At 40.3% G+C, this 71,580-nt stretch overlaps 3 protein-coding genes and 1 long non-coding RNA gene across 8 annotated transcripts; 1 reads left to right on the top strand and 3 right to left on the bottom strand.

Annotated features, from left to right (window-relative positions):
• Nucleotides 1–15,543: 15,543 nt before the first annotated feature.
• On the bottom strand, nt 15,544–32,175 carry ZNF582 (zinc finger protein 582). Its single transcript, XM_041743758.1, has 5 exons — nt 31,992–32,175; nt 29,405–29,493; nt 28,056–28,182; nt 27,702–27,797; nt 15,544–18,122 (listed from the first exon to the last, which is right to left on the bottom strand). The coding sequence occupies exons 2-5, from the start codon at nt 29,411–29,413 to the stop codon at nt 16,801–16,803; spliced, it is 1,554 nt and encodes a 517-aa protein (XP_041599692.1). The 5' UTR covers nt 29,414–29,493; nt 31,992–32,175; the 3' UTR covers nt 15,544–16,800.
• Nucleotides 32,176–46,380: 14,205 nt separating this feature from the next.
• On the bottom strand, nt 46,381–48,187 carry LOC121478751 (translation initiation factor IF-2-like). Its single transcript, XM_041734024.1, has 3 exons — nt 47,969–48,187; nt 47,422–47,847; nt 46,381–46,419 (listed from the first exon to the last, which is right to left on the bottom strand). Exons 1-3 carry the CDS (start codon nt 48,185–48,187, stop codon nt 46,396–46,398), a joined length of 669 nt encoding a protein of 222 aa, XP_041589958.1. The 3' UTR covers nt 46,381–46,395.
• On the top strand, nt 47,459–65,102 carry ZNF583 (zinc finger protein 583). 5 transcript variants are annotated; one of them, XM_041743731.1, is made up of 5 exons: nt 47,674–47,810; nt 49,161–49,255; nt 55,551–55,677; nt 55,965–56,063; nt 62,102–65,102. In XM_041743731.1, exons 2-5 carry the CDS (start codon nt 49,247–49,249, stop codon nt 63,574–63,576), a joined length of 1,710 nt encoding a protein of 569 aa, XP_041599665.1. In that variant the 5' UTR covers nt 47,674–47,810; nt 49,161–49,246; the 3' UTR covers nt 63,577–65,102. The 5 variants fall into 5 exon arrangements, 4 of the variants coding, with proteins under 4 accessions (XP_041599665.1, XP_041599667.1, XP_041599668.1 ...); XM_041743733.1 differs by lacking the exon at nt 55,551–55,677 and having other exon boundaries at nt 55,968–56,063; XR_005986039.1 differs by lacking the exons at nt 55,551–55,677; nt 55,965–56,063; nt 62,102–65,102 and adding an exon at nt 54,026–54,085 and having other exon boundaries at nt 47,459–47,810.
• Nucleotides 65,103–65,868: 766 nt separating this feature from the next.
• On the bottom strand, nt 65,869–69,970 carry LOC121484480. The gene is made up of 3 exons (XR_005986052.1): nt 69,414–69,970; nt 66,944–67,028; nt 65,869–66,524 (listed from the first exon to the last, which is right to left on the bottom strand). It is a non-coding gene; the product is annotated as an uncharacterized LOC121484480 (long non-coding RNA).
• Nucleotides 69,971–71,580: the final 1,610 nt, after the last annotated feature.

The raw sequence follows: 71,580 nt of genomic DNA, 5'->3' as shown, positions 1-71,580 counted from the left end.
AATAAGGATGCCCAAGATCATTCTCTTACAAATAAAAATGAGACCCACTGCTGAAAACACTTCAAGAGCTTCAAACTGTACATGAATGAGATCCTAAGTCCTTAACCTATCATATCTATTCAAATTCATCTTAAGCTACTTGCCTTCCTAGCCGTGTTCCACTCCATACTTCTCCTTGCAAGAATATATTAGTTGGCATATTTCTGATCTATATGTGACACTCTGTGCCCAGTTTTTGCATAGCTGGCTCCTTTTTAGAATTAAGATATTAAGTTCAACATCATTTCTGTAAACGGGTGTCATTTGTCTGAAACTAAATACTATCACCTGTATATTTCGCATTCAAAAATCTTATTATGGGGCACCCTGGTGGCCCAGTGGTTGAGCATCTGCCTTTGGCTCAGGTCATGATCCCGGGGTCCTGGGATCAAGTCCCACATCAGGCTTCCTTTACGGAGTCTGCTTCTCCCTCTGCCTATGTCTCTGCCTCTCTCTGTGTGTCTTTCATGAATAAATAAAATCCTTTAGAAAAGGGAGAGAGTGTGTGAGAAGAGATAGCAGGAATGACATACTTTCCCGAGTACAATTTTTTGTTCAGTTCTGACTCTTAAGAATGATGGTAATGTTGCACACAGCTTCCAAATAAATAGGCAAAATAGAATTAAAACAGTAATGAAAAAAAAAAAGTAATGAATGAAGCTGCCTCTATTACAAATTAATACAGCCCCAATGAAGTGGGTAGGGAAAAAAGAACTAAGTATATTCAGAAAAAAGGTAGTTTGATTATTATTTTAGCCTGTTTTAAGGCTAAAAACAAAAATCCTCACACATAAATAATGTCCTGTAGTTAATGTATATCTCACAGGGGTAAGATAACTACAAAAAAATGGAATAAACAGAATTTTTTAAAATGCTTAAGAAATGTTTGACAGCAGAAATTATTTAAATCTTTTTAAAGATTTTATTTATTAATGAGAGACACAGAGAGAGAGAGAGAGAGAGAGAGAGAGAGAGGGAAAGATACAGGCAGGGGGAGAAGCAGGCTCCATGCAGGGAGCCCGACAGGGAACTCGATCTGGGGTCTCCGGGATCTCGCCCTGGACTGAAGGCGGCGCTAAACCGCTGAGCCACCAGGGCTGCCCGACAGCAGAAATTATAACCTGATGCAGGGCACCTGGGTGGCCTTCAGCCAAGCATTTGCCTTAAGCTCAGGTCATGATCCCAGGATCCCAGGATTGAGCCCCACATTGGGCTCTCCACAAGGAGTCTGCTTCTCTCTCTGCCTGTGTCTTTGCTTCTCTGTGTGTCTCTCATAAAGAGATAAATAAAATCTTAAAAAAGAAAAGAAAAGTAAAGTAAAAAAAGAGTGGGGCGCCTGGGTGGATCAGTTGGTTAAGTTTCCAACTCTTGATTTTGGCTCAGGTCACAATCTCAGAGTTGTTACGTGGAGCCCCATGTCAGGTTCTATCCTGGATGTGGAGCCTGCTTAAGATACTCTCTCCCTCTGCCCCTCCCCTGTCCCTCTATAAAAAAATGAAAGAGTGAATGAATGTATAATATCTGAATCTGGGGACGCCTGGGTGGCTTAGTGGTTGAGTGCCTGCCTTCCACTTAGGGCGTGAGCCAGATCCCAAGATCAAGTCCCACGTCAGGCTCCCAGCAGGAGGCCTGCTTCTCTCTCTCTGCCTATGTCTCTGCCTGTCTCTGTCTGTCATAATTATTTAATTAATTAATTAAATAAATCTTTAAAAAAAATAAAATCTGGAAAAACATGCCAAAGGAAGAAAAATCATTGGGTGGTAATCAAAATAAGCTATTTTTAGAAACACAGTTTTGGATGGAAATGATGATCCAACTATTAAAAAGGAGAAACTGGCAAGAAATAATATTCCCTCGGTAGGTAAAGTTGTACTTCAAAGAAAGCGCCTTCCACTTTGAATGGAGACAGGAGCTGGGAGGGTGGGGCAAGATGGCAGAAGAGTAGGGGTCCTCAACTTGCCTGGTCCCACCGACTTACCTAGATAACTTTCAAAACATCCTGAACACCTACGAATTAGACCTGAGATTTGAAGAAAGAACAGCTGGAACACTACAGAGAGAAGGGTTTTCACTTCTAGCAAGGTAGGAAGGTGGAAAAAAAAATAAAATAAAAATGAAGCAAGTGAGGGAGAGGCACCGCAAAGAGCCGGGCTTACACAGGCAGCAAAAGCCTCAGCCCCGGAGATGCGAGAACTTTAAAAATCTGCACTGGATTCTTCCGGGATGGAAAAGTGCTTAGCAGGGAAATCGGGCAGAATTGCAGGAGGGGCAGTGAAGCCTCCAGTTTCCCGGAGTCAGTAATAGAGGAAGTGCACCCCTGGGGGAAAGTGCACCACAAACTGTGGCCTGGAGCACGCAGCCAGCAGGGCATTTGGGAGAAGCCAGTCAGTTAGGCGGGCTGTTCCAGATGAGGGTGTCTGTGTCATGCTGCCTTTGGGAGCCATGCCATGATTCCAGCAGCACAGGGCCCCAGATTCCAGGGTACCAAGCTGACAAAGCCCACAATCCCGCACTCCCCCTGGGACAGGCAGAAGCAGGGACGGCACAGGACAGGGAGAACTCTCCTGCCACTGGGCGCCCTGCAAGCTATGCAGATCAGCGCACCCGCAACAGCCTGGGAGCATCTAGGCTAGTGCAGACTGGGAGACTGCATTAGTTACTAGTGGGGAGCTGACTCTAGAGCTGGAATTCTGGACTCTGCCATTGTTTTTCCTCCTTGTTTCACCTTAAGCCTGGGGGGGGGGGTGGACGCCAGGGAACAAAGGCCTCACACGATAAATAGCTCACAATGAGCCTGGCACCCAACAGGGGGCGGGACATCTCTGCCCAGGCACACACACCTGAAAATCAGCACAGCAGACCCCTCCCCTAGAAGATCAGATTGAAGAACCAGAGAAGAGCAAGTTCTTGACCAAACAGTGCTGGAAAGCTCCAGGGAAAATCAAAGGATTTATAATATAAAGAACTAGAAGGTATCCCCCCTTTTTTCCTTTTCCCCCCTCTTTTCCCAGTACAACTCATTTTTATATCAGACTAAAAATTTCCAGTATTTTTCTCTTTTCCCACCTTAACTATAATATTGTACCACATCTTCATTTTTAAGTTTCATCCTTTTTGACTTTTGTATTTCTAAAATTACATGTCTTAGATATATTTTCTACTTCCAGATTCCCTTCAACATACTCAATTTAATTTTGGGAGATATATGAGATATGTTTTATTGTTTTGTGTTTTTTGTTTTCTCTGTCTCATTTTGTTCTACAACAGCGGAAGTTAATACCTACTTTGTTTTTTTGAAGATTTTATTTATTTATTCATGAGAGACACACACACAGAGAGGCACAGACACAGGCAGAGGGAGAAGCAGGCTCCATGCAAGGAGCTCGATGTAGGACTTGATCCCAGGTCTCCAAGATCACACCCTGGGCCAAAGGCGGCACTAAACTGCCTGAGCCACCTGGTCTGCCCAAGTTAATATCTTCTAAAACATGACCAGCATGCACCCAGAACCAAGTGGAATACCGTGCTGTGAGATTACAGTCTCTCTTCATTCCCATTCTGCCCCTCTCTTTTATCTCATTTATATTTTGGTGGCCAATGTTGGGGCTTTCTATCTACAAGTATTGCTGGTTTACGTATATTTGGGACTGAGTATCTTCTAACATACAAAACTTAATACACTCAAAACCAAGAGGATCACCCTCTATGACCCCTCACATAGACTACATTCTCCCTCCACTACAACTTCTTCACCACCACAGTCTCACAGTGCCCCACCTTTGTTTTCTTTTTTCTTTTCTTTTTTCTTTTTTCTTTTTTTCTTTTTATGTCCTCTTTACTTTTGCTTTTTTTCTCTATTTTTTAATTTTTTTCTTTTTTCTTCTTATTTGGGAATCTTGGCCTTTCATTTTTTATTACTTTGTTTTAAAATTTGTTTTTCACTTTAGTGGTCCTTTTGTTTTATTTTGTTCTGATCTTTGTTTTCATTTTCTGGTCTCTGACCTCATCAGAATAATCTAGGGTGAAATTTACTTAGGTTGTGGTTGATATTCTTGACTCGGCCCACTCATACAGCCATTCTGCACTGAGCAAAATGACTAGAAGGAAGAACTCACCAGAAAGCAAAGATTCAGAACAGTACTCTCTGCCAGAGTTACAGAATATGGATTACAATTCGATGTCAGAAAGCCAATTCAGAAGCACAATCATAAAGCTATGGGTGTGTCTGGAAAAAAAGCATAAAGGATTCTAGAGACTTCATGACTGCAGAATTTAGATCGAATCAAGCCAAAATTAAAAATCAATTAACTGAGATGCAATCCAAACTGGATGTCCTAACGACGAGGGTTAGTGAGGTGGAAGAAAGAGTGAGTGACATAGAAGACAAGTTGATGCTATTAAAAAAAAAGAAGAAGAAGAAGACAAGTTGATGGCAAGGAAGGAAGCTGAGGAAAAAAGAGAAAAACAAGAGACGATGAGGAAAGGTTAAGGGAAATAAATGATAGATTCATAAGGAAGAATCTACGTATAGTTGGGGTTCCAGAAAATGCCAAGAGGGACAGAGGGACAGAAAGCATATTTGAACAAATCATAGATGAGAACTTCCTAATCTGGGGAGGGAAACAGGCATTCAGATCCAGGAGATAGAAAGATCCCACCCCCAAAAATCAATAGAAACCACTCAACACCTCGACACTTAATAGTGAAACTTGCAAATTCCAAAGATAAAGAGAAAAATCCTTAAAGCAGTGAGAGACAAGAGAAAATATTAGATTAACTTCAGACTGCTCCACAGACACCTGGCAGGCCAGAAAGTGTTGGCAGGATATATTAGGGTACTAAATGAGAAGAACATGCAACCAAGAATACTTTATCCAGCAAGGTTCTCATTCAGAACAGAAGGAGAGATAAAGCGCTTCCAAGATGGGCATAAACTGAAAGAATATGTGACCACCAAACAAGCTCTGTGAGAAATATTAAGGGGGATCCCATAAAAGAAAGAGGAAGCCTGGGACACCTGGGTGGCTCAGCGATTGAGCATCTGCCTTTGGCCCAGGGCATGATCCTGGGGTACCAGGATTGAGTCCCACATCGGGCTCGAGGAGCCTGCTTCTCTCTCTGTCTGTGTCTCTGTCTCTCTCTGTAAGTGTATCTCGTGAATAAATAAATAAAATCTTTTTTAAAAAGGAGGAGGGAAGCCCAAAGACATAATCCACAAAAACAGGGACTGAATACGCATTTCGATAACATTATATTCATATCTTTCAATAATTACTCTGAACGTGAATGGGCTAAATGATCCCATCAAAAGATGCAGGGTATCAGACTGGATTAAAAAGCAAGACCAGGGATCCCTGGGTGGCGCAGTGGTTTGGCGCTTGCCTTTGGCCCAGGGCGCGATCCTGGAGACCCGGGATCGAATCCCACATCAGGCTCCCGCTGCATGGAGCCTGTTTCTCCTTCTGCCTGTGTCTCTGCCTCTCCGTCTCTCTGTGACTATCATAAATAAATAAAAATTTCAAAAAAATAAATAAATAAACAAAAAAATAAAAAGCAAGACCAATCTATATGCTGTCTACGAGAGACTCATTTGAGACCTAAGGACACCTCCAGCCTGAAAATGAAAGGTTGGAGAACAATTTACCATTCAAATGGTCCTCAAAAGAAAGCTGAGGTAGCAATCCTCATATCAGATAAATTAAAGTTTATCCCAGAGACTGTAGTAAGAGATGAAGAGGGACAGTATATCATACTAAAATGGTCTACCCAACAAAAGACCTAACAATAAGGAATATTTATGCCTCTAATGTGGGAGCCACCAAGTATATCAATTAATAACCAAAGTAAAGACATACTTAGATAATAATACACCAACAGTAGGAGACTTCAACACAGCACTTTCTGCCAATGACAGATATTCTGAGCACATCACCAAAGAAACAGGGGCTTTAAATGATACACTGGACCAGATGATTTCCACAGATATATAGAGAACTTTCCATTTGGAACGCAACTGAATACAAATTCTTCTCAAGTGCACATAGAACTTTCTCCAGAATAGAACAAATACTGGGTCACAAATCAGGTCTCAACTGATACCAAAAGATTTAGATTGTCCCCTGCATATTTTCAGACCACAATGTTTTGAAACTAGAACTCAATCACAAGAAGAAATTTGCAAGAAACTCAAACATGTGGAGGTTAAAGAGCATCGTACCAAAAGATGAATGGGTCAACCAGGAAATTAGAGAAGAATTAAAAATATTCATGGAAACTAATGAAAATGAAGATATAACCATTCAATATCTATAGCAAAAGCAGTCCTAAGAGGGAAATACATCGCAATACAAACCTCTCTCCAAAAATTGGAAAGAACTCAAATACAAAAGCTAGCCTCGCACTGAAAGAAACTGGAGAAAGGACAGCAAATAAAACCTATACCGAGCAGAAGAATAGAGATAATAAAGATTCAAGCAGAACTCAATGAAATAGACACCAGGAGAACTGTAGAACAGATAAACAAAACCAGCAGCTGGTTCTTTGAAAGAATTAATAATATAGATAAACCATTAGCCAGCCTTATTAAAAAGAAAAAAGACTCAAATTAATAAAATCATGAATGAAAGAGGAAGGATCACAACAAATACCAAAGAAATACAAATGATTTTAAAAACGTATTATGAGCAGCTATACGCCAATAAATTAGAAAATCTAGAAGAAATGGATGCATTTCTGGGAAACCACAAATTACCAAAACTGGAACAGGAAGAAACAGAAAACCTGAACAGGCCAATAGCCAGGGAGGAAATTGAAGCAGTCATCAAAAACCTTCCAAGACAGAAAAGTTCAGGGCTTGATGGTTTCCTAGGGGAATTCTATCAAACATTTAAAGAAGTAATAATACCTATTCTACTAAATGTAAGGTTGGGGATCCTTTCTACCAAATGAAAGGATAGAAAGGAACAGAATATTTCCAAACTCGTTTTATGAGGCCAGCATCACCTTAATTTCAAAAGCAGATAAAGACCCCACCAAAAAGGAGAATGATAGACCAATATCCCTGATGAACACAAATGCAAAAATTCTCAACAGGATACTAGCCAATAGGATACAACAGTACATTAAGAAGATTATTCATCATGACCAAGTGGGATTTATCCCTGGAATGCAAGTTTGGTTCAACATTCATAGAACAATCAACATGATAGATCACATCAACAAGAGAAAAAACAAGAACCATATGATTCTCCTAATAGATGCACAGAAAGCATTGGACAAAATGCAGCATACATTCCTGATTAAAACTCTTGAGGGTAGGGTTAGAGGGAACATTCCTCAGCATCTTAAAAGCCATCTATGAAAATCCCACAGCAAATATCATTCTCTTTTTTTTTAAGATTTTATTTATTTATTAATGAGACAGAGAGAGAGAGAGAGAGGCAGAGACACAGGCAGAGGGAAAAGCAGGTTCCCTGCAGGGAGCCCAAGGTGGGACTCGATCCCGGGTCTCCAGGATCACACCCTGGGCTGAAGGTGGAGCTAAACCACTGAGCCACCCGGGCTGCCCACAAATATCATTCTCAATGGGGAAACACTGGGAGCCTTTCCCCTAAGATCAGGAACACAACAAGGATGTTCACTCTCACCACTGCTATTCAACATAGTACTAGAAGTCCTAGCCTCAGCAATCAGGCAACAGAAAGAAATAAAAGGCATTCAAATTGACAAAGAAGGAGTCAAACTCTCCCTCTTTGCAGATGACATGATATTGTACATAGAAAACCCAAAAGACTCCCCACAAGATTGCTAGAACTCATACAGCAATTAGGCAATGTGGCAGGATACAAAACCAATGCCCAGAAATCAGTGGCATTTTCTACACTAACAGTGAGACTGATAAAAGAGAAATTAAAGAATCAATCTCATTTACAATTGCACCCGAAAGCATAAGATACCTAGGAATAAACCTAACCAAAGAGGTATAGGATCTATACCCTAAAAACTACAGAACACTTCTGAAAGAAATTGAGGAAGACACAAAGAGTTGGAAAAATATTCCATGCTCATGGACTGGAAGAATTAATAGAGTGAAAATATCTATGCTACCTAGGGCAATCAATTCATTGATTGATTGCATACCTATGCTACCCAGGACAATTTCAATGCAATCCCTATCAAAATACCATGTACTTTCTTCACAGAGTTAGAATAAATAATCTTAAGATTTGTGTGGAATCAGGAAAGACCCTGAGTAGCCAGGAGAATATTGAAAAAGAAAACCAGAGCCAGGGGCATTACAATGCCAGATTTCAAGTTGTACTACAAAGCTGTGATAATCAAGACAGTGTGGTACTGGCATAAAAACAGACACAGATCAATGGAACGGAAGAGAGAACCCAGAAATGGGCCCTCAACTCTATGGTCAATTAATATTCGACAAAGCAGGAAAGACTATCCACTGGAAAAAGGACAGTCTCTTCAATAAATGGTGCTGTGAATATTGAACAGCTATGTGCAGAAGAATGAAACTAGACCATTCTCTTATACCATACACAAAGATAAACTCAAAATGGATGAAAAACTAAATGTGAAACAAGAATCCATCAAAATCCTAGAGAATAACACAGGCAACACCCTTTTTTGAACTTGGCCACAGCAAATTCTTGCAAGATACATCCATGAAGGCAAGGGAAACAAAAGCAAAAATGAACTATTGGGACTTCATCAAGATAAAAACTTCTGCACAGCAAAAAAAACAGTCAACAAAACTGAAAGACAACCTACAGAATGGGAGAAGATATTTGCAAATGACATATCAGATAAAGGGCTAGTATCCAAGATCCATAAAGAACTTATTAAACTCAACATCAAAGAAACAAACAATCCAGTCATGAAATGGACAGAAGACATGAACAGAAATTTCACCAAAGAAGACATACACTAGGCCAACAAGCACATGAGAAAATGCTCCACATAACTTGCCATCAAGTAAATACAAATCAAAACCACAATGAGATACCACCTCATACCAGTGAGAATGGTGAAAATCAATGACAGGAAATAAAAAATGTTGGAGAGGATGTGGAGAAAGGGGAGCCCTCTTGCACTATTGGTGGGAATGTGAACTGGTACAGCCACTCTGGAAAACTGTGTGGATGTTCCTCAAAAAGTTACAAATAGAGCTACCATATGACCCAGCAATTGCACTACTGGGGATTTACCCTAAAGATACAGATGCAGTGAAAAGCTGAGACACCTGTACCCCAATGTTTACAGCAGCATTGTCCACTGTATAGCCAAACTGGAAAGAGCCTCTGTATCCATCGAAATATGAATGGATAAAGAAGATGTGATATATATATATATATATATATATATATATATATATATACACACACACACACACACACACACAATGGAATATTACTCAGCCATCAGAAACAACAAATACCCACAATTTGCTTTGACGTGGATGGAACTGGAGGGTATTACGCTGAGTGAAGTAAGTCAATTGGAGAAGGACCATAATTATATGGTTTCACTCCTACGGAGAAAATAAAATATAGTGAAAGGGATTATAAGGGAAGGAGAGAAAATGAGTGGGAAAAATCAGAGAGCGTGACAAAACATAAGAGACTCCTAACTCTGGGAAACAAACAAGGGGTAGTGGAAGGGGTGGTGGGTAGGGGGATGAGGTGACTGGGTGACAGGCACTGAGGGGAGCACTTGACGGGATGAGTACTGGGTGTTATACTGTATGTTGGCAAATCAAACTCCAATTTAAAAATATACATTTAAAAAAAGAATGGAGGCAGGCACAAGGAGTGGTCCATGTGAGTACAAGAGAGGCCCCCCAGGAGCTCATGCTGATGGGAGTAATGCTCTAATCTGAACACTAGGGACTGCTACAGAACCTTCCCAGGCATTGTCCCAAAGGAGCTCCAACTTGCTGACCTTCTTGACCATTACCTATAGGCCAATATTATTCTTAATCATCCTTCACTTACCTGGCACAGGCTTCCTGTTACATCTCTTTCTGTCAACCAGGATTATTTCCCTTGTTCCTGTATGGAGCTCACATTTGGCTTGGCAATAGAAAAACCTGTGTACACAAGAAATGCAGCAGAGTCACAGATTTATATCCATTTCATATCAAAATTTCTGAAAAAGTGCTTTCTTTTTCAGAAAGCATTCTTATTACATCCTGAGGCTGAGACCTTTTGTCTTAGTCCCTTCTGGATGCTGTAACAAAGTATCACAGTCTGGGTGGCTTATTTACAACAGAAGTTTGTTTTTCACAGTTCTGGAGGCTGGCAGTCCAAGATCAGGGTGGCAGCATGAATGGGTTCTGGTGAAGGCCTTCTCATGGGTTGCAGATGGTCATCTTCACATTACATCCTCACATGGTGAAAGATGATCTCTCTAGAGCCTCTTTTATAGGGATACTAATCCTATTCACCCTGACCTAATCACTTAGTAAAGGTCTCATCTCCAAATACCATCACGTATGAACTGGGGGAACACATTTAGATCACAGTAGAAACCAAACACCACCACTGCCCACCTTGTCTAACTGGGAAACCTGGTCTGTAGATGACCATTAAAACATTATTATGTGTGGTTTCTTTAAACACTGATTAGTCCATTAAATCATATTTCACATAGGAATCTTTCATGTTTCCCTGAAACAATGCATATCTGGTCCATCAAGGCTCCTGCAAAACTGAGTCCATAGGAGATGTGAACATGTGAACTCAGTTCAGAGAGAGATGGATCATTAGTGAGAGTTTAGGGCTTTTGATCCTTTTGTGCTTGGGTGAGTTTCAGGCAGGAAATCTCAGGGAAATTTTTGTACATATATATAACATGAGCACAGTTTGAGGAAGGAGAAAAAGTATGACTCACTCAGGCCACAGCTTTCAGAATAGCAAGGACCAATGTATCCTCCTCCAGTTTCCCTTCCTGGAGAAGAATGAGTCCTTAAAAGGCAGAAGCAAGGAGGGAGGAGAAAACATGAGAGGTCAGGTTTACCTCCCAGAAGGACATGTTGCAATTTTCTTCCTCATCTTGTGCCAACCTTCCAGTGTTCATGAAAACACTGAGCATTTTAGACAGACTTCTAAAATGTTCCCCACCCCCAAATTCTGTTCCTCCCATGTTACATGCCCTGCATGATTATAATTAAGCTACTAGTCAGTTGCCTTTGAGTTACCAAAAGGAAGATTATTTTTGAATGAGCCTGATCTAATCAGACAAGCCCTTTAAAAACAGAAGTCAGAAAGAGATATGTTCCTGCTGCCCCAAGGAAGAAAACGGGTGTTCTGAACTGCTGATGGAGAGGTGTGGCCCTGGGAGCTGAGAATGACCCTGGTGGATCAAGCGAGAAAAAGGGTACCCACGTCTGAAAGGCAATTAATTTTGCCAACAACTAGTAGCCTTGACAGAGAACCCTGTGCTCCAGGTAAAGTTGCAGTGTGGCAAATACCTTCATTGTAGCCTTGTGAAACCCCAAGTAAAGGACACAGCTGAGCCATGCTGACTCCTATGGAAATTGGGAGATCATAAAGGATTATTGTTATAAGCCTCTGAGCTTGTGATAATTTATTACACAGCAATAGAAAACTAATATGTTGAGGTTGATGGGGAGACTGTGGACTTAACTCAGCCATCCCCAATCCTGAGAAACTATCACCAGCCCCAGTGAGGAAACAGGGATGAGGTGGCCCACCCATTCCAGTTCTCCAAATCCCCAGAGTTCCTGCTTCACCAGGAAGGATCCAGCCAGGTGACCAATGCATGCCTGATATGTTAATGGAGATACTAGGTGGGACTCTCACCAGGCAGAGCTGTCCCCATGGGTCCAAGCACCGGACACAACCTCATCAGAGCAGCATGCAGGATGAAGCTGGCTGCCCCTGGCCAAGGTGTGCAAGCCCAAACCAGGAACAACAACAAGGAAACAGCATAAACAGAGAATATAAACTAAGCATGGCTTCAACTATATGAAGAGCTCAAGGAAGAAACAAAAATCACACTGCTGAATGGAAACAAACCAACCCGGGACTCCTGGGTGGCTCAGCATTTGAGCATCTGCCTTTGGCCTAGGGCATGATCCCAGATGTCCCTGGATCAAGTCCTGCATCAAGCTCCCTGCATGAGAGCCTCTCTCTGTCTCTCATGAATTAATAAATTTTTTTTTTAAAAAGGAAGCAAACCAACCCAACCAAAGGATGTTGAGAAAGAACTAAATAGAAATTCTAGAAAAATTAAGTTATTGTGCTTAATTTTATCAACTGGCACTCAATGTCCATTCCTACATCCTCCTGGTTGAACTTCCTCTACCTTTCCAGGTCTTTGCATGAAAGACTGGACAGAAATAAAAGTCCACCCTTTAGTTGCCCTTGTGTGAAATTTGGATGACAGAGGCAACATCTCCTGCTACTTTGGCTACCAAAAGGCAGTGGCAGTGATGGCAGAGCTGGCCTCCAGACTCCAGTGTCCACGCATTTGTGACAATAGTGGGTAGTGGTTTCACCATCTTATCTGATCCCTGGATTGCAAGTAAAGGAATGTGTACTGGGAGCTGGTGGTTCCTCTGGCAGCCTCCTGCATCTCTACCTCTTGACTGTGGCTGAGGTAACAGATGTTTTGAAGGTTCAGTTTTGCCACATTTTGGGAGACCAGAAAGAAGAATATTTTAAAAATCATAATATTTGAGTTGCATCTAGTCAGAAAGAATTTGCAAAGATTACATTCAAATATGTTTTAAATGGGTGATTCTATGAATGTTAGATAATTTATAGCTAGTTTATATTATTGGACTCAATACATTGAGGCTGTCTGCAGTTTCTTTACAGTGGCCTCTTTCCATTCACATACTTCTCCCCTCAGAGCCATGTCATTGCTCAGCTTTTAAAACTAAAGATGTTGGTTTTTCAGATCAGGATAGTACAGAGATGTGGCCATCCTTGAGCAGAGTGTGGTGGCTGGTCCCTGGCTCTCTCCTCCAACCCCACACATACCGATCCAGAGGGATGGAGAATGACAGGAGTCTCAATTGCTGGTTCAGATCGGTCTCTCAAAATTCATTGGCTCTCATTTGGAGCAACATAATTTCTCCATTATGACTCTCCGGGGAACTCCTAGTGTTTGAATATTGAAAGCAATCGTTTCTGATTTATAATGCTGGAAATAGACTGGGCTGAATATCTGAAATTTTACCTTCTTGATTCTTCCAACCATTCTCTTTGCTTTTCTGCATCAATGTCTTCTCAAGGGACTGGACTTGAATTTTTGAATAGCAATAGTGTGCAGGTCTGACTCATTTTCCTATATGCAGGGCTTAGCAGTTCTAAGCCACATGTGATTGTTGGAGCAATGGAGCAGCCATTGCTGGTGAAGAGCAGCCTAGGTGAGCAAGGAGGGGAAAGGCATTGTGGGGGGAAAATGCTGCTCATCCATTTGGCAGGTCAAGGCTTTTCAGGTTTTCCTCCTCAATTCTTTCCTGATCTGGAAGCAGATGCTTAACCAACTGAGCCACCCAGGTGCCCCGCAAATATAATGGTTTCTTTAAAATACATTCATAGGGGATCCCTGGGTGGTGCAGCGGTTTGGCGCCTACCTTTGGCCCAGGGCGTGATCCTGGAGACCCGGGATCGAATCCCACGTCGGGCTCCCGGTGCATGGAGCCTGCTTCTGTCTCTGCCTCTCTCTCTCTCTCTGTGACTATCATAAATAAATAAAAATAAAAAAAAATAAAATACGTTCATAGTTATGTTTACCATTAGATCATGGACATTTTTCCTTGTTCTAAAAAACCTTAAAGATATCATTCTTATTAACTCATAGTATTCTACCACATGGACATAATGAGATCCTATGATTTGCCAAGTCATTGCTGATTGTAGGGCACTCCTCTCTGACAAGACCTTAAGGTCTTTCACAGACATCTGCTTCTAGACCATTTCCAAATTTTTCATTGGTGGCAGGTGGAGGTGGAGTCCAAACTCCAGTGAGACTGCCTGGGGTTGGAATGGAACTCCCAATATTCTTCACTTACCTATGCCTCAGTTCCCCAGTCCTTAAAATGAGATTGATGAGGGCACCTGGGTGGCTCAGGCAGTGAAACACCTGCCTTCAGCTCAGGTCGTCATCCCAGGGTTCTGGAATCGAGTTCCCCATCAGGCCCCCTGCTCAGTGGGGAGTCCGCTTTTCCCTCTCCCTTTGCTCTTCCCCCTGCTCCTTCTCTAAATATTTTTTAAAAATATATTAAAAATAAAATGAGATTGATGACAGCATATACCTTGAAGGGTTGCTGTGAGGACTGCAGTTAAAACCATGCAAAGCACTTACTGCAGTGCTTGCTACAGTCATGATCCTCTCTGATCCCTGATGTTCATTTTCCATCCACTGAGCCTCACCCTTGTCCTAGGCTGCAAATCCACATCGTCCTTGTATTTGGGATGGAACCCCAAAATAAATTTGCCTTCAATTACTTTGACTTCTGCCCAGCTCTGGTTTTGTTAACAGACAGGGGGAGGGCAAAGATACCTCAGAGAATAGGTACAACTACAGTCCTCTTCCCAGGGAAAACGCAAGTGCAAAGACAAAAGCAAAAGCAGATGGGCGCCTGGGTGGCTCAGTGGTTGTGCGTCTGCCTTTGGCTCAGGTCAGGTCCTGGGATTGAGCCCCATATTGGGCTCCTCATGGGGAGCCTACTTCTCCCTCTATATCTCTGCCTCTGTGTGTGTCTCTCATGAATAAATAAGCATTTTTAAAATAAAAGTAACGGGTTGAAAATAAAGGGATGAGCAAAAATATACCATGTAAACAAAGAAAAATCATTGCCAGTAGTGTTATCCAGTACGGAAATAAAATGTCAAAGGGGTTACATACACTAGCCCAGGGTTGACAAGTCAACATAGGCTTTGCGACTATAGTCTTTGTTGCAACCACTTAGTTCTGCTGTTGCAACACAAAAGCAGTGGACATGTAAATAAATGAGCATGGCTGTGTTCCAATAAAGCTTTATTTATAAAACAAGCAGCAGGCCAGATTTGGTTTCGCAACTCCTACACTTGGCAGAGTAGGATACTACAGAATGATAAAAAGTATGATTCATCAATAGGAGTTAAGTTGTAGATCTTTGTAAATCAAGCAACATAAATTAAAAATCTAAAAATTCAAGATTTTGGCTTAAAAAAAATCATTTTAGGAAATTCCGATCCAGTGTACCAAATTATATAAACCTGGAGAATTTTATCATTATAATCCACCAGCTTAAACGGAATCTTGTACCCAAGAAAAGTAGAATATATATTTTTCAACATTACAGAATATATACAAAAATCAATCCTGTATTTAACCACCAAGAGAAATGTTGAATTCAAAAAAGTAGATATTTTCAGGCCATATTTACCAATCTTAGTTAGTTGTAAAATAAAATTTGGTGTTACATAATTAGGATGGTTTGGGATCCAAGTTTACAAAATATCCAACTAAAAGTAATTTCAGCAACAGAAGTTTATTTTTTCCTACACAACAAGGCTTCAGAGAGCTCCAGAATTGGCCTTGTAGCTCTGGGTCAGCTTCTCTGAGGTCCTTGGTTTTCTCCTTTTGGTTCCAACACGGCTGCAACAGCTCCAGGCATTATGTTCTCATAGGAGAAGGTTTAAAAGCAGAGGAGAGGAAAGAAGTCTTCCTAATAGATGTTTCTTCTAAATGAGAGAAATCTTTCTCAGAAGCCTCTACAGATCCCTGGAATATACTGGCCTTACCCTGGTACATGTGAGCCATCCTGAGCTGTGGAAGAGGCTGGAAAGTTAGCATATGGTATCTTCAGAGACTAAGGCAAGACACAGATACTGCTAGTAGAAAGGGGAACTGGGCATGGCTACGTAAGCAATCAACTCCTTTTTGTGACAAAATTTATGAAAGATAACCTAAAACAAGATGGAAATTGAGTAATACTATCTTAAATTTTATTTTGGGGTCAGAAAGAAATAAAAACTGAGATTTTAAGAATAACCACTTTCTAATTTCATTATTTTTTATTTTTATTTTGTACCAATTTGTCTTTCATCACCTTGATGTTTGGAATTGTCTTTTCTGGCTTCTTGAATAGTACATTTAATATACTCCAGAATAATCTTTCAGGTTTTCATGCTTTGCATGCATTTAAAAGCTGAAATTCTTCTCAGTAACTTTAGCCCACATCCTACAACTCCTGGAATGTAAATCTCTCGATTGTTATTCTTTTTATTTCATTCATAAATCAAGCATGAAAATTTGCATGATTTATTTCCTTATTAGCCCAAGAGTAATGGAGTGCCTGGCTGGCCTAAGTCAGTAGAGCACTTGACTCTTGATCTCAGGGTCATGAGTTTGAGGCCCACATTGGGCATGGTGCCTACTTAAAAAAAAAAAGAAAAAGAAAAAAAGAAAAAAAAGAAGTTGAGCCCAGAGTAATTTGGCTGGGTTTTTTTTTTTTTCCTTTTTAATTGCTAAGAAAATTAAAACTTTTGGCTGTTGCTAAAATTATTACAGCATGGTTAGAAAATATGATCCCATATTGTGTTAGAGACAAAATTTTTTCCAACTTTCCCTTGCTTCTTTCATAATCATGGTCTCAACAATTTATATTCATAAAATGTTTCATTATGAATCTTAGAACTCAAGATAAAGGACAGCTTGAATGAAGGCATTTCCATTTGCATTACATTCTTCAAGTCTTTCCCCAAAACATAAGAAGTTGTGACTAGCCTAAGCTAATGGGCTCTCCCCATTACTTCCACTCATATGGTTGCTTGCTAACATCAATTCTCTAATGATTAATAAAGGATAAGTGCTGATGGAAGGCTTTTCTACATTTATGATATTCACTTGTGTTTCCCTATTATGCATTCTCTGATGCTGAAAAGTAGTTGAATCATGATGTAAAGTCCTCCCACGTTCCTTATAGCCACAGGGCTTTTCCTCAGTATGAATTACCTGATGTTGAATCAGCTGTGAGCAATGACCAAAGGCCTTACCACATTCCTTACATTCATATGGTTTCTCACCTGTATGAATTCTATAATGTACAGTAAGGTGTGAGACCCGTTTGAAAGCCCTACTGCATACCCTACATTGGTAGGGTTTCTCTCCAGTGTGAATTCTCTGATGTTGCTTAAGTTGTGAGCTCACCCTAAAGGCCTTCCCACATGCCTTACATTCATAGGGTTTCTCACCAGTATGGATTCTCTGATGTCTAATGAGAGTTGAGCCCTGATTAAAGGCCTTCCCACATTCCTTACATTCATAGAGTTTCTTGCCTGTATGAATAGTCTGATGTTGAATCAACTGAGACCGATGACCAAAGGTCTTCCCACATTCCTTGCATGCGTAGGGTTTTTCACCAGTATGAATTCTATAATGTACTTTAAGATGTGAGATCCTATTGAAGGCCTTGCCACATTCCTTACATTGATAGGGTTTCTCACCAGTATGAATTCGTTGATGTTCAATCAACTGGGAGCTTCGACTAAAAGCCTTTGCACAATCCTTACATTCATAAGGTTTTTCACCAGTATGAACTCTCTGATGTTGTATGAAATTTGAACCAGAATTGAAGGCCTTTCCACATTCATTACATTCATAGGGTTTCTTGCCAGAATGAATATTCTCATGTTGAACGAGTCGTGAGCCATATTTAAAGGCCTTGCCACATTCCTTACATTTATAGGGTTTCTCATTAGTATGAATTCCTTGATGACTAATAAGGAAGTCCTCCTGCCAGAAGTCTTTTCTATATTCATTATATCCATAGAGTTTTTCTCCAGCATGAATTTTCTGGTAAAAAGGAAATGATGCTTGTTGGTTGAAAGTGGACATTTCTTCAGGATTGATTATCATTGGACTCGAATGTCCATCTGATTTTCCCTGTTGTCTGTCAAACTGGCTTATGCATTCCCAATCATCTTGGAATCTGGAGCACTCAAGACCATAACTTGTAAGGCTTTCCATTATCTCCCACTGTGGTGATTGTATTTCATAAAGGTGCTGCTCTGGAGATGACACTTTGGTATCACGCCTGGACTCCAATACTGAAAACAAAACAAAACAAAAAAGCAAGTACGTATTTTTTCCTTTTCCAGAAAAAGGAACTTTTTTCTGGAAAATCAGAAAACTTATACTCATGATTATACCTATAAACTCTTGAATGTGGCTAAGCAATTGGAAAATGGGTAAGTAGAAAAGACAGAGGAAATACCATAAATTGAAATGAAGAGTCAGAGGGAGGTTATAAGAATAGTACTAAAATGTTAGTGTAGGGATCCCTGGGTGGCACAGCGGTTTAGTGTCTGCCTTTGGCCCAGGGCGCGATCCTGGAGACCCGGGATCGAATCCCACGTCGGGCTCCCAGCGCATGAGCCTGCTTCTCCCTCTGCTTGTGTCTCTGCTTCTCTCTCTCTCTCTGTGACTATCATAAATAATAAAAATTTTTAAAAAAAAGTCTTTCTCTTAAAAAAATAAATAAAAAATAAAAAAAAATAAAATGTTAGTGTAGATCAGGATCACCTCTGAACCATATTTTTTTTATTTTTTTCATATTTTTTTTAATAAAGGTTTCTATGAACCCCCCAAAAAACACAAATATAACCTAGAGTGACAGAAGAAATCACTGGTTGCCGGGGGTTGGGTATATGAGCAATTGTGTGGGAAAGGAGCACAAGGGAACTTTTCAGGGTGGTGAAAATGTACTCTAGTCTGTGGTGACAGTTATATAAGTGTGAACATTTGTCCATTCTCATCAAAACATTGTACTTAAAATGCATACATTTTGTTGAATATAAATATATCTCAATAAAGCAGATTAAAAAAAAAACAATGGGGAAGGGTGGCTGGCCAGAGGTATGGGTTGGTGCATCTGCTTGTCAGGGGATTCAGTAGGATGGGGTTGGGGTGTGTGTGTGTGTGTCTCTCACATGTCCACTGGAAGTTGTAACAACACAGCTGTGGTCCTCTGCCATGAAGACCACATGCTTCTATCTCTTCTGCTTTCTATCTCTGAAGTTTAGCTGAATACTATGGCTTAGACCTAGTGTCTACTAAACCAGTCTCTCCCGGACCTTTTCATTGCCTAAATGTGGCTATGGAAAAAGAAGGGCCTTGTTCCTTGTTTGGAGGATTAGGCCCCAATTTAATGGGGGTGGCTTCTTCCATAGCAACATTCTTTGCTGCTTATTCAAACTGGAAGAAATAGCCAATTGAATCAGCCCAATCTTCAAAAGAACATCCTGTTTCGATTGAATTACCGTGGTGACTTTGTCATAAATCAAACCATACATGTGTTTCTGATTCTGGATCTGTTCTTTTCCAGTGATCAATTTATTTTGGGATGCCTGGGTGGCTCAGCGGTTGAAAGTCTGCCTTTAGCTCAGGGTGTGATCCCAGAGTTCCGGGATCGAGTCCCACATCGGGCTCCCTGCATGAAGCCTGCTTCTTCTACCTGTGTCTCTGCCTCTCTGTCTCTCATGAATAAATAAATAAAATCTTTTAAAAAATTATTTTGCCAATACCACATTTTCTGAATTTTGTGAATTTATTACAAGTTTTAATATTTATAATGTAAGGTTTCCAATTTTTCTTCTTTTAATTCAAGATTATTTTGCAGATGTTTTTTCAGACACCACGTTTCGTTGTTCAGAAGGAAGGTTATGGTCTGATAATTCTAGTGAGACAGGTCTCAAATACAGCCACTATGATGGCAACCTTTGAATTGGTGGTTGACCTACTCAAAAGTTACCAACACCTGAGTGCCATCCCATATAGAACAACCATAAGACTGAAGGGGAACATGGAAAATTAAAGTCAACTTCACAGACAGAGAAGACTACATTGTGAACATTTAACATGCCTAAATGAAAATCTGGTTTATAGAATTAAAGGCAGGCACATTACTTGCTTTTTGGGCAATGTGGAAAGAACCTGGGTTGCCTGTAAGGGCATGCCTTAAAAACAATTCCCTGGGGATGCCTGCATGGCTCAGTGGTTAAGCATCTGCCTTTGGCTCAGGTTGTGATCCTGGAGTCCTAGGATCAAGTCCCACATCAGGATCCCTGCAAGGAGCCTGCTTCTCTCTCTGCCTATGCCTCTGCCTCTCTCTCTCTCTCATGAATAAATAAAATCTTAAAAAAAAAAAAAATTCTCTGTCCAGACTGCCAGTTTTTCTATTTTTCTATCATAGACCCTGACACAGTTTTCTGGATTGATGGCAGAGTACAGTGTTGTTTATTACATAACCCCTTTTACACTGATCTAAATTAAGCCATCTCTAATTATACACTGCACTATAAGCATGCAAAGATAGCACTGACAGTCATAATAATTTTCTGACTTCTGTCCAACACTCTATGAAGTTGCAATATAGCAATAATAATAGTGAGGTCTTCTATACTAACTTGGTATTTTTCTGACAGGGACTGGCAGAGTATTTTAAAGTTAATTATTTAGCTTAGTAGTCACTGTTTTGGATAACCAAAGAAATACCTCTAAAAATCTTACATACAGTCTTATTAGCATTAAGATATTTTAGTATCCTCATATGAAGAAACCTCAAGGGATCCCAATAGCCAAAATAATCTTGAAAAGGAGAACAAAGTTGGAAGTCTCACACTTCCTGATTTCAAAACACACTGCAAAGCCACCATAATCAAAACAGTGTTGTACTGGCATTAAGGCAGCCATGCAGATCAATGGAATAGAACAGAGAGATAAACCCCCATGCACATGGTCAAATGATCTTTGATAGGGCACCAAGACAACACAATTAGGAAAGGACAGTCTCTTTAACAAATGGTTCTGAAGAAACTGGATATCCACATGCAAAGCAATGAAGCAGGACTCTTACCCTACACATATAAAAAAACTAACTAAAATATATGAAAGACCTAAATGTAAGACCAAAAAATGTTAAGTTCCTAGAAGAAAGCACAGGGGAAAAACCTCATGACATTGCATTTGGCAATGATTTCTTGGATATGGCACTCAAGGCCCAGGCAACAAAAGCAAAAATAACAAATGAGGGACGCCCGGGTGGCTCAGCGGTTGAGAGTCTGCCTTCCACCCAGGGTGTGATCCTGGAGTCCTGGGATTGAGTCCCACATCGGGCTCCCTGCATGGAGCCTGCTTCTCTGCCTATGTCTCTGCCTCTCCCCCTCTATGTCTCTCATGAATAAATAAATAAAATCTTAAAAAAAAAAAAAAGAGACAATATCAAACTTAAAAACTTTGATGCACTGGGGCACCTGGTGGCCAGTGGTTGAGTGTCTGCCTTTGGCTCAGGTCATGATCCCTGGGGTCCTGGGATTGAGTCCTGCTTCAGGCTCCCTACAGGGAGTCTGCTTCTCCCTCTGCCTATGTCTCTGCCCCCTCTCTGTATCTCTCATGAATAAATTAACAAAATCTTTAAAAAAAAAAAAAAAAAGAATAGGAAACAATATTTCCTAATCATATATCTAATAAGGATTTACTATTTAGGATATATAAAGTAGTACTACAATTCAACAACAAACAAACTACCCTATTAAAAAATTGGGAAAGGACTTGAATAGACATTTCTCCAAAGGAGGTATACAGATGGCCAAGAAGCATATGAAAACATGCTCCACATCACTTAGAGAAATGCAAATCAAAACTATAATGAATCATACCTCAAAGCCATTAGGATGGCCTCTATCCAAACAAAACAAAACAGAAAATAACAGGTATTGATGAGGATTGGGAGAAACTGGACCACTGTGCCCTGATGGTAGGAATATAAAATGGTGCAATTACTACAGGAAATAGTATGGGGGGGCACCTGGGGGGCTCAGTTAGTTAAGTGTCTGACTCTTGGTTTTGGCTCAGGTCATGATTTCATGGGTTGTGGGATTGAGCCCTGAGTCAGGCTCCTCACTCAGGAGGGAGTCTACTTGAAAGATTCTTTCCCTCTGCCCCTCCCCCTACTCATGCATGTGCTCTTTCTCTCAAAAGAAAAAAAGGAAAGAAGTAAACAAAGCAAGAAAGAAAAAAGGGAACAAACACAGGATAGAGGGACACCTGGCTGACTCAGTTGGAAAAGCATGCAACTCTTGACCACAGGGTCATGAGTTTGAGACCCATGTTGGGTGTAGATTATTTAAAAAAATAAAAAATAAAAAATAAATAACAAAAAACAACATGGAGAGTTCTAAAAAATTAAAAATATAATTACCATATGATACAGCATCTCCACTTCTGAGTATATATCCCAAAGAACTGAAAGAATCTGAAAGAGACACCTACACACCCATGTTTACTGCAACATTACCCACAATAGCCAAGAGGTGGAAGCCATCCAAATGTCCACTGACAAATGAATGGCTAAAAAATTGTGGTACATACATACAGCCTTAAAATGGAAAGAAATCCTGTCACACGTTAAAACACGGATTAACCTTAAGGACATCATGCTAAGTAAAAGAAGTCAGACTCAAAAGGCCCCATATTATATGACTCCATTTATGTGAATATCCATAATAAGACATTCCAGAGATGGAGAGCAGACTACCTGTTGCCAGGGGTGCGCTGGGGGAGGGGGGAGAAGAGAGGGCATGAGGAGTGACTATTTAATGAGTATATATGGGGTTTCCTCTGAGGTGTCTTTAGGAAAAACACCCCTTTCAACACAATTCTACTATTCATACTCTTCTTCTGACCCTACTAATGACAAAATGTGTATGGATTTCTCCCTCATACCAGGTAATTCTCCAACTCTGGATACCAATTGGGTGTCCTACAGATTTAGGTCAATTTTCAAACTATCTTTCTGCAGATAGCATCAGATCCTACAGGTTAAGAGCTCAGGCCACAGACTACCTCTGGTCCCCTCACCTCCTACCCCAATAAACTGGAGGTTCCCACAACCCCTTCTGGGGTTCAATCATTTGATAGAATGGCTTACAGAATTCAGGAAAACAATTTACTTACTATATTACCAGTTTATTACAAAGGAAATAACTCAGTATCAGTCACATTAAAGAAATGCAAAGGATAAGGTATAGAGGAAGAGGGTGGAGATTCCTTTCCAAGTATACCACCTGCCAAGTACCTCCATGTGTTCACAACCCAGAAGCTCTCCAATCCTTGTACTTTAGAGATTTTTATGGAAGCTTCACTACATAGGCAGGATTGATTAAATCATTGCACTTTGGTGATTCAACCTTTAGGTCTCTCCAGAGTTTGAGAGATGGGGCTGAGTGTTCCAATTCTCTAATTACAAAATCCAAGCTCATCCTGAAGCTATCCAGGCACCCCCAAACACAGTCATACAAGATGACACTTATTACTTTAGAGATTCCAAGGGTTTTAAGAGCCATGTGCCAGAAAACAGGAGTGAAAACCACAGGGTGATAAAAATATTCTGAAACGAGATAATGGTGATATGCACAACGCTGTCAATGTACTAGATGCCAATATACTATACACGTTAAAATGGTTAAGGGATCCCTGGGTGGCACAGCGGTTTGGTGCCTGCCTTTGGCCCAGGGCGCGATCCTGGAGACCCGGGATCGAATCCCACGTCGGGCTCCCGGTGCATGGAGCCTGCTTCTCCCTCTGCCTGTGTCTCTGCCTCTCTCTCTCTCTCTCTCTCTCTCTCTCATGAATAAATAAATAAAATCTTTAAAAAAAAAAAAAAAAAGTGAATTTTGTTACATATATTTGTGAATTTTTTTAAATTAAAAAGAGCATTTCCAATAACAGCAATAAATATACAATACCTAGGAATAAACATATTAAGAAATGTAGGGGATCCCTGGGTGGCTCAGTGGTTTGGCGCCTGCCTTCAGCCCAGGATGTGATTCTAGGGTCCCAGGATTGAGCCCCACATCGGGCTTCCTGCATGGAGCCTGCTTCTCCTTCTGCCTGTTTCTCTGCCTCTCTGTCTCTCATGAATAAATAAATAAAATCTTTTAAAAAAATGTACAAGACTCATATAAATAAAACCTTAAAACCACCAGGGGATGGACATAAATGAAGAGAAAAGCCTACCATGTCCTTAAATAGATAAAATCAATAAAAAATAAGTTTTCTCCTCAATCTATAAATTTGTGGTAATCTCAGTAAGAATAATTACATGATTTTTTTAAACCAGATATTCTTTTTTAAAGACCAGATGGGAAAAAAAAAATTAAAAAAAAAAAAAAAAGGGGATCCCTGGGTGGCGCAGCGGTTTAGCGCCTGCCTTTGGCCCAGGGCGCGATCCTGGAGACCAGGGATCGAATCCCACGTCAGGCTCCCGGTGCATGGAGCCTGCTTCTCCCTCTGCCTATGTCTCTGCCTCTCTCTCTCTCTCTCTCTCTCTGTGTGTGTGTGTGACTATCATAAATAAATTTTAAAAATTAAAAAAAAAAAGTCCAGATGGAAACTTGAATGATTATAGCCAGGAAAATTCTGAAAAAGAATGAGGAGGAACTAGTCTACCAGATATTTTTTTTTTGATATTTAAAACCTTTAATAATTAAAACAGTATGGTATTGGACACATAGTTGACAAAGAGACTGAAACAACAACAACAAAAAAAGTCCAGGGGTAAAAGAGTAGATGATAAAGGTGGCTATACAGATTAGTGGTGAAAAGATAAAATTAGTTAATGCTGTTTGAATAAATGGATAAGAACCTGGAAAACAGTGTGAAATCACACCCTCCACAGGTAAACTCCACAGGGATCATAAGCAGCACCATAAATATACTACTAGCAAAAAACCACAGGAGACTCATGTATAATGTCAAAGGGGTAGTCCTCTTTGATTATGATGTAAACCCACATCATCTAAGAAATAAATAAAACTCAGGACCTCAAACAATCAAACACACACATGCCTTCAAATGACAAAAACCAAAGCAAAAATGGTATCATGGGTGTGGCTGACAGAATAATGGCCTCCCACAGATGCCCACATCTAATCCCTAGAACCTGTGCAGATGTCAGGTAATGCAGCAGCACACATCTCCTCTCTGGATGCTCACTCTGCACCTGACCTCACTTACTCCTAGGGGCCAACTCCCAATTCAGTGTGGAAGAATCCACCACAACTGTAGTGTTAAGTCCTTACAGTACGTTGTATATGGTGGAAACTCTTTATCAACACACACGTTCTTGGTCTCCCATCACACCTGGACTTTGGCTCTCATTCAGGGAAGATTCTGCCCCCTGGAGGACACCTGGCCATATATGGAACATTTTTGATTGTCACAACTGAGGAGAGGCAAGTATACTGGCAACTAGTTGAGTAGAAGCCAGGGAGGCTGCTGAACATCCTACAGTACATGTGATGCCTACCCACTGCCCCCACCCTCACCCTGTGTCAACACTGCTGAGCTTGAGGAACCCTTCACCCAGAGCAAGAAGACCCAAGGCAGGAACATGCTTGCTGTACCAAGGCTAAGGTGGGTAAACTTGTACTGTCTGCTCTCATGCTACTACAGCATAGCTGGGTAGTTGTGACAGAGACCATATATGGCCCACAAAGCCTAAAATATTTATTGTCTGGCCCCTTGGAGAAAGCATTTACCAATCTCCATGTTAAAGGAACAGCAAAGAGGCTTGTGTGGCTGTAGCCGAATGAACAAGAAGAGTAGCAGGAGGGAAAATCAGAGAGGAAGCAGGAAGTGGATCACAGAACACAGTCCAACAGAACTTTCTATGATGCCAAAATGTTCTATTCTGCCCTAATATGGTAACCACTGGCTACATAAGTCTATTCAGCTTTTGAAATGTGGCTACAGGGATCCCTGGGTGGCGCAGCGGTTTGGCGCCTGCCTTTGGCCCAGGGCGCGATCCTCGAGACCCGGGATCAAATCCCACATCGGGCTCCCGGTGCATGGAGCCTGCTTCTCCCTCTGCCTGTGTCTCTGCCTCTCTCTCTCTCTGTATGACTATCATAAATAAATAAAATTTAAAAAAAAATGAAATGTGGCTACAGGCTACCATGGAATGGAATGTCATATTTTATTTAATTTTAGTTAGGGAAGCCTGAGTGGCTCAGCCATTGAATGCCTGCCTTTGGCTCAGGGCGTGATCCCAGATCCCCAGGTTCGAGATCCACATCGGGCTCCATGCATGGAGCCTGCTTCTCCCTCTGCCTGTGTCTGCCTCTCTTTCTGTATGTCTCTCATGAATAAATAAAATCTTTTAAAAAAATTTAGATTTAAAAAAATTTTTTTTTAAGATTTTATCTATTTATTCATGAGATACACAGGAGAGGGAAAGAGAGGCAGAGACACAGGCAGAGGGAGAAGCAGGCTCCATGTAGGGAGCCTGACATGGGACTCGATCCCAGGTCTCCAGGATCACGCCCTGAGCGAAAGGCAGGCGCTAAACTGCTAAGCCACCCAGGGATCCCCTAAAGCTAAATTTTGAACAGCATGTGTGGCTGGTGGCTACTGTGTTGGATAGCATATAGAGGGTCCTAGGCTAGGGTATCGATTTTGGATTTTATCTTGAGATGGGAATGATGTGCTAGTAGGTCTTGAGCAGAGACAATACACCCTCACTGAAGTTTTAAGGTCCCTGTGGCTGCTGTGTGGACAATATACTGTAGTGGGCAATAGAAGCAGAGGAATGGGGAGGAGGCTACTGCAACAGTCCAAGCCAAAGACAATGGTAGCGTGGATGGAATGGCAGCAGTGGTGCCAGTGAGAAATGGTTAAATTCTGGACATATTTCAAGGTAGAGCCAATAGGATTTGCTGACAGACTGAACAGGTATGTGAGAGAGAAAACTCAAGAATGAGTTTTTGACTTGAGGGACACCTGGGTGGCTCAGTGGTTGAGTGTCTGCCTTAGGCTCAGGTCAAGTTCTGGGATTGAGTCCCACATTGGGCTCCTGTGGGAAGCCTGCTTTTCCCTCTGCCTGTGTCTCTGCCACTCTCTTTGTGTCTCTCATGAATAAATAAATAAAATAAAATAAAAAGAGAGAAGAGCAAATTGTTAGGGAGGACCAAAGACTCCTTTCTGGACTTGTTAAGTTCAAAGTCCCCAATGAACGCTGAAGTGGATATAATGAAGGCAGTTGGATAGAAGTATCCAGAATTTAAAGGAAAAGCTGAAGATGATGGAAATACTCTGTATCTGTATTGTCCAACACGGTAGACACAAGCCACAAACTGGCTACTGGATTTCTGAAATGTGGCAAGGGCAACCGAGGTACTGCTTTTTAAAATGTATTTAATTATAATTATTAAATTACAACAGACATGGGGCCAATGGCTCCACACTGGACAACACAGATATAAATGGTATTTAAAGCATGGTAACGGAGAAGGTCCTAGGGAATGAAAATAAACAGAAAAGAAATTCAAGTCTGAGCTCTGGGGTGCTCCAACATTTAAAGAAAGTGAGAAAATCCCATCAAAGGAGGCTGAAGATGGTTTAATGAGGGGGTAGTAATGACCCAAATACACAGAAATGTTTTGGGATGAAAGGAACATCCACTTTTGTGAAATGCTGTTGATAAGCTACAAAAGATGGTAACTGGGACCTGACCTCTGAGTTTGGCATCTTGGAGGGAAGATTTTCTAACTCAAAAATCCCGTTTCCTTGTCCACGTACCAGATGGCTATCTGTGGTAACGTCTTTCTTCTCCCACAGGCCTCACTCACCTGGGCACAGGCCTCCTGTAGCTGCTTTCTCTACCATCCAGGGCTCTTTGCCTTGCTCCAGGAAGGAGATCACATCAGGTTTGGAGATGGCAAGACCTGGGTGTGAGAAAAAACACACCACCCAGTTATGGCGCAGGTCCCCAGAATTCAGATCTAGGACCTTGGCATTGACCAGGAGAGGCAGTTGCAGAAGAGATCCAATGTGAGACTCAATGTGACAGTCACCTGAGGACTGAGGAAAATGTACTATCAGCCCGTGGAGCTGCTCCTTGACCTCTCAAAAGGTACTCAGAAATGCATAAGGAACAGATATGCTGAGGGTAACATCCAAACTCATATACCAGGTCATCTTACCCAGTGAGACCAGGTTATTGTAGGTCTCCAACATCACGTCTCTGTACAAATCCCTCTGAGTGGGTACCAGCTGTTCCCATTCTTCTTGGGAGAAGACTACAGCCACATCCCTGAACAAGTCTGACTCCTGAAACAACAGGCAGGTATGTTATTTGCATATTTCAAGAAAATGTTTCTTGGTGGGATGAGAGGAGGTAAAAGAGGTCTTTGTAGGAATGGAGTGTTTGGTAAAAGAGAAGGATGGGGCTGGACGCCTCCAATGTGAGCAGATGACAAGAGAGGGTGGGCATGAGTACAACAGTGCTGAAATGTTCTGGATCATTCCTTTTTACTACAAACCAAAGCTCTGTACAAAGATCTAGAAGGAAAATTAAAATTCAGCAAAGTGGACTTTTCCCAATTATGACAAGCAGTATAATAAAGGGTGTTGATTACTGTCCTTGGCATATAAAATTCTCAATGAGAGAACTATAATTTCTACTTTTGTACAATAACAACAAACCAAACCAACAATTTTTGTTAGATTTACCCTCAAAAGTTTTATTAAAGGAATGTTTTCTTAGAAAAGAGGATTTTCATATAAATTGAGAATTTGTTGAAGACGTCGGTTTATCATTTTGTCAGAACATATCAAAGCATATTTCCTTATGAGAAAAATCAAATTAAGATTACTTTTATTAGCTGTACAATTTTCTATCAAGTGAAAAAATGACTCAACCATTCTCTTATTTTGGATACAAACGTTGGATCAGATCTCTGAAGGCTCTTCCAAGTTCTGACTATACAGATTCTGAAAAATTCATCCACCTGCTCAGTTGCCTTACAATCCTCTCACCTCTGTGCTCCTCTCACTCTCAAGCTAAAGAAGCTGCTATAGGATGATCCACATTCAAATGCTCTGTTTGACCTCAAACCAGACCTTAGTTCTGGCATCTAACCTCTCACATATACTCAGCTAAGCCTCAATTACACACCCAATCATTAATCCCTCCAAAAGCAGGAGATCGTGCCTGAGACCAAGACCAGTTCCCACGCTTTTCCATGTCATATCCCTCATAAGTATTCATCTCCATTTCATCAAACCTTGGTTGTCAGTTTATACAAGGAGATGGATTTCTGCTCTGTCTAGGCTTCTGGAAGAATACCACAACATCAGAAGATAACGAATGCTATACAGAATGAACCCATGGGCACTGGTCAGAGTGGAGGGGGCAGTGAGAGAGGGTACCAGCTGCCTGGTCTTTTTAGTCCCTAAAGTGAGAACGTCTAAGAACCAGATTCTTGGCTGAAACCTAGGTGGAAGGCTTCAAGATAAAGAAAGCAAATATTTACATGATTTGAAAACTCACAAGGGACATGACTTTTAGAACTTCATGGGCTGATGGGTCTTCCTCCTGGTTCCTCTCTTGAGGGAGGGCCGAGTCTTGAGATGACAAAGCTGGGAGAGGAAAGAGCAAACATGAAAGGCCAGGCTTGCCTCATAGCTCCCAGAATGCCATGGCTACAAGTCCCCACCGTTCTATCCCACACTCCCCACAAAAACTAGTGACTTGGAACATTGAGGCCTTTACCCAAGTCCAGGAAACACAGCTTTAGCTGCTGCAATGAGACAGGGAACCAGTAGCCCTTTCTCTCTCACTTCCCCTAAAAATCCAGAGAATCCCACCTTGTTACTGATGCAAATCTGTGATGGGGATGCTCAGTCCTGGTTCAGTGACTAAGACCACTTGGTGTCCCAGGCCAGGGAGCACAGCCTGCTTGATCAGCATCAACCCAGCCCACAATGAAACCTTCCCAGAAACAGACCATTTAACTCTTTCATGTCCACAATGAAGCACCTTCAGAGGTCTCCCCGGCTCTTTACTCAACTTCCAAATTCACCGAGAAACTTACAGCCCTACCTAAAGCCTGGTGGACACCACTTTGTGGACTCTGCTTTGAGTCAACAAATGGGATGTGGTTACAATGGGCAAATTAGTTGGCTCCATTATCATCACATAAATATGCCCATGGACAGATTTAACAGTGAGGAAAGCCACATACACAAAGTTTACTGAAAAACAGAACAAAAATTAGTATGTAACAGTCCAGAAACAGGCAAGTGGTTGAATCATTTTTGGCCCAGTCATATGACAGAACACCAACCAACTATGAAAGCTAATGTGCAGGTGGAGCAACTGGGTGGCATAGTGGTTGAGCATCTGCTTTCAGCTCAGGTCATGAGTCCCACATCAAGGTCACCATGGGGAGTCTGCTTCTCCCTCTGCCTATGTCTCTACCTCTCTGTGTCTCTCATGAATAAATAAATAAAATCTTTTATGGACAAAACAACATTAACGGACAAAAAAAAAAATACAAGTGCTCTCTTTATACAACATGAGAACATTCTGTAAAAAAGGGCAAACCTCCCACCTATTGGCACTTGGGCTTAAAAAAAAAAAAAACTGTAAACAAAAATCCAAGTATTAAGACTGATGTCATTTAACCACGTTGTGAGTTCATCATTAAACAAGTAGTATTTTATAAAGGAACTCAGAACAGGGGATCCCTGGGTGGCTCAGCGTTTTGGTGCCTGCCTTCCACCCAGGGCATGATCCTGGAGTCCTGGAATCGAGTCCCACATCGGGCTCACTGCATGGAGCCTGCTTCTCCTATGTCTATGTCTCTGCCTTTCTCTCTCTCTCTCTCTGTGTCTCTCATTATTAAATAAATAAAATCCTTAAAAAAAAAAAAAAAAGGAACTCAGAACAACGCCAGACATATTGCAAATATTTAATTTTAAATAATGTGTATAGGGATCCCTGGGTGGCGCAGTGGTTTGGCGCCTGCCTTTGGCCCAGGGCGCAATCCTGGAGACCCAGGATCGAGTCCCACGTCGGGCTCCCGGTGCATGGAGCCTGCTTCTCCCTCTGCCTGTGTCTCTGCCTCTCTCTCTCTGTGTGACTATCAAAAATTTAAAAAAAAAAAAATTAAATAATGTGTATATAAAGTAATGAATCGTCCCTTAATAAGGGACGATAGAAATTTTTTTCTTAGTATCACCACTGCTCTAGCATTATCTGTAATAGCTTTATGGTATCTTATTAACTGAATGGCCTATGATTTATTCAACCATTTCCCCATTGTTGGACACACATCTTTTACATGATCATCTAAAATGTTCTCAAGGGGGCAGCCCCGGTGGCTCAGTGGTTTAGCGCTGTCTGCAGCCCAGGGTGTGATCCTGGAGACCCGGGATCGAGTCCCACATCAGGCTCCCTGCATGGAGTCTGCTTCTCCCTCTGCCTATGTCTCTGCTTCTCTCTCTCCTCTCTGTGTATTCTCATGAATAAATAAATAAAATCTTAAAAAAAAAAATGTTCTCAAGGGACGCCTGAGTGGCTCAGCGGTTGGGTGTCTGCCTTTGGTTCAGGGCGTGATCCCAGAGTCCTGGGATCGAGTCCCACATCGGGGTCCCTGCGAGGAGCCTACTTCTCCCTCTGCCTATCTCTGCCTCTCTGTGTCTCTCATGAATAAATAAATAAAATCTTTTAAAAAATAAATAAAAATAAAGTGTTCTCAAATTTGAGTCTCTGCTTCTAAAATAGTGGTGCTAAATCTTTTGAGGTTTTGAAACAAGATTTCGTCCCAAATTTTTTAAAAAAAGGGGCATGCATAGGGAAGACTAAAACATCCACCTGCATTTTAGGGAGTCAGGACCCCTTCATACCCACCTAACGGGTCCATGGACCGGGGCTATACGCCTGAGCGCGGAAAGGGGGCGTTCGCGGACCGCGCGCCGCGGAGCCCGAAGGGAAATGTAGTCCAGAGCCCGGAAAGTCGCAGCCAGACGCCTGGGCGAAACGTTCCGGTTCTAGCCAGGCCCGAGAGTGGCTCGGGCGTGGCGCCCCTCCCGCACGGACCCCGGTGCGCCTGGCAAGCTCCAGAGCCCCTCACCTGCCGCCTCCTCGAGTTCAAGTGCCACCGTGACCGCGTTTCCCGCAGTCCGGGGTGCGCTTCTTCCTCGGTATCGGCGGACCCGTCGCCTGGAGCCGGAAGACGGCGCAGGCGCACAAAGCACCGCCGATACAGCCTCGCGAGTGGACCATCGCCGCAGTCACTTCTGGGAAAGGTAGTCTCCAGGCGCTAAAAGGTCGCCAAGCCTCAGGGCCTGCTCTCGCGATACTTGGGCGTGGGGGGTGGAGGGAGCCTGGCGTGTTCAGGGGTGGTGGCAGGCAGTCTGGGGCCCCCGGGAGTGCATAGGAGTCGGCTGGTCTCTCGGGAAGGTGTGCTTGTTCGCGTCTCTGGTGGCAGGAACATTGTACGTTTATGCGGTTCGGTTCAGACCGTCTTGGGTGTAATTGGTACCAGTCCACTCTGGTGTGTGACAGTGTCTGAAAATGTTTCTCATTTATTAAATCATTGTTTCTGCGGAGCAGCCATTTTATCAGAATTTTCAGAGGGAGGAAAAAGCCGGAATTTACCTGGTCACTAATTTTAAACGTTATCTATGTTGAAATAAATGTAGGTTCGGAAGGAGAGAGCTTCTAGAATGAGCGAAATATTTTTTTAAAAATTTTGGAAAAAAAAATTGGGCAGCCCGGGTGGCTCAGCGGTTTAACGCCGCCTTCAGCCTGGGGCATGATCCTGGAGACCCGGGATCCAGTTCCGACGTCGGGCTCCCTGCGTGGAGCCTGCTTCTCCCTCTGCCTGAGAAAAGAAATAAAATATCTTTTAAATTTTTATTTATTTATTTATTTATTTACTTACTTACTTACTTATTATTACTTATTTACTTATTTACTTATTATTTATTTATTCACGAGAGACACACAGAGAGAGGCAGAGACACAGGCAGAGGGAGAAGCAGGCTCCATGCAGGGAGCCTGATGTGGGACTCAATCCCGGGTCTCCAGGATCACGTCCTGGGCCGAAGGCTGCGCTGAACCGTTGGGCCACCCAGGGCTCCCCTGAGAAGATTTTTAAAAGCTTCCACAATTATAACTTTCTGGTATTGGCTCTTGAATTGTCAGACCAGCAGAAGAAAATAGAAAGTCAGAAATACTATAAAAAACAGAGGGAGGGGATCCGTGGGTGGCTCAGCGATTTAGAGTCTGCCTTCGGCACAGAGCGTGATCCTGGAGACCCAGGATCGAGTCCCACATCGGGCTCCCTGCATGGAGCCTGCTTCTCCCTCTGCCTGTGTCTCTGCCTCTCTCTGTGTGTGTCTCTGGTGAATAAATAAATAAAATCTTTTTTTTTAAAGTTTTCTTAAAAAAAAATACAGAAGGAAATTTAGTGTGTAATAGTCGCCAATCCCTGGGGTAAAAATGGACTTTTTAGGGACGCCAGAGTGGCTCAGCGGTTTAGCGCCTACTTTCTGCCTAGGGCGTATCCTGGAGTCCCAGGATCGAGACCTTGGGGAATAACCGGATAGTCATTTAGGAAAAAGTAAAATTGGATACATACTTCACATCATGCAAAAGAATAAACTCCAAATCGATCAGAAGTCTAAATTCATAAAAGTACCAGAAGCAAAAGGAGCTGAATTTCATCGTAGCCTGGGTGTGTGAAAAGACTTTCTAATTATGAAAAAAAAAAAAAAAACCTAGACTTAAAGAAAAGACTGCTATCTTTGAGAATAAAACTAAAGCACTTTTTTTTATTTTTTTAATTTTTATTTATTTATGATAGTCACACAGAGAGAGAGAGAGAGAGAAGCAGAGACAGGCAGAGGGAGAAGCAGGCTCCATGCACCGGGAGCCCGATGTGGGATTCGATCCCGGGTCTCCAGGATCGCGCCCTGGGCCAAAGGCAGGCGCTAAACCGCTGCGCCACCCAGGGATCCCTAAAGCACTTTTTTTTTTTTTTTACGGTAAAATACATCATAAGCAAAGGCAAAAACAAACAAACAAAAAAAACCCCGACTGGCAGAGAATATTTACAACCTTCTATATATCAGATAACATATAAAGACAACAGCCAAAAAACTTCAAGCAACTTCTGAATTAATTTACAAGATTTGGGGCAGCCCAGGTGGCTCAGCGATTTAGCGCCGCCTTCGTCCCAGGGCATGATCCTGGAGACTGGGAATCCAGTCCCGCGTTAGGCTCCCTGCACGGAGCCTGCTTCTCCCTCTGCCTGTGTCTCTGCCTCTTTCTCTCTGTGTGTCTCTCATGAGTGAACAAATAAAATCTTAAAAAAAAAAAAAAATAGATTTGTCCTCATAATAACATAGGTGTACTGATTTAAAAACTATTTTGTATGCATTTTGTATGCATCAATAAACATATTGATGGAAACTAGTGTTTTACTGTGGCACAAGAGAGATATAAATAAAGGTGATGGAAGGTAAGGAAGAACCTGTGATGTTGGATTGATATAAACTCATGATTTAAAATTTGGGATCTCTGGGTGGTGCAGCAGTTTGGCGCCTGCCTTTGGCCCAGGGCGGGATCCTAGAGACCCGGAATCGAATCCCACGTCGGGCTCCCGGTGCATGGAGCCTGCTTCTTCCTCTGCCTATGTCTCTGCCTCTCTCTCTCTCTGTGACTATCATAAATAAATAAATAAATAAATAAATAAATAAATAAATAAATAAAATTTAAAATTTGAGTGTCTTATCTAACTCAGGTGCTCAAGATTAACATCAATATTGATAGTTCATACTCTTGATGATATATTATGAAAATGGCATTCAACCTCTGTGGTCTCGCTCTCCAAAACACATACCCTAGTGTAATAAGAAAACATCAGACAAATACCAATTCAGGAACATTCTACGTAAGATCTGACCAGAAAAAAAAAAAAAAAAAAGACCTGACCAGAACTCCTCAAAACTGTAAAGGTTATTAAAAACCAGGAAAGTCTGAGAAACCATTACAATGAAGAGAAGCCTAAGAGGGTGTGACTGCTAAAAATAATGTATCTTGAAAGAGATCCTGAAACAGACAAAGGGCATTACATTAAAAACTATGAAAAATGGGATGCCTGGGTAGCTCAGTGGTTGAGCACCTGCCTTTGGCTCAGGGTGTGATTCCGCAGTCCTGGGATGGAGTCCCACATCCGGCTCCTTGCATAGAGGCTGCTTCTCCCTCTGCCTGTGTTTCTGCCTCTCTCTGTGTGTCTCTCATGAATAAACAAAATCTAAAAACAAAACAAAACAACCTAGGAAAACTCCATATGAATAAAGTATGGAAATTAGTTAATAATAACATATCAATGTTGGTTCATTAATTATAACACAAGCACTATACTAACATAAGATGTTAACAATAGGGGAAACTAGGTACAGGGTAATTGGGAATTCTGTACTATCTTTGCAGCTTTTCTGTAAAACAAAAACGTTTAAAACTTGAATTTACTCATTAAAGTCTTAACTATTTCTTTTCAAAATATGTGGTTTTGTATTTTCTGTTTCTATTTGGTGAATGATGCTTTGAAGTAATGAGCATAAACCTAGTGCCCAGACCTTGGTTTCTAAATACCATTCTCTAAGAAAAGAAACCAAAGCTTCTTGAAGTATCTGATTCTAGGACTGAGGCAAGGAAAGTACATGATAACAAAACTAGATAATGTGTAGGAAACAAGTCTTTTCAGATATTGGACAAGTAGTACAAGACTTTGATCCCTGAGAGAAGAGAAATAAATGAGATCCTATAATTGCAATGGCTTTCTCTCTGAAGACATATTACATTCCACAAAGTAGAGAGGAGGAACCAAGACAGAACACTGATTAGCTAAGTTGACACAAACCAATAGTTTCAGGAAACCAAAGTGACTATATTTATGGGACAGAGTGTGGAAGAGGAGTTGGTATTTCCATGAAACAAGACATCAGTACCTGTGGGTGGAAGAAACTCTACCTCTGCCCTCTGAATTATGGAGGAGCCAATGTGGTGGAACCTTAGAGGAAAGCATCTTTGGAGACAGACATTTGCTTCATGACTCTTCATGGAAACAGAACCAAAGAATCTGGGCTGGGACCTGGAAGAGATAGGGTGTGAGGGTTCCCAGAGAAGAAGATCACTGGGCCCTTTCAGGCTTGTGGTAGGCCAGACATTTCCAAGAAATGACCATAGAGGATGAAATTAACATCAGGGCCTTTGGTCAGGCTTGTAGGGTGGATGGTTTGGGTGGGCCTCTGGAGGCCGTTAGCATTAGGCAGGTGGATGACCTAACTGGGAACAAATTTGAAGGCGTGAAGCCCCAGATCACCACATAGGACAGGTGCAATAGCCTGCCATTATGGCCAGACTGGGTTCAGATATCAGGTAGTTTATATAAACTGAGCTGCTTTCTCTGCTTGTCCTGACTTGTGGGGTCAAGACCTACGTTTCCCATAAGTGACTGTTGCTCCAGGCCAACCATCTCATTCTTTCCCTGAATGTCCACCTCAGGCCTAATCTGGGAACAAAATTAAGGAGTTGAAGGGGTGGAATTTTTTATTTTATTTATTTTAAAGACTTTATTTATTTATTACAGCTAGAACTAGCACAATGTGGAGAGGGAAAGGGAGAAGCAGGCTCCCTAATGACCAGGGAGCTTGACTTGGGGCCTGGCCCCAGAACCCTGGGATCATGATCTGAGCTGAAGGCAGATATTTACCCAACTGTGCCACCCAGGTTCCCCAGGATTTTGTATATATTTTAAAGGTGGAAGTGTAGTAACAGGATTGGCTGATTTATTGGGTGAAATAGCTAGAGAAAGAGCAGTAGTGAAAGATCACATCAGGGAATTCTGAGATTAATAACTGGAAGAACAAAAAAATATATTAATTAATTAAAATAACTGGAAGAGCAAATGTCATTAACCAAGATAGGAACAGCTGGAGAGGAGTACATCTTTGGAGGTAAGATTGGGGATTTGGTTGGGAGTATGATAGTTTGAAGTGTCTATGAGACAAAGAGGTGCAAATATTGAGTACCACTTTAGGGGCAGTGTCTGGGCTAAAATATTAAACTAGGAAATATTTTTATCATGTAGCTAGTTTATATTCTGTTATGTAGAGGCAAATCAATATTATTCATTCATCCTCTCTACTTTTTTTGCTCAAAAGTTGTTTTTCTACCCTAAAATATAAATGTATACCTTTATTTTTCTGTAGAATTTTATCTGGATGTTAAAAAATGCATTTACTTCAATCTCTTTCCAATTTGTTATGCTGCAAAGTGTGATGAATCAATGTTATCTGTAATATTTCTATTTTGAAATTTTATTTATTTATTCATGAGAGAGAGAGAGACAGAGAGAGAGAGAGAGAGGCAGAGACATAGGCAGAGGGAGAAGCAAGCACCATGCAAGGATCCTGATGTGGGACTTGATCCTGGGACTCCGGGATCATGCCCTGAGCCAAAGACAGACGCTCAACCACTGAGCCACCCAGGCGTCCCTCCATGTTAATTTTAGAAAGAGTTTATCTATGTCTACAAAAGACCTTGCTTTTATTTCCTTCTACTTGGTTTGGGTTCATTTTTTCTCTTCTAGTTTCTTTTTTTTTTTTAATTTTTATTTATTTATGATAGTCACACAGAGAGAGAGATTTCTAATGTAAGCAATTTAGTGCTATAAAGTTCTCTTAACACTGTTTTAAATGCATCAGACATATTTTGTTAAGTTATTGTAAAGGCAACTTACACTCTTCCTCTTGTATTTCTCCTTTACTACTCACACAGAACATCTCAGTATACTTCTGACACCAGATATGTGAGAGTTCCCCCCACACACACACCAAGCAATTTTGCAACACTAGCTGAATGTCCTACAATTTAACTAAATTCTGATGCTATCTACCCAAAGATAGCATCAGATCCCACAGACTAAGGGCTCAGTCCCAACAGACTCCCCACTCCCCACCCATGCCAATCACAAGCCCCATGTAATATTGGGACACCTGGATGGCTCAAAGATTGAGCGTCTGCCTCTGGCTCAGGGCATGATCCTAGGTCCTGGGACTGAGTCCTGCTCATGCTATGATCCCAGGATCCAGGATTGAGTCCTGCATCACGATCCCTGCAAGGAGCCTGCTTCTCCCTCTGCCTGTGTCTCTGCCTCTCTCTGTGTGTCTTTTTTTTTTTTTTAAGATTTTATTTATTTATTCATGAAAGATACACAGAGAGAAGCATTATTCACAATATTCACAAGAGAAAAACAGAGAGAGGCAGAGACACAGGCAGAGGGAGAAGCAGGCTCATGCAGGGAGCCTGATGTGGGACTCAATCCCGGGTCTCCAGGATCACGTCCCTGGGCCGAAGGCCTGCGCTGAAACCGTTGGGCCACCCAGGGCTCCCCTGAGAAGATTTTTAAAAGCTTCCACAATTATAACTTTCTGGTATTGGCTCTTGAATTGTCAGACCAGCAGAAGAAAATAGAAAGTCAGAAATACTATAAAAAACAGAGGGAGGGGATCCGTGGGTGGCTCAGCGATTTAGAGTCTGCTTCGGCACAGAGCGTGATCCTGGAGACCCAGGATCGAGTCCCACATCGGGCTCCCTGCATGGAGCCTGCTTCTCCCTCTGCCTGTGTCTCTGCCTCTCTCTGTGTGTGTCTCTGGTGAATAAATAAATAAAATCTTTTTTTTTAAAGTTTTCTTAAAAAAAAATACAGAAGGAAATTTAGTGTGTAATAGTCGCCAATCCCTGGGGTTAAAAATGGACTTTTTAGGGACGCCAGAGTGGCTCAGCGGTTTAGCGCCTACTTTCTGCCTAGGGCGTATCCTGGAGTCCCAGGATCGAGACCTTGGGGAATAACCGGATAGTCATTTAGGAAAAAGTAAAATTGGATACATACTTCACATCATGCAAAAGAATAAACTCCAAATCGATCAGAAGTCTAAATTCATAAAAGTACCAGAAGCAAAAGGAGTTGAATTTCATCGTAGCCTGGGTGTGTGAAAAGACTTTCTAATTATGAAAAAAAAAAAAAAACCTAGACTTAAAGAAAAGACTGCTATCTTTGAGAATAAAACTAAAGCACTTTTTTTTCTTTTTTTAATTTTTATTTATTTATTATAGTCACACAGAGAGAGAGAGAGAGAGAGAAGCAGAGACAGGCAGAGGGAGAAGCAGGCTCCATGCACTGGGAGCCCGATGTGGGATTCGATCCCGGGTCTCCAGGATCCCGCCCTGGGCCAAAGGCAGGCGCTAAACCGCTGTGCCACCCAGGGATCCCTAAAGCACTTTTTTTTTTTTTTTTTTTTTTTTTTTTACGGTAAAATACATCATAAGCAAAGGCAAAACAAACAAACAAAAAAACCCCGACTGGCAGAGAATATTTACAACCTTCTATATATCAGATAACATATAAAGACAACAGCCAAAAAACTTCAAGCAACTTCTGAATTAATTTACAAGATTTGGGGCAGCCCGGGTGGCTCAGCGATTTAGCGCCGCCTTCGTCCCAGGGCATGATCCTGGAGACTGGGAATCCAGTCCCGCGTTAGGCTCCCTGCATGGAGCCTGCTTCTCCCTCTGCCTGTGTCTCTGCCTCTTTCTCTCTGTGTGTCTCTCATGAGTGAACAAATAAAATCTTAAAAAAAAAAAAAATAGATTTGTCCTCATAATAACATAGGTGTACTGATTTAAAAACTATTTTGTATGCATTTTGTATGCATCAATAAACATATTGATGGAAACTAGTGTTTTACTGTGGCACAAGAGAGATATAAATAAAGGTGATGGAAGGTAAGGAAGAACCTGTGATGTTGGATTGATATAAACTCATGATTTAAAATTTGGGATCTCTGGGTGGTGCAGCAGTTTGGCGCCTGCCTTTGGCCCAGGGCGGGATCCTAGAGACCCGGATCGAATCCCACGTCGGGCTCCCGGTGCATGGAGCCTGCTTCTTCCTCTGCCTATGTCTCTGCCTCTCTCTCTCTCTGTGACTATCATAAATAAATAAATAAATAAATAAATAAATAAATAAATAAATAAAATTTAAAATTTGAGTGTCTTATCTAACTCAGGTGCTCAAGATTAACATCAATATTGATAGTTCATACTCTTGATGATATATTATGAAAATGGCATTCAACCTCTGTGGTCTCGCTCTCCAAAACACATACCCTAGTGTAATAAGAAAACATCAGACAAATACCAATTCAGGAACATTCTACGTAAGATCTGACCAGAAAAAAAAAAAAAAAAAGACCTGACCAGAACTCCTCAAAACTGTAAAGGTTATTAAAAACCAGGAAAGTCTGAGAAACCATTACAATGAAGAGAAGCCTAAGAGGGTGTGACTGCTAAAAATAATGTATCTTGAAAGAGATCCTGAAACAGACAAAGGGCATTACATTAAAAACTATGAAAAATGGGATGCCTGGGTAGCTCAGTGGTTGAGCACCTGCCTTTGGCTCAGGGCGTGATTCCGCAGTCCTGGGATGGAGTCCCACATCCGGCTCCTTGCATAGAGGCTGCTTCTCCCTCTGCCTGTGTTTCTGCCTCTCTCTGTGTGTCTCTCATGAATAAACAAAATCTAAAAACAAAACAAAACAACCTAGGAAAACTCCATATGAATAAAGTATGGAAATTAGTTAATAACATATCAATGTTGGTTCATTAATTATAACACAAGCACTATACTAACATAAGATGTTAACAATAGGGGAAACTAGGTACAGGGTAATTGGGAACTCTGTACTATCTTTGCAGCTTTTCTGTAAAACAAAAACGTTTAAAACTTGAATTTATTCATTAAAGTCTTAACTATTTCTTTTCAAAATATGTGGTTTTGTATTTTCTGTTTCTATTTGGTGAATGATGCTTTGAAGTAATGAGCATAAACCTAGTGCCCAGACCTTGGTTTCTAAATACCATTCTCTAAGAAAAGAAACCAAAGCTTCTTGAAGTATCTGATTCTAGGACTGAGGCAAGGAAAGTACATGATAACAAAACTAGATAATGTGTAGGAAACAAGTCTTTTCAGATATTGGACAAGTAGTACAAGACTTTGATCCCTGAGAGAAGAGAAATAAATGAGATCCTATAATTGCAATGGCTTTCTCTCTGAAGACATATTACATTCCACAAAGTAGAGAGGAGGAACCAAGACAGAACACTGATTAGCTAAGTTGACACAAACCAATAGTTTCAGGAAACCAAAGTGACTATATTTATGGGACAGAGTGTGGAAGAGGAGTTGGTATTTCCATGAAACAAGACATCAGTACCTGTGGGTGGAAGAAACTCTACCTCTGCCCTCTGAATTATGGAGGAGCCAATGTGGTGGAACCTTAGAGGAAAGCATCTTTGGAGACAGACATTTGCTTCATGACTCTTCATGGAAACAGAACCAAAGAATCTGGGCTGGGACCTGGAAGAGATAGGGTGTGAGGGTTCCCAGAGAAGAAGATCACTGGCCCTTTCAGGCTTGTGGTAGGCCAGACATTTCCAAGAAATGACCATAGAGGATGAAATTAACATCAGGGCCTTTGGTCAGGCTTGTAGGGTGGATGGTTTGGGTGGGCCTCTGGAGGCCGTTAGCATTAGGCAGGTGGATGACCTAACTGGGAACAAATTTGAAGGCGTGAAGCCCCAGATCACCACATAGGACAGGTGCAATAGCCTGCCATTATGGCCAGACTGGGTTCAGATATCAGGTAGTTTATATAAACTGAGCTGCTTTCTCTGCTTGTCCTGACTTGTGGGGTCAAGACCTACGTTTCCCATAAGTGACTGTTGCTCCAGGCCAACCATCTCATTCTTTCCCTGAATGTCCACCTCAGGCCTAATCTGGGAACAAAATTAAGGAGTTGAAGGGGTGGAATTTTTTATTTTATTTATTTTAAAGACTTTATTTATTTATTAGAGCTAGAACTAGCACAATGTGGAGAGGGAAAGGGAGAAGCAGGCTCCCTAATGACCAGGGAGCTTGACTTGGGGCCTGGCCCCAGAACCCTGGGATCATGATCTGAGCTGAAGGCAGATATTTACCCAACTGTGCCACCCAGGTTCCCCAGGATTTTGTATATATTTTAAAGGTGGAAGTGTAGTAACAGGATTGGCTGATTTATTGGGTGAAATAGCTAGAGAAAGAGCAGTAGTGAAAGATCACATCAGGGAATTCTGAGATTAATAACTGGAAGAACAAAAAAATATATTAATTAATTAAAATAACTGGAAGAGCAAATGTCATTAACCAAGATAGGAACAGCTGGAGAGGAGTACATCTTTGGAGGTAAGATTGGGGATTTGGTTGGGAGTATGATAGTTTGAAGTGTCTATGAGACAAAGAGGTGCAAATATTGAGTACCACTTTAGGGGCAGTGTCTGGGCTAAAATATTAAACTAGGAAATATTTTTATCATGTAGCTAGTTTATATTCTGTTATGTAGAGGCAAATCAATATTATTCATTCATCCTCTCTACTTTTTTTGCTCAAAAGTTGTTTTTCTACCCTAAAATATAAATGTATACCTTTATTTTTCTGTAGAATTTTATCTAGATGTTAAAAAATGCATTTACTTCAATCTCTTTCCAATTTGTTATGCTGCAAAGTGTGATGAATCAATGTTATCTGTAATATTTCTATTTTGAAATTTTATTTATTTATTCATGAGAGACAGAGAGACAGAGAGAGAGAGAGAGAGAGAGAGAGAGAGAGAGGCAGAGACATAGGCAGAGGGAGAAGCAAGCACCATGCAAGGATCCTGATGTGGGACTTGATCCTGGGACTCCGGGATCATGCCCTGAGCCAAAGACAGACGCTCAACCACTGAGCCACCCAGGCGTCCCTCCATGTTAATTTTAGAAAGAGTTTATCTATGTCTACAAAAGACCTTGCTTTTATTTCCTTCTACTTGGTTTGGGTTCATTTTTTCTCTTCTAGTTTCTTTTTTTTTTTTAATTTTTATTTATTTATGATAGTCACACAGAGAGAGAGATTTCTAATGTAAGCAATTTAGTGCTATAAAGTTCTCTTAACACTGTTTTAAATGCATCAGACATATTTTGTTAAGTTATTGTAAAGGCAACTTACACTCTTCCTCTTGTATTTCTCCTTTACTACTCACACAGAACATCTCAGTATACTTCTGACACCAGATATGTGAGAGTTCCCCCCCACACACACACCAAGCAATTTTGCAACACTAGCTGAATGTCCTACAATTTAACTAAATTCTGATGCTATCTACCCAAAGATAGCATCAGATCCCACAGACTAAGGGCTCAGTCCCAACAGACTCCCCACTCCCCACCCATGCCAATCACAAGCCCCATGTAATATTGGGACACCTGGATGGCTCAAAGATTGAGCGTCTGCCTCTGGCTCAGGGCATGATCCTGGGTCCTGGGACTGAGTCCTGCTCATGCTGTGATCCCAGGATCCAGGATTGAGTCCTGCATCACGATCCCTGCAAGGAGCCTGCTTCTCCCTCTGCCTGTGTCTCTGCCTCTCTCTGTGTGTCTTTTTTTTTTTTTTTAAGATTTTATTTATTTATTCATGAAAGATACACAGAGAGAAGCAGAGACACAGGCAGAGGGAGAAACAGGCTTCATGCAGGGAGCCCAATGTGGGACTCGATCCCGGGACTCCAGGATCACGCCCTGGGCCAAAGGCAGGCGCTAAACCGCTGAGCCACCCAGGGATCCCCCCTCTGTGTGTCTCTTATGAATAAATAAATGAAATCTTTAAAAAATAATAAAATTAACATGGAAAAGCATAGGCTCAAAAATAGCTAAAATAATTTTGACAAAAAAGAATAAAGTGGGTGAAATTACCCAATGTAAGTACTTACTCTATTGGTATAAGGCAATGTATAAATGGACATGTAATCAAGGCCATGAAGCATAGACAAAGGGATATAAACATCGGTCAGAGGAACAAAAGAGAATCCAGAAGTAATCCCACATAAATATGCTCAACTAATTTTTTACTTTTTATTATTATTATTATTATTATTATTATTATTATTATTTTGAGAGAGAGAGTGTGCACAAGTGAAAATGGGGCAGGGGCAGAGAGAGAGAGAGAGAAAGAATCCTAAGCAGGCTCCATTTCCAGCATGGAGCCCATGCTGGGCCTGATCCCCACAACCCTGAGATCATGACCTGAATTGGAATCAAGAATGGGACATATAACTGACTGAGCCACCCAGACACCCCTCAGCCATTTTCTAACAATTGTATTGAGATATAATTCACACACCATGCAATTTTCCTATTCAAAGTGTACAATTTAACATTTTTTTAGTATATTCATAGGGTTGTGTAACTCACCACAGTCTAACTGTAAAATGCTTGTTGCCACAAAAAGAAATCCTGTATCCATTAGTGGTCATTCTTTATCTACTCCCTTCAGCCCTAACCAACCACTAAAATGCTTTATGTCTCTGTGAATTTGCTTATTCTGGTTATTTCACATAAATAGACTCATACAATACATGGTCCTTTGTTACTGTCTCCTCTCACATAATGTTTTCAAGGTTCATCCATGTAGAATGTATATTGGCACTTCCTTATTCTTATCACTTATGGCTGAATAATATGGGCACTTGGGCTGTTTCCACTCTTTAGCTACTATGAATAATGTTGCTATGAACATTTGTCTACTAACTTTTGCATGTATGGCTGTTTTCGTTTTTCTTAGGTATATACATAGGACTGAAATCGCTGGGATCATATGGTAACTCTATGTTTAACTTTTTGAGGAATTTCTAGAATATTTTCCAAAGTAGCTGCATCATTTTAACTTCCCACCAGGAATGTTATGAGGGTTAAATTTTTCACATCCTTGCCCATATTTGTTATCTAACTTTGATTTTAGCCATCCAAGTGAATGTGAAGTCGTATGCCAATGTGGTTTTGATATGTATTTCCCAAGGGCTATGAATGTTGAGCACTTTTTTAAAAATTTTTATTTATTTATGATAGTCACACACAGTGAGAGAGAGAGAGAGAGAGAGAGCCAGAGACACAGGCAGAGGGAGAAGCAGGCTCCATGCACCGGGAGTCTGACGTGGGACTCCATCCCGGGTCTCCAGGATCGCGCCTGGGCCAAAGGCAGGCACTAAACCGCTGCCACCCAGGGATCCCTGTTGAGCACTTTTTTATGTACTTATGGAGCATTTGTCTGTCTTCTTTGGAGAAATGTTTATTCAAGTCCTTTGCGGATTTTTAAACTGTTATTTGTGTTTGTGTTATCTGTAAGTGTTCTTTACATATTATGGATACAAATCCTAGTTAGATATCTGAACTAATTCTTTTCTTTTCTTTCTTTTCTTTTCAGACAGAGAGAAACCAGAGGAGGAGGGGCAGAGGGAGAGGGAGAGAGAATCTTAAGCAGGCTCCACGCCTAGTGTGGAGTCCCATGCAAGGCTCCATCTCACAATCCTGAGATCATGACCTCCGCTGAGATCAAGAGTTGGACACTTAAACGAATGAGCCACTCAGGTGCCCCTGAACTGATTTTTGACAAAGGTACAAAAGCAATTTAATGGAGGAAGGATAGCCTTTCCAACAAATAGTGCTGGAGCCATTAGACATCCATAGCCAAAAAAGAAAAAAAAAAAAAAAAAAAGACAGAGAGAACTTTAACCTCATGCTTCTTTAAAAATTAGATTTATTTTTTAAAATTAGATTTAGGGATCCCTGGGTGGCGCAGCGGTTTAGCGCCTGCCTTTGGCCCAGGGCGCGATCCTGGAGACCCGGGATCGAATCCCACGTCGTGCTCCCGGTGCATGGAGCCTGCTTCTCCCTCTACCTATGTCTGTGCCTCTCTCTCTCTCTCTCTCTGTGACTATCATAAATAAATAAAAAAATAAATAAAATAAAATTAGATTTAAATTTGCTCCAGTAATCACCAATGAAAAAATAAATATATTGCATCTTCATTGTGACAAAGGCAAAATAAGTAGGTCCTTCGATCTCTCAGTAGTCTGTATTTATTTCTACTTCTGAAGATTATGTGATTAGATTAGGACATTAAACTTAGTTGCTGGGGAGACATCTGTTGATTACCGTTTGAAATTAATGTATTTCTTATATCAAAATAAATTTGATTCACTTAGTGACCACTGTCAAGCTTTGTAGAGGGTTTTTCCAACAGAAGAAACCTAAAAGATAATGGCTGGAATGAAAACTGTTACCACAAAATTTCCGGATAAATATACCCTATCTCTGGGGCGCCTGGGTCGCTCAGTGATTGGGTGTCTGCCTTTAGCCCAGGTCCTGATTCGGGGGGTCCTGGGACCCAGTCCCACCTCCTGCTCCCTGCTTCTCTCTCTGTCTCTGCTTCTCTCTCTGTGTCTCTCATGAATAAATAAAATAAAAAAAACTTAAAAAAAAAAGATACTCTACCTCTATACATTTGTGAAATGTGGAAAAGGCTGCAAAAACCTGGAAGTTTACTGATACGTCTTAACTTACATAAGGTTTGTCTCTATGGTCTGAAAAAGCAATGAGGAAGATAATCAGAATTTCAAAATTCAAACACAAAACCAACTACATTTTTGTTGACTGTGTTCCTTTTACTTTTTACACTGGCACGTTTTTCCAGTATTGCTGTCTTAGTGCAACTGTAACATCTTTGTTCCTCCTTTAAAAAACACAGAACTCAAGTATTTGGAGATATTGCTTCATCACCGCACAATTTTTATTACGTTCTATGATTTTCAAACCTATAGATGTACTGTTAATCATACTCTACTCATAGCCATATTGTTTATAGTCAACGTTTTATTACTATAATTGTTTCAAATATCTTCTGAGACTGTAGTTGCATTTTTTAAATTTCCTCAGTTTAAAAGTTCCCATCTCCTATGCTTTTTGTCATCGTGCCTCTGACGAGACGAGTTGCATGGAAGCACATAAAGGCATAACCCAATTTCGGAAGGGGTGAAACATTATTAGGAATTAATGAAATATTTCAAAGACAGGTTGAAATACAGGAACAATAGGGTAGGTAGAACGGAAAGTATGACCCATAAACTGCTATTTTTCTTTATAACACGTATCATTTCCAGGTATGTATCTTTTCTATTTTTTTTCCTTTTCTATTTAATTTCTCCTGAATTAAAATGTCAGCCTGAGAATGGAGAGTCGTTATTGCGTGTTCAGGTGTGTCCCCAGAGCCTCTAACAGTGCCTGGCATACAGTAAGCGCCCAATAAGTGGAGGAAAGACGCTAAGGAAAGAGCGTTAAGAACCCCGGCACGCGATGCTCTGACCCACCCACTCGCACACCTTCCAGAGGCCCCGCCCCCTGCAGTGGGGCATCGGGACGCTCGCGCAGAGCAGCCTGCTCCACTCCTGCATCCCTCCCAGCCCAGCCCAGCCCGCGCAACCCCGCCCACTGTGCCTGCGCAGCCCCCCCACCTCGCCCATTGCGCCTGCGCATCCCCGCCCCTCTCTGCACGCGTGTCCGGCGCGTACCCTGGCTTGAGCGCCTACCGGGACCGGCCCGCTGCGCCTGCGTACTCCGAGCCGTCCCGTCCAAGCCTGGGCGGGACTCGGTCGGCTGGATGGGGCTGACGCGGCCCTGGTTCTGAAGTGGGAGCTCCCGGGCTGGGGGAACGCGTCACACGACTGCGGGCGAGAGCAGGAACCACCGGCCGGGTCCGCGCCTCCGAAGGGCCGTCCCAGGATGCCCCGCGCCGCGCCCGGCCTGGACTCCATTTCCCAGCGGCCCCTGTGGCCGGCCCCGCTGCCCGCCCGAGCGCCGCGGCGCCTTTGTGAGCCCGCCGGTGAGGCCGAGAGCGAGGCCCCGCCCCGGCCCTCGGGGCGTTGGGCTCCTGGAGGCAACGGCGCGGCGGGAGTTGCCAACCCGCAGGGAGGAGGCGGTGAGCACGCCGCGGGCGGGCGTGAGCCCTGGCGGGCCTGCGGGAAAAGAATGGATGTGCGAAGGGGCCTATGACCGTGGGAGAGGGTGTCACTGTGTGTGAGCCCCTGTGACCCCCTTGTCACCGTGTCCGTGCTTCTGTGTGTGACACCGTGTCACCGCGTGTGTGTTCTTGTGTGACACCGTGTATATGCCGTGTGTGTGCCCCTGTGACTGTGCGAACGTCTGAGAATATGACAGCGGCGGTGAGTGTGCGGCTGTAAGGTCGTGAGACCGCGTGAGGTTGTGTGACATTATGTTCTGTGACAGTGCGACCCACTGTGAGGTGATGGATGCCAGCTCCAGGATTGTGTGGCTCCTGCAGTGAGCGGGCGACATGCTGGGTCGCCTGGGGAGACTGTCGTTTAGGAGAGCCTGGGAGGGGCTGAGATGATGGAGAACACCTGAGTGGGAAGGAGAGGGGAGCCGCCGCCCCAGCTCTGGAGCACAGCAGACGAGGCTGCAGGACTTTAGCCCTCCATGGCACAGAAGGAAGGTCTTTCCCTTCCTCTCCTAGGTTCTGCCCTATGTGAGGAATTGAAGAGGAAGAAGAGAAGCCTGCCGTGTGCTATTTATGAACATAAACACATGACTGGTTATTGAGCCCAAAGGATGTGCTAAGCAGTATGCTAAATGCTTCATATGAATCATCTCAGGATCCTCCCAACCATTAATAGGGAATGGGTACCATTTCACAGATGAGGAAACTGAGGATTGGAGCGGTTATCTAAATCATGGAGGTTGCAGAGCTAGTGAGTGGTAGACAGGGTATCTGAGGGCAGGTGTTCTGATCCTAAGAACCTAGTGGTTCTTACCCTAATGCTGCTTCTGCCTTACTCTCCAAGGCAGAGAGGTTTAGTGGAAAATAACTCATGATTAGGGGTTTCTGTGACTGTTAATGCATAGTCCCCTCCCTCATCTCTTTTTGAGGAAATTGCTCAGAAAAGTTAAGAGATTGGTTTACAGGTACAGTTTGTCATAAATCAGGACTACAAGCAGAGCGTTCTCTTTTGCTCAGTGTCCTCCAGACCACAGGACCCCACTGATGCCTACCCTGTGTAAAGATGTTTTTTCTGAGGCATTGTTTGTAGCTTTATCTTGTTTTGTAGTAAGGGTGGTAACATATTCTCTTTTACCATCATTATTTGGTGGGAAGACTATAAAAAGTCAGATCTAGATTCCAGTTGGACTCATTTATTACCACAAAACCTCGGAAAATTTCAATAATGTCATTGATAGGCAACTTTCATGTGTGAAGGGGGGAAATAATCCTTACTTGATAGTACCATTTATGGTTTCTTCCTCTCTCCAGGTCTGTTTTTCCAGACACTGCCTTTCCAGTGAGGAGCCTGAAGTAGGAGGACAGAGGAAGTCATAAATTCTTAAATTCTTAAAGCCATGTCCAAGGTAAAGAAAGATTTCTTCTCCCTGAGATACTTTGTTTAGGTTTCATTAGAACATCTTGCTTTTCTTCTGAAATTCCCCAGCTAACAAAGCCCCATTCAAGTGACTTTGTCTCATATTCTCCCAGTCCAGTAAAGGAGGTTCCCCAAAGCCCAGCGAGCTTTTTTTCCCTCAACCAGCATTTTCATCTTCATTCAAGAAATAGCACTCCTACAGGTTAGGTTTTCTGTCAGGAGCTCTCAGGAGGCAAAAATGTACTCCTTAGTGGGATATGATAGCCTTCAATGTAAGGGATTTGATTTATTGAGGTCACGGTGTATTCTGATGTGACCATTAGCTTAGAGCTTCTTCACAGACTTAAGTTTGGGAGGAAGGCAAGACAAGGGCTATTGGACAGTTCTGGTCATAGCACATGACAAGATCCTTTGCTCAAGGTGATCTTGAAGAAGAGTATGTGTTGAGTTTTGAGTATTAAAGTGAGGGTCAGCTAGGGCATGGATTTTTTTCCAAGATACTCTGGGTTTTGAAGAATAGGGATCCATGGGAGTAATAAGGTCCTGTCATAGGGACATTCTGAATTAATATAGTAGGCTACAGCTAGCATATTCTAGGTCATCCAGCTAAGATTAGTGGAATTACTTATGGAAAAATAGGACATTTTCTGAAAAAACGCGAGAGTACTTGAATCTACATTTTTTTTTCTTTTTCTTTTTTTTTTTTTTTATTATTTTATGATAGTCAGAGAGAGAGAGAGAGGCAGAGACACAGGCAGAGGGAGAAGCAGGCTCCATGCACTGGGAACCCGATGTGGGATTCGATCCCGGGTCTCCAGGATCGCGCCCTGGGCCAAAGGCAGGTGCTAAACCGCTGCGCCACCCAGGGATCCCTTGAATCTACATTTTTAAATGGTGGCATACACATACATCTATAATGAAAACAATACAAAAAAAAAAGTACATAGTATGGAATGGGAGGCAGAAGAAACAAATGAAGAGATCAATATAAAGTGTCCAGAAACAAATACAAGTATAAATAAGAATGGAATATATTTATTCATTCACTGAACATAGAGTTATTAAAGACTTATTATATACTAAATGCAGACAGTACTGTGGTAAATGAAAACAATGTCTTTGTTTTCATGTAGTTTAATGTCTACTAATTTATTATATGATGTGATAGTATTTCAAGTCAGTGGAGACAGAATGGATTATTCATTTAGAAAACACACATTGAGTTAAATATATTCTGTAGGTTAAATGTAAAAAATAAAACCATATGAACTGTTGGATAAAAATATAGAGAATGGCTGTAAAGAGGAAGATGAACCAGAAGCAGAAAACCACTAGAGCAGCTCTGTCCAGTAGAACTTCCTGTGATGATTGATAATAGAAATGTTCGATATATGCACTGTCCAATACAGTAGCTACCTGTGGCTGTGGAACACTTGGATATACTAGTGTGACTGAGGAACTGAATCGTTAATATTTGATTTATATTTAAATAGCCACATGTGACTAGTAGCTAGTGTATTGGGGAGCACAGATCTAGGCTAATAAAATAATAGCCAGGAAGATAGTGGTCAGTGATCTTGTCCATGTCACTCATTTTATAGATGAGGAAAAACAGGCCTGTGAGGAAAAGGACATGCCTATGTCACCAGTTAGTGATTATATCAGATGCAGGAAGTTGTAATATGTGTTGAGGGTCAGTATAAATAGATGATGGTGAATGATAATTTGAAGAGCGTGGTAGAAAGTAATGAAGGACTGTGGAACAGTGATGAATTTCCCTTTGCCTGGAACCTCATTGGCTTCTCATTTTACTAGGAATGAAATCCAGTGTCCTCTCCACAGTTTGTAAGGCCCTTGTATGATCAGCTCCTGGCTACCCTACTCCTGAACCCATTTCTCCAAATCTTTACCTTTCTGTGTTCCAGTCACACTGGTCAGTTGTTCCTCAAACTTACCAAGCTCTTTCCTATCTCTGAACCTTTGCATTTGGTCCTCCCTCTTCTGTAATTCTCTTCCCTTAGATATTGGCATGGTTTACTCTCTCACTTTTGGATTGTTGTTTAAATATTACTACTTCATTGAGGTTTACCGTGGCCATCTTATCTAAAACAAACAACTCTGTCACTCTAAATCACCTTACTTTGTTTTTTGTCCTAGTGTTTAACACTACCTGACATTGTATACCTGATGTTTAATGTCTTTCTACTTTGTTAGAATATTAACACCACAAGCAGAGGGACTATATTTTGTTCACCTCTATGTTCCCAAAGCTTGGAGCATTGTAAGTACTAGGCATTCAGCAAATCTTTGTCAAATTAATATATAAATGAACAAGATTGTGAATTCCTCATCTATGAGTGAGACCAGAGAGGGAAGAGCCACCTACCTCTTTTCTCCTGCTGCTAAATTGGTAATGGAAAAAGCAGAAAGCAGAGGTATAGATGTATATAGATGTATTCAATGTATAGAATAGACAGAGCCCATCAATCCAAATGGTATTTCTGGGACCCCACCCCAGACCTTCTGAATCTCTGATGGTAGGCCCCAGGAAACTGCATTTTTATTAAATCCAAGTATGCTTTTAAAGCACATTTTTTGAAAGCCTCTTGTTTCTAAAGATTATATTTAAAGTGCACCTCTTAAAAACAGCACTTTGTTGGTTGTCAGCTGTGTGCCTGTCATAATCTCTATGCTTGCCATGATTCTCTATACTCCTAGCAAGGCACTTGAGTGGCCTCTGTACCTTCCATGATTCCCTGTGCCTCCCAAAATCCCACGTCTCCTTCAAACATTGATTTTTAATTTTTTTTTATTTTTATTTATTTATGATAGTCACAGAGAGAGAGAGAGAGAGAGGCAGAGACACAGGCAGAAGGAGAAGCAGGCTCCATGCACCAGGAGCCCGACGTGGGATTCGATCCCGGGTCTCCAGGATCGCACCCTGGGCCAAAGGCAGGCGCTAAACCGCTGCACCACCCAGGGATCCCCAAACATTGATTTTTTTTAAGAAATCCAGTCTAAGAATCTTTGTCTTTTAATTAGTGCCTGGTACATTTAATGTAATTACTGAATATTTGTGTTTAAGTCTATAATATTGCAGTTTGTTTTCTACTTATTCCATCATTCTTTGTTCCTTTATTTCTTCTTCTTTGCTTTCTTTTGGTTAAATCAAGTACTTTCTCCTTATTATCTTGTTAATTATACATTATTATTCTTTTAGTTACCATTATAGGATATTTACCTGTTTCTCATTATGTAATTATCTTCTCTCTTCCTTCTGTAATCTTCCCTCTATAATTAGCATTCTTACCACTTTCGGAGCAAGATGGGACCTCTATAGTCTTACTGTCAACTCCAATTTATTATTAATAGTAGATATTATATTTATAGTTATTCCTTTGAGGCTCTTGATTTCATATTGATTTCATTTCCATTTTCTTCCAGTTTCCTTTTACTTGTAAAACAATTAGTATTTCTTTGAGGGCAGGTCAACACTTTTTTCCCAGCGTGAACGAACTTTTCATTAGCTCCTATTCTTGCTAGGTCAAAATAGTGTAATTTTAAATTTTTTATGAGGTTAAGTAAGTTTGGGAAATCTCAGTCTAAGTGGAGAGAAGATCTAGGATTTATTTCAAGGAAATAATTAGAGACCTCTGTTGAATTCTTAACATAAAGTAGTAGTATATGAGAACTGCACTTTAATGTTTATAAATAGCATCGACTATTCTTACATCATAGTGAAAAATTAAGATTCATGTAAATGAAAATAAACAAGGCATTAGTATATAAGATACAGCATATTTATACCATGTAATGTTTGTTATTCATCTAACAAAAATGTTAAAGTGAATATGGATAATCATCAACATGTCTGTATAAGGAAACATTTGGACAAATATATACTAGCTATAAATTTAGATTGCTTTTAGGAAGTGGGGTGACATGGTGGATAGATGTAGGGATGGAGGACTTGCAATTCTTTTAACTTTTATAAAAAGGAAAAAAATCACTAAGGGTAGAAATACTGGACATTATTTGCTAAGCTTCTTTAATGATTATAAATTGTATGAAGTACCTGTTTGCTCAAATTAAAATAAAGTATTTGAAAGATATTCAAGTCCCATTGGCCAAGAGGAAAAGGTCAGACAGTTGAAACCATTAGTTTATGTGTGCACCTAAAAAAAAGGTCTTTAAAGAATTTTACCTAGCAAAAACTGCCTCACCTCTGTTTACAAAGGAAAGGTATGTAGAACACTTTCATTTGAATAAAATGTTAGTTTGAAGTGTTTGAGTTTTATTTTTTTTTAAGATTTTATTTATTTATTTGAAAAAAAGAGAGCACAAGAGGTGTGGAAGGGCAGAGGATAGGGAGATGCAGGAAGCCTGACATGGGGCATGATCCCAAGACCCTGAAATCAGGACCCGAGCCAAAGGCAGACGCTTAACTGACTAAGCCACCTTGAAGTGTTTAATAGCATTGACGATGGACAGTACTCAGCCTTATCTAGGACAAGTTTCATCTTTTAAGACTCGATTTGTGTTCCCCTCCTTCCTTGAAGCCTTTACTCACTTTCCATATTTCCCTTTATTAAGTATTTTAGAGATGGAGGCCTGTAAGAATCAAGCTGATGACATAACTGACATTTTTTGAAGGCATACTTCTGCTTCCCTTATAGCCTCCTTAAATATTTTTATCCATTACTTGGGCACTAGCAGTTCACATATTGACTCATTTTTTCCATTAAAAATATTTCTGCAGGGGCAGCCCAGGTGGCTCAGCGGTTTAGCACCACTTTCGGCCCAGGGCGATCCTGGAGACCCAGGATCGAGTCCCACGTCAGGCTCCCTGCATGGAGCTTACTTCTCCTTCTGCCTGTGTCTCTGCCTCTCTCTCTCTCTCTCTCTCTGTATGTGTCTCTCATGAATAAATAAAATCTTTAAAAATAAAAATATTGCTGCATAGTATCATTGATGTACTTAAATAAATCTTCAATAGGACCATTACTCTGCAGAGTCACATTTAATAGGAGTGATGTTCATATTTGATAACCAGTAAGGCAAGGGCACACACCAGAACTTACCCTAGCTGGGATACTGGAGGCTTCTGCTGTGCTGGGCATTCCCCTTAAGTTGCTGGGTTGTGGGGAGATCTGGAATGGTCACTAGAAGGGCTCAGTGCACTAGCTGTTTCCTAAACCACTGTGTCAGTAGTTTAATATTTAACAAGTCAGTTCAGCTCTTCAGATGTGTACCATTAAGTGCATCTATTGTATCAGCTCAAATAAAGAGTAGGCTTTGCTCTGTGACATGCCAAACCTAAGAAGCATATAACAAACCACATGCAAACCCTGATAAGTCTGGAGCAGATCTACCTCATTAGAAAGAACACACATTTGGAATTTTTACACTAGGTCTTATTCTATTTTTTTTATTTTTTTGGTCTTATTCTATGTTATAAAGATCCTTAATTCAACATAGTATTACTTGTGAACTGTCCTTTACCAAAAACTCTCACTCATTAGACCCGCACAATTGGGTATGTTCCTCTAGTGAGAACTATAGGGATTTTTTGTTGCACTTCATGATCACATCTGAAATGTTCATAAATAGTGCTTAAAAATACTATTATTTTGTCTCTACATGAGAAATTACCAAACTGTCTTTGAAACTCAGCAGAGTTATCAGGAGCTGTTAGATCATCTTTTATTGCCCCGATTGTTCTGTTACGGCATACACTTGTTTGTTATACTTGTAGTGTAGTGTCATGTTTTTATTACCTATATGTTTAGTTTTAAGAAATCAATATTATAAACATTTATTTATGTTCCCACTTGATAAAGCTAGAACATTGGCCATTCCATTGAGGAGTTTGGAAATTGTAGATTTAGACCATATAAAATTCATAGGGCTAAACGCCTATTCCTGCTGCTTCTTTAAAGCCTTTCTTCACTGCTCTAGTCTATCCTGATTTTCCATATTGACAAATGCATTAGCATTTAGTATGAATAACAATTATTTTGCTCTTGTTTACTTGCTTGCTCTTTTCCCCCTCAGTAGAGACTATGTTAGAAATTGCATACTTTCCATGACAATATTAAAACTAAGCACAGAGAAGTCATTTTAGCAACTGCTTGATATATGTTGCACAGAACCTAAGATACTGCCAGAAGATTTCGCTATATACAATATTTCTCTCGAAAAGTACAGTTTAACTCTTCAAACTATGCCAGTCTGAGGTGAAGAACACTAGTTGAGCATAAAAGAATATGTTTATGTCATTTCAGGATTTGGTGACATTTGGGGATGTGGCTGTAGATTTCTCTCAAGAGGAGTGGGAATGGCTGAACCCTGGTCAGAGGAATTTGTACAGAAAGGTGATGTTGGAGAACTATAGGAGCCTGGTATCACTGGGTAAGGAGGTTCCCCAGAATTCAGAATCTGCACATAGGGCTGCTTTCCAGTGTTGGGGAAGCCTCTGATGTACTTCAATAAATTTCCCCTTCTTGTGCTCCCCAAAATAGGTTGAGTGTTGTAGAACTGGCAGCTTCATTGGACTATTCATACAACTTCATCTTCCCCATTCTTGAGACTACTTCACCTCTTCCTCTACTCCCTTCTTAATACCCTTGACTTTCTGATGACCAAGTACCTTGATCTGATTTATGGGCCTGGCTAATTCCCTTTTTATTTCTTATAAGCAGGAGTTTCAGTTTCTAAGCCAGATGTGATCTCATTATTGGAACAAGGAAAAGAACCCTGGATGGTGAAGAAGGAAGGGACAAGAGGCCCATGCCCTGGTGAGTGAGAAAGACCTAGGGAGGTAGAAGAGGACATTGCAAGGAAAAACTCAACTATTCTGAGAGGTTCCAGCTTATAATTGATGTTTTGTGGGTAATTTTTCTTAAAGGCTCAAGGCCAGGTAGGAAGCACTGAGGTGCCATTGGCATGAACTCCCTAACTTACTGTCCTTGTATATATTCTCTCACAAATTACTATCTTCTCTGACAACCTTTTCCTATTCTCTGGGTCCAAGATGTCAGTGTCTGTTTGTTCTTGATTTTTAGTTTTGCAGGGGTTGCTCCATCATATTTTTAAAAATCTAGACAGCAATGTCAGTTTTTTTTTTCCTTTTCAGTCATTCCTTTTAGAGTGAAGGTTTGATTCATTTATTCACTTATTCTTTTACCAAGATCAGTGAGTTTTTACTTTGACAAAATCATTCTGTTAAATTCTTGAGGTTATTCAGAAGCTTATTAATCATCAAAGAAAGAAGAATTTCCAGTTATTCAAGTCTGGGTAACTGAAAATAAGTTTAATAGAAATAAGTCAGAAGAATATACTGGTAGGGGGAAAATAGTGCACAAGATGGAGACTTCTGAGTGAAGAAATGCAGCATGCCACTAGGTGGGGAGAGGCTCAGAAAAAAGTCTGATATAGAGATGCTAGTATGATTGGATGAGATCACTTAGTTTTATAGTTTGAGATAAACCCTGGTTTTTCGGCCTTTGTGGGAAAGTCGATCTTTGACAACTTTCTCAGTGTTCTGTCTGGTAAATGATCTCTTTACAGTTTCTGTCTTGGGTGAAATTTTATAAACTTTAAGTTTTCTAAACAATTATAGTTTCATTTAGTTATCAAATTTATTTTCATAAAGTGAAAGTAAAAGTAGGATTTTTTTATATCTGTACTTTCCAATTTTAATTTAGATAGCTACTTTTTAAATTATTAGGTAAGTTAGTCATTAATTCCATTTTAAAAATCCAGCTTATGGATTTATTAGTGTTACCATTATTCTCTTTTCCAATTCTTTACTTTCTGCTTTTCATTAATTCTATCATTCTAGTTTTCTTAAGTTTTGTTCTCTGGTTTGCTGAAATAAATGCTTAATCTCTATTCATTTCATTCTCTTATTCACTAAATATTTGAAGGACTGTTAATTTTCCTCGGAATATACCTTCAGCTATCCTCCAAAGATTCTAATATTTAATGTTTTTATTATTGCTTTTTCCTAGATAACCTACTTTTGAAAAATTTACTTGAGCGTTGTTTAAAAGTATAGTTTTATGCGGGCACCTGGATGGCTCAGTTGGTTAAGCCTCCAACTCTTGATTTTGGCTCAGGTCATGATCCCAGAGTCCTGGGATTGAGCCCTGAGTTGGGTTCCCCATTCAGCAGGGAGTCTGCATGTCTCTCTCTCTCTCTCTCCCTCTGCCCTTCCCCCAACACTTGCTCACTTTCTTTCTCTTTCTCTGCAATGAATAAAGAAATCTTAAAAAAAAAAAAAAAGTTTGGGATTTTTTTTTTTAATTTTTATTTATTTATGATAGTCACAGAGAGAGAGAGAGAGAGAGAGAGAGAGAGAGGCAGAGACACAGGCAGAGGGAGAAGCAGGCTCCATGCACCGGGAGCCTGACGTGGGATTCGATCCCGGGTCTCCAGGATCGCGCCCTGGGCCAAAGGCAGGCGCCAAACCGCTGCGCCACCCAGGGATCCCAGTTTGGGATTTATTAACATACTATCATATTTGATCAGATAGGAATTAGCATTAATTCTTTGAAAACTTAGAATTTTGTTTGGCATAATATGTACTCATATTTGATCAGATAGGAATTAGCATTAATTCTTTGAAAACTTAGAATTTTGTATGGCATAATATGTAGTTGGTGTTTATAAAATGTTCCATAGGTTCCAAGGTGTAAGTCTTTATTTTCAGTGTTAAGAGCTTGTTACATGAGTTTTACTTTTTTATTGTTATTAAAGTCTGTCTTTACTTATCTTTATTTCCATCTATTTTTTCTTAATAGCTTTATTAAGGAATTATACAGTAAATCAGATCCATGTACATCATAAAATGTGATGAGTTCTGACTTTGTATACACCCATGAATCAAGACATGGAGCATTTCCATCACCCTGAAAGATTGCCTCTGCCTCTTTGCAGTTCATTTTTCTCCACTCCTGGCTCCAAACAATAAATGATCTTTGTCATTTTAGACTGGTTTCCATCTAAATTAAATGGAATCATGTAGTATATATTGTTATGTCTGGCTTATTTTACTCATAGTTTTGAAAACCATACATATTTTTGCATGTATGAATACTTTATGCCTTTTATTGCTGAGCAGTAGTCTATTGTGTAAACATATTTTATTTTTCCTTTCATCTGTTCATGCACATTTGGGTTTCTAGGTTTTGGCTATTATAAATAAAGCTGCTCTGAAGCTGTCATTTACAGGACTTTTTTTTTTTTTTTTTTTTTTAAAGTGATGTAAACTTTTTTTTAAAAATTTTTATTTATGTATGATAGTCACAGAGAGAGAGAGAGAGAGAGAGGCAGAGACACAGGCAGAGGGAGAAGCAGGCTCCATGCACTGGGAGCCCGATGTGGGATTCGATCCCGAGTCTCCAGGATCGCGCCCTGGGCCAAAGGCAGGCGCTAAACCGCTGCGCCACCCAGGGATCCCATTTACAGGACTTTTTATGTGCATGTATGTTTTCATTTCTCTTGGGTAAATACCTAAAAGTGCAAAGTTATACAATAGCTTAAGAAGCTGCCAGTTTTCCAAAGTAACTGGACCGTTTTAATTCCCAATAGCGATGTATAAGACTTCCAGTTAACTCCATAACCTCACATCTTTGTCAGTTTTTTACTTTTATTCATTATAATGGTGTTGTATCTCACTGTGGTTTTAATATGCAATTCTCTGATGATGTAATGTTGAACATCCTTTTGTGTGTTTATTGGCCATTCTTTCATGAAGTGTTAAGATCTTTTGCCCATGTTTTTTATTAGGTTGGTTTTCTTGCTATTGAATTGTAAGAGTTCTTTATATAGTCTTCATATAAGTTTTTTTTTTTTTTGCCATTTATATATATTAGGATATACATGTGCCAACTCTGGCCTGTGTTTTGGTTTTTCTGCTACTGTCTTTTGAACATCCAAAGCTTTCGATTTTCGTAAAGTCCAATGAATTTGTCATCTTTGATACTTTTTGTGACATATCTAGGAAATTCTTGCTACTCCTTAAGTCACAAAAATTTTCTTCTGATTTCTCCTATACATTTTGCAGTTTTAGCTTTTACATTTTGGTATATGACCCATTGAGCTAAGTTTTGTGTTTGAGGTTTTAGGTGTCCCCCCCCCCCACATTTGGATATTTCAGTTACTCCCAGTATCTTTTTTTTTAAGATTAAAAAAAAATTTTTTTTTAATTATTTATTCATGATAGTCACAGAGAGAGGAGAGAGAGGCAGAGACACAGGCAGAGGGAGAAGCGGGTTCCATGTTGGGAGCCCGACGTGGGACTCTATCCCGGGACTCCGGGATCACGCCCTGGGCCAAAGGCAGGTGCTAAACCGCTGAGCCACCCAGGGATCCCCTTTTTTTAAGATTTTATTTATTTGAGAGAGTGAGTACATGAGCGAGCGGGGGAAGGAACAGAGGGAGAGGAATAAAGAGAGTCCCCAGGGAGCCTGATGTGGGGCTCGATCCTAGGACAGCAGGATCATGATCTGATCCAAAGGCAGACCCTTAACCAGCTGAGCCACCTAACCACCCCAACTCCAGTATCTTTTCTTGAAAAGACTTAACATTATACCACCTTGTTGGTACCTCTGTACCAAAAGCAGTTGACTTTATCTATATGGGTCTAGTTCTGAACTCTATTGTCACATCAATCTATGCCTATCATTTCAACAGTACCAGTCTTGATTACTGTAGCTTTATAGTAACTTTTGATATCAGTTAGTTCAACTTGTAAAATCACTTTAACTACTTAGATCATTTGCATTCTCAAATAAATGTTAGAATGAAGTTGAGAATTTCTACCCAGAAACCTGCTAGGATTTTGATTTGAATTATATGCAATCTATATATACATCAATTTGGGAAGAACAGACATCCAAATTAACGTCAGTTGAATTTAATTCATGAATATGGTTTATTTAGCCATGTATTAGTCTTTTTCTTTTTTTGTAAAGATTTTATTTATTTATTCATGAGAGACAGAGACAGAGAGAGAGAGGCAGAGACACAGGCAGAGGGAGGAGAAACAGGCTCCAGGCAGAGAGCCCGATGCAGGACCCAATCCCAGGACTCCAGGATCACGCCCTGGGCCAAAGGCAGGCACTAAACCGCTGAGCCACCCATGGATCGCCTGTAAATTGATTTTTATATTAATTTGTATCTTACTATCTTATAGGTTTATTTAATAGCTGTTCTAGTACTTCTTTGTAGGTTTCTGAGGATTTTATCTTATCTGAGGATTTTATGTTATCTGCAAACAGTTTATTTCCTCCTTTCTGATCTTATAGCTTCTTTTTCTTGACTCAATGCAATAGTAAGGACATCCTTTACAATGCTGAATCAAATGATTAAGAAGAGATACACTTGCTTATTCTCAATCTTAAGGGAAAATGTATTCATTCAGTCTTTCACCATTAAGTTGATATTTCATAGATGCCCTATATCAGTTTGATATTTGATATTTCTTTTAAAAATTTTATTTATTCACGAGAGACAGAGAGAGAGAGAGAGAGGCAGAGACACAGGCAGAGGGAAAAGCAGGCTCCCACAAGGAGCCCGATGTGGGACTTGTTCCTGGATCTCAGATCAGGACCTGAGCCAAAGGCAGACACTCAACCGCTGAGCCATCCAGGTGTCCCAATATATATTTCTATTCCTGGTTTGCTAACAAGTTTTATAATAAATAGATGTTGAATTTAGCCAAATATTCTTTCTACATATATTGAAATGATTATATGATTTTCCATCTTTAATCTGTTAATGTGGTGGATTACACTGTTTTTCACATATTAAACCAATCTTGAATTCCTGGGATAAGTTCTACTTGGTAATCATGATGCTTTCATAGTTCCTTGATTGGATTTACAGTAATTTTATTAAAGGTTTTACATTCATGTTCATGTATTACATTGGTTTTGTAAAGCATAATAGGAATTTTGGCTTTATTATAAATATGAGAAACCATTGGAAAGTATCGAGCAGAATAGATGACTGGTGAATGGAAAGAAGGCAACAAATTAAGACCTGTGGCAGGTTAATAAAAATCAAGCAGTTTGATACAAACAAAAACAAAAACAAAAACAAAAATTTTTTTTAAGTAGGCTCCACACCCTGGAGCCCAGTGTGGGGCTTCAACTTCATGACCCTGAGATCAAGACCTGAGCTGAGATCAGGAGTCAGACACTTAACTGACACCCCTAATCAAAATTGCTTTTATGTGAAGGCATTTTAGCTTTGGGATCAATTAAAAGTTTACATTTGGTTGGAATATATCACATAGAAAAAGCCTGGCAAGAGACTTTTTTAAAAGTAGGCTGCATGCCCAGTGTGGGGCCTAAACTCATGATAAAGAGTCGCATGCTCCACTAAGCCAGCCATGTGCCCCCAAAAGACAGTTTTTAGGCTACAAAAGGTTAGCCATAGTTGCATGTACAACCTAAGGCAACCAATATTATCTGGTATATCTGTGGGTCTAGGGATCTTATATGGAAGTTTTTTAGTCACATTGACATTATGGAATTGGCTTTTTAAAAGATAATGAACTTAGCTTGAATTAAGGATAACCTGAGGCAAGACAGGACAGTTGTTTGGAAACTGTAATATTAAATATAAAATTATTGTTTTTAGATAACTTCTTCAGTTCCTATTTATATCCTAACTCTTAAGTTTTTATTCTTTATAATCTCATACTTTATAGACTACATCTTACAACTATTAAGTCCCTAACCTTCCTATTTTCAATTTTTGTTTGGAAATTCTTCTCTTCGGATGAACAAATACAAAAAACCTTTGTTTTCTTGATATCTTTTAGATTGGGAGTATATATTGAAAAGCAATGAATTTTCATCAAAGCAAGTTATTTATGAAGAAACATCCAAAGTAGTGAAAATGGGAAGAAGCCATCTTACTTATAGCCTTGACTGCCCCAGTTTGAGAGAAGACTGTAAAAGTGAGGACTGGCTTAAGAACCAGTTAGGAAGTCAGAAGGTACATTCCAGACAACTGATCATCACTCATAAAGAAATCCTCACTGAAGATCAAAGTAATGAATATACTAAATCTTGGCAAACTTTCCATCAGGATGCAATATTTGATATAAAAAAGACCTGTCCCACCAAAGAAAGAGTACATAAGCATGAACCACAAAAGAGAAGTTACCAGAAAAAATCAGTTGAAATGAAACATAACGTTTATATACAAAAGAAACTTTTGAAATGTAATGAATGTGAGAAAGTTTTCAACCAGAGCTCATCCCTTACTCTTCATCAGAGAATTCATACTGGAGAGAAACCCTATGCATGTGTTGAATGTGGGAAAACATTCAGCCAGAGTGCAAACCTAGCTCAACATAAGAGAATACATACTGGGGAGAAACCTTATGAATGTAAAGAATGTAGGAAAGCCTTCAGCCAGAATGCACACCTTGCTCAACACCAGAGAGTTCATACTGGAGAGAGACCTTATCAGTGTAAAGAATGTAAAAAAGCCTTTAGCCAGATTGCACACCTGGCTCAACATCAGAGAGTTCATACTGGAGAGAGACCTTTTGAATGTATTGAATGTGGAAAAGCCTTCAGTAATGGTTCATTTCTTGCTCAGCATCAGAGAATTCATACAGGAGAGAAACCTTATGTGTGTAATGTATGTGGGAAAGCCTTTAGCCATCGTGGATACCTAATTGTACATCAAAGAATTCATACTGGAGAGAGGCCATATGAATGTAAGGAATGTAGAAAAGCTTTCAGCCAATATGCACACCTGGCTCAACATCAAAGAGTTCATACTGGAGAAAAACCTTATGAATGTAAAGTATGCAGGAAAGCCTTCAGCCAGATTGCATACCTTGATCAACATCAGAGGGTTCATACTGGAGAGAAACCCTATGAGTGTATTGAATGTGGGAAGGCCTTTAGCAATAGTTCATCACTTGCACAACATCAGAGAAGTCATACTGGAGAAAAACCTTATATGTGCAAGGAATGTAGGAAAACATTCAGCCAGAATGCAGGCCTTGCTCAACATAAGCGAATTCATACTGGAGAGAAACCTTATGAATGTAATGTTTGTGGGAAGGCCTTTAGCTATAGTGGATCTCTTACTCTACATCAAAGAATTCATACAGGAGAGAGACCCTATGAATGTAAGGATTGCAGGAAATCTTTCAGGCAGCGTGCCCATCTTGCCCAACACGAGAGAATTCATACTATGGAGTCATTCTTGACTCCTTCCTGTCCTTTACCCTCCATGTCCAGTCAGTTACCAAGACCTGTAGGTTTTATCTCCTAAATATGCCTCAAATCTGATTCCTTTAATCCGTTTCCATCCCATCCTCTTTATCCAGTACACAGTATTGGCAGTCCTATTTCAGTATGGACTATGGAAATACATTTCTGATTGGTCTCCCTGTATTTACCATTTCCTTTGTCAGTTGCCTGTGAAGCAAACTTGTATTTTAAAAGTTTGATAATATCACTTCCTCATTGATACCCTTCATTGGTTCCCCCATAGTTCTTGGGTTGAAGAATATATTTCTCAAAATAGCCTAAAAGACAGCCCTGCCCCAAATTCTTTGGATACGTATCCAGAATTAACTCATATTCCGGAATTAAGAACTCGTATTCCAGCATCAAATAGATCTGGGTTCTAATCCTTGCTCTTTCCATTTTCTAGCCCTCTAGTTTCAGGGAAACATTTTGTTATTTTTAAGGTTCAGTCTTCTTATTTATATTATGGGAATAATAATGGTACTACCTCAAAAGTTGATGGGAGAATTAAATGAAAGAATGCATGTAAATTGCTTACAGTGCCTAGCATAAACTTAATAAATGTTACCATAAAATGAAAAGATACTGTGGTATACAAACAAGACTTGATCATCTCAGCAAGATTCATCTGAGAAACAAGCAGCAGTTCAACACTTAAGAGATTATAAAGATTTTTGATTAGGAACAGTAGTTATTGTTCTAAAGGTGGGTAATAAGTGTATCTAATACAGTAGCATTGATATAAAAGTCCATAATGATATAGAGTAAGATTATCTTTGTTCGTAAGAAAAACTAACTTCATTAGATACTCAGCAGTTCTAAGCCAGATTTTAAAAATTACTAGTGAGAAGTAGAACTTACTGAGATGTATTCATTTACATTTACACAAAGGCAAAATAGGTATTTTTAAAAAGAAAAAGATCAACCACCAAAGAATAGAAAATATAAGTTTGATGCCCTCTCTTTCTGAACTGTATGAAATCTATGTCATTTAAAACTGAAAAAGTTGTTAAACTAGTCCTAATCTGTAATTCCAAAACTACGGGGGAAAAGAAAACTATAGATCAAAACTAAAGAAAACTATTCATAAACTGGAGTCCCACAAACATGTTTGATTTGGTACTCATCAGGTTTAAAATGAATACAAAAAAATATATATATCTTTATGTGGGTATGTGTTTTCCAGTTATCCAGTTAAAACCACTCCTTCCCTTACATCTGACTTATTTTATGCCTTATGTTACTACCTTAGTCCTGGAGGCTCTGAATATACAATCAGTTCAGTAACCAATTCACATATAAATATAGGTACAAATAAAATAATGAAATGGAGGATAAAAAGGAAGACTTGAATAGACAGTTTATCCTTCTGCAGAGGAAGACTATTCTCAAGATGTTGGAGGCCCAAAATTAATCTGCAGATTTTCTGTACTTAACAAAATCCTAAGAATATTTTTTTTAAGGTTTGAAACATTGTGTGCATGTGAATATACACACACATTCATACAAACACATAAAATACATAAATAAAGGTAATTTGTCACTGGCTTCACAGTATTTGTAAAATTGATTCTGTCCTGTACAAAACCAATTCCTTCATTCTTTTATCCAAATGTGAAAAAATTACTAGAAGACATAATAATATAATTTATAATCACAGAGTGAAAACAATCTTCCTAAACAAGACATGAGATCCAGAAGCCACATTCAGATTTAGATTCGACTACGTAAGATTTATGCTATACTTTATGCTATACTTTGACTATAGTCAAAGACAGTATAAACATAAGGTTTTAAATATCAGTATTGCAGATGATTATTACAACATATATGAAATTCATACCCTTAACATAAAAGTGCTCCTACAAATCACTTAGAAAATGACATTACTAAAAAAAAAAAAAAAAGAAAATGACATTACTATTCCCATGGGCAAAGGATTTAAAGAGGCAACAGGTGGGCAGCCTGGGTGGCTCAGCGGTTTAGCGCCGCCTTCAGCCCAGGGAGTGATCCTGGAGACCCGGGATTGAGTCCCATGTCGGGCTCCCCACATGGAGCCTGCTTCTCCCTCTGCCTGTGTCTCTGCCTCTCTCTCTCTCTCTCTCTCTTGAATAAATAAAATCTTTAAGAAAAAAATTAAAAAAATAAAGAAGCAACAGGTGACTGATGAATATATGATGAATACATATCTCACTAGACTTGGAAGAAATACAAGTTAAATCAATGAACTATCCATCTGTCAATATCAGATTGATACTAATTCCTGCAAAAGCAGGAAAGGAGATACATGTATGAACTGATGTGTAGGAGTATGAATTTGCATAAATTCTCAGAAGTCAACTTGTCAATATCTGAATTTTCACTGGGGAAACCCAAGATTTTTTTTTGCACTTAACAGCATACAAATTTTTCTTTCTTCCATATCCCATAAAGTAGATAAAACAATGTAAGAGATAACAAAGATCAAAAAGTAGAGGGTCATCAATGGATGAAAAGAATTGAGCAAGTAAAAGACAAAACGGAGGAAAAGTGTTCATTCATGAAATGTAGCAGAGGCTGCTCTGACCTGAAATGTTTGAATGACAGGGATTTCAATAAGAGGAACTACTCTGCCCAAATGCTGTGTACAGAGCATCCCTAGACAAGTTAAGGCTTCAAGCTGGTTGTGTACAGAGGCTGGGGAAGGTAAGTTGGAAATAAGGAGAAACAATGACAAGACTATTAAATGCTTTTCTATTTGGAAGCCAACAGCTTCTTCAGTCTACCATCTTCTGTAAGTAAATGGATAGGATCCTTACATCACACCATCCACAAAAAGATCCAGTTAGGGCAGCCCAGGTGGCTCAGCGGTTTAGCACTGCCTTCAGTTGAGGGCATGATTCTGGAGACCCAGGACTGAGTCCCACGTCGGGCTCCCTGCATGGAGCCTGCTTCTTCTGCCTGTGTGTCTCATGAGTAAATAAATAAAACCTTAAAAAAAAAAAAAAAAAAAAAGACCCAGTTAAATAAAATCCTAAATGTAAAACTAATGAGTAAAAGTACTACAATACTTTTGTAGTACTATACTACAATATAGTAGTTTACTACAATAAAGTAGTAGTTTTGTTGTACTATACTACAATATAGTAGGATATGTTTACTAACTCATGTTGAACATGTTTCTAAAAAAGAAAATGCTCTTAAAATTCAAAACAGGAAGAGAATATTTGTAATATAATACAAAAGGAAAGATGTAAGAACACCTATAAAAAAAACAAAGGACACCTAAGCAAGTATAAAAATGGACAAAATATGAGAATAGGCAAATCACAGAAGAAATACAGATGGTTGATAAATATAAGTGTCTGCTTAACCTCACTTGTATTGAGATGCAAATTTAAATAACGTACCATCAAAAAGTGATAGCTGTATGGAGCAATGAGTCCTCACTCACTTTGGAGGCAATGAAATTTTTTCACATGTTCAGTATAGTCCCTGTGGAGGGCAGTATGGTTAGTACATGAAACTGTGGAAAAAATCTAAATTTCTATGAAGGATGACTAGAGATATTAGTAGCAGTTGGAAAGAATGGACCGGTGATATTGACTGACTGACTAAAGGACATTGAAACAGCATATTCTGCAGATTTGCGTGGCATTATATATTTTCAAAACATTTTTGGGCAGCCCTGGTGGCACAGCGGTTTAGCACCGCCTGCAGCCCAGGGCGTGATCCTGGAGACCCTGGATCGAGTCTCGCGTCGGGCTCTCTGCATGGAGCCTGCTTCTCCCTCTGCCTCTCTGTGTCTCTATGAATAAATAAATAAAATCTTTAAAAAATAAAAAAATAAAACATTTCTAATATATTTAGATAAGTATGCAAATGCTTAGAAAAGGTTCTGGAGAGACACACCCAGAGAAGACCTAGTGTTATCTGTAGTATTTGAAGTTCTAATAATGTAATAATATAAGAAACTTTATGAAAAAATGAACTTAGGGAAACTTGGGTAGCTAGCATGAGAGATGGTGGCTAAGTCAAAACTTTTTGGAATTTGGAGAATCTCTGACTTGCCAGCCTTTTCCCATGCATACAGAGACCCCAGTAACCCTTCCTCTTCAGGAAAAATCATCTACAGCTTCCTGGGGTAATCAAGCCATATTTTTTTAAGTAATTTTTACACCCAGCATGGGGCTCAAACTCAAAGTTGAGATCAAGAGTAACATGCTCTGCTGACTGAGCCAGCCAGGCACTCCAAGCCATTATTATTCTTTTTTTTTTTTTTTTTTAAGATTTTATTTGTTTGAGACATAGAGAGAGGGAGAGAGGCAGAGACACAGGCAGAGGAACAAGCAGGTTCCATGCAGGGAGCCTGATGCAGGACTTCATCCCAGGTCTCCAGGATCACACTCTGGGCTGAAGGCAGCGCTAAACCGCTGAGCTACCCGGACTGCCCATGCCATTATTATTCTTAAATGCTTACTAGACAGTTAAGGATCATAACATATGAAGAAAACTATCAGCATAATAAGGACCAAGAGACAGAACTAAACCTACAGTCGAGAAAGTTTCTGTAATGACAGAAGAAAACTAAAAATTTATGTTAGGTTCCAACAGGTAAAAATGGAAAGCTATCAAAAAAGAATTAGATAATAGTGTATACTTGAAATTAATTTTTAAAATATTTCATCCATTTATTCATGAGAGACACAGAGAGAGGCAGAGACATAGGTAGAGGAAGAAGCAGGTTCCCTCCAGGGTGCCCAATGCAGGACTTGATCCCCATCCTGGGACTCTGGGATCACGCTCTGAGCTGAAGACACTCAACCAACCACTGTGCAACCCAGGTGTCCCAAAACTAGTATTTAAATACTGTTAACTATACTGGAAATTAAAATGTTTAAAAATCACTTTTTTTAGGGCAGCGTGGGTGGCTCAGCCGTTTGGCACTGCCTTCAGCCCAGGGCATGATCCTGGAGACCTGAGATCGAGACACATGTCAGGCCCCCTGCATGGAGCCTGCTTCTCCCTCTGCCTGTGTTTCTGTGTGTGTCTCTCTCTGTCTCTCATGAATAAATAAAATCTTTAAAAAATAATAATAATAATAATGGCTTGGAGTGCCTGGCTTTCTTTTTTAAAGAAAAACATGAATAGAAAAAAATCATGTTTTCTGGAAAGAAAAAAGAGAAGTCAGAACTCCTGAGAATGAAATACTATTGCTGAAATAAACTTAATAAAAGTTTTAAAGAAAACAGAGGAAACTTTACAAGCTCATACATTAAAAAGAAAATAAGAAACCAAAAAGACATAGAAGTTTAATCAATAGGAGTTCCAGAAAAGTTTACATAGAAAATATAAGGTCAAAAAAAAAAAAAAAAAAAAAAAAAAAAGAAAATATAAGGTCTATATCAAATAAATGACTGAGAATCTTTCTAAACTGAAGCAAGTTATGAATATTCAGCTTAGAACAACTCAGTGTTGGGCAGACTGAACTGGCAAAAACCACAATTACAATAGAAAAAAAGATATCCAGAATTATGCTTGTGAAATTTCAGAATACTGAAGATGAAACCATCCTAAAAAGCTTTTAAAATATGTGAATGTCTCCTAAAAAGAACATTAAAGTTAGTGTTAGTCTTCTCTCCTGTTAGCAATATTAGATAACATAGAACAGGATCTTCCAAGTTATAAGGTAAAATTACTTTGAATCTGGAAATCTATACCCAAAAGCATGAGGCCAAAGACTGATACTCTGTATATGCAGTTTGCTTCAGTTTACTCTCATTTACCCTTCCCTAGAGTATTAAAGGATTAGGTTTAGTAAAATTTGGATAGAACAGGAAGGCAGTAGCAAGAAAGGCTTCAATAAACAATGGATCTAACCTGAGAAACTGGTATTGAGGATGATGAAGATGATTGTTATACAACCATCAGACCAAATTACTGGTAGGGGAGGAATCCAGGGACTCAGTGAAGAAAATCTTCAGAAGGATTGGAATAGGTTACATTACATGAGTATGAAGTCGGATCATTTTAGCAATATGGTAAAGGCAAGTCTGTCCTTAGGAAAATGGAAAGAAAGGCAATTAATTACTGGCTCTGGGAAAAACAGAGGAAACCATAGCAGTTGTCAGATCTGAATACAAAACAAGCCCCCATGCAATGTGGTATGATTTTGGAAAATAGAATATAAAAAAGAAAATCCAGGGCACCTAGATGGCTCAGTTGGTTGGGGATCTGCCTTTGGCTTGGGTCATGTCCCAGGGTCCTGGGATCAAGCCCTGAATCGGGGGTTCCTGCTCAGTGGGGAGTCTGATTCTCCCAATTCCTCTCCCCCTAATCATGCACTCTCAAATAAGTAATCTTTTAAAAAACTCCATTTGATTGGGCAGCCCAGGTGGCTCTGCGGTTTAGCGCCGCCTTCGGCCCAGGGCCTGGTCCTGGAGACCCAGGATCGAGTCCCACGTCGGGCTCCCTGCATGGAGCCTGCTTCTCCCTCTGCCTGTGTGTCTACCTCTCTCTCTCATTAATAAATAAATGAAATCTTTAAAAAAAAAAATCCATTTGATTGATATTAGGAAGAGACTCACTCCTTTAAGCACATACCGGGATAATAACATTGGACCTACAGAGAAGGATATGTAATCACATATTGCTTGGCTCTGACGCTTCAGAGAATATTTACATTGTGATAATGATCAAGTGCTATTTTATTTCCAGCTTTATAATATATAGACAAATCACTTAAGTCTGTCTCTGTATGTATGTAGACCTACTGTCTACTTAATGTAAAAGGCAAAATGTAGCTGATAGACTGGATGGTGGGAGGTAGATAATAATAATGAGACTGAATAAAGCAAGGGTAAGGGGCAATATTCCCAGAGAAGGGATTCAAGAGATCTAAAATTGAAGAAATTAAGAATGAAGATTAAAAAATATAGGTTAGCTATGTTTCAAAGTAAAATACAACACAGTAGTGAATATATAATCCACAATCATAATATATTATGAATATATAATCATAGTAAAGATTACTAAAGGTGTGTCTGAGTGGCTCAGTTGGTTAAGCGTCTGTCTTTGGCTCAGGTCATGATCTCAGGGCATCCTGCTCAGCGGGGAGTCTGCTTCTCTCTCTCCTTCTCCCTCTGTCTCTCTCAAATAAAATCTTTTAAAAAAATATTACTAAAGAGTCTATAAAGTTGATAAATGGAGAACAAGCAACTGTCATAAACATTCTGACAGAGGGGTGCACAAGTGGCTCAGTTCAGCATCTGACTTTGGCTCAGGTCATGATCTCAGGATCCTGGGATCAAGCCCTGCATCAGGCTTCCCACTCAGGGGCAGTCTGTGTCTCCCTTTGCCCCTGCCCCTGGTCAGCTCATGCTATCTCTCACAAATAAAAAATCTTAAAAAAAAAAAAAAAAAAGATTCCGATGGAAACCTAATCCCAATTAGCTTAGAATAAAGGTTTTTATTAGTACCTATAACTGAAAGGTATAATGTATATATGGTACAGCTTCAAGCAAGTACTAGACTCATGAGATTAGTAGCTCTGCTCTGTTTCATACTCGGGCAAGCTCTCTTTGTGAGGGAAAAAAATGGCATCTGATATTAGACTTAAAATATCCTTCAAGCTTTTAGTCTCAAAAGGAAGGTGATTTCATTTCTCTTAGCTTCCATGTCAATCAGAGAAGAAAAATACAACTTGTTCCAGTTTAGGCTATGCGTCCACTCTGGATCAATGACTGGATCCATGATATGAGATACTCTGGCCAGTCTAGGTTAAGTGCACATACCTCCAGCAGCAGGATTGGATCACTGGACTGAACAGTTCACAAAAATTCACATGGAATGGAGGCAGTGTGGATGGAGGTTAAGATTCTGTTTGCGTAAAGAAAAAACTTGACCAGAACTGACAGGAGGGCATTTATCAACTCACTCACAAAATATGTTAATATTCCTATCTTTTGCTACAGAAAGACTGTTTGATTAGGTGGTGCTGACTCAGATACTGTAACTCACTCAATTGCCAAGAGTGAAGTAGACTCAG

This window comes from Vulpes lagopus, chromosome 2 (genome assembly GCF_018345385.1).
Source record: "Vulpes lagopus strain Blue_001 chromosome 2, ASM1834538v1, whole genome shotgun sequence".
NCBI lineage: Eukaryota > Metazoa > Chordata > Mammalia > Carnivora > Canidae > Vulpes > Vulpes lagopus.
The sequence above is the reverse complement of the archived record's forward strand: the minus strand, read 5'-3'. Positions and strand labels throughout refer to the sequence as shown.

Bases quoted from the DNA above. Each gene is read 5' to 3' on its own strand.
- LOC121478751 (XM_041734024.1), bottom strand. From the start codon at position 48,187: ATGTCGCCCGCTCACTGCAGGAGCCACACAATCCTGGAGCTGGCATCC. The intron at 47,848-47,968 runs GTGACACGGTGT...CTTTTCCCGCAG, and splicing joins CACACAAGAACACACACGCG to GCCCGCCAGGGCTCACGCCC. The intron at 46,420-47,421 runs GTAGGCGCTCAA...TTGCTTTTTCAG, and splicing joins GGCGCAGCGGGCCGGTCCCG to ACCATAGAGACAAACCTTAT.
- ZNF582 (XM_041743758.1), bottom strand. The intron at 27,798-28,055 runs GTAAGATGACCT...TCTCACACCCAG, and splicing joins CAATAACCTGGTCTCACTGG to GTCTTGCCATCTCCAAACCT. The intron at 18,123-27,701 runs GTGAGTGAGGCC...TTTTGTTTTCAG, and splicing joins TACAGGAGGCCTGTGCCCAG to TATTGGAGTCCAGGCGTGAT.
- ZNF583 (XM_041743731.1), top strand. The intron at 55,678-55,964 runs GTAAGGAGGTTC...ATTTCTTATAAG, and splicing joins TAGGAGCCTGGTATCACTGG to CAGGAGTTTCAGTTTCTAAG. The intron at 56,064-62,101 runs GTGAGTGAGAAA...GATATCTTTTAG, and splicing joins GACAAGAGGCCCATGCCCTG to ATTGGGAGTATATATTGAAA.